The 72,089-nt window shown below is 36.3% G+C and overlaps 1 protein-coding gene and 1 non-coding gene across 2 annotated transcripts; one reads left to right on the forward strand and one right to left on the reverse strand.

The window, feature by feature from the left end:
* Positions 1-6,151: 6,151 nt before the first annotated feature.
* LOC112739857 (small nucleolar RNA R71) lies at positions 6,152-6,259 on the forward strand. The gene has a single exon (XR_003170792.1). It is a non-coding gene; the product is annotated as a small nucleolar RNA R71 (small nucleolar RNA).
* Positions 6,260-16,635: 10,376 nt separating this feature from the next.
* On the reverse strand, positions 16,636-20,155 carry LOC112738246 (beta-glucuronosyltransferase GlcAT14B). Its single transcript, XM_025788597.3, has 4 exons — positions 19,332-20,155; positions 18,654-18,729; positions 18,357-18,472; positions 16,636-17,540 (listed from the first exon to the last, which is right to left on the reverse strand). The coding sequence occupies exons 1-4, from the start codon at positions 19,897-19,899 to the stop codon at positions 17,026-17,028; spliced, it is 1,275 nt and encodes a 424-aa protein (XP_025644382.1). The 5' UTR covers positions 19,900-20,155; the 3' UTR covers positions 16,636-17,025.
* Positions 20,156-72,089: the final 51,934 nt, after the last annotated feature.

A 72,089-nucleotide genomic window follows, 5' to 3' on the forward strand; every position in this document is an offset into this window, starting at 1 on the left:
TGTGACGAACTTCAAACTCGCGAGTGCTGGGCGTAGTGACAGACGCAAAAGGAGGGTGAATCATATTCCAGTATGATCGAGAACCTCAGATGATTAGCCATGCAGTGACAGCGCATCGGACCATTTTCACAAGAGGATGGGATGTAGCCATTGACAACGGTGATGCCTCCAGATGATTAGCCATGCAGTGACAGCGCATCGGACCATTTTCACAGAGAGGATGAAAAGTAGCTGGTGCGCAGAAATTGTGATTACACTTTGATTATGTAGAATTCATTGCTCTTTCTTTCCCTGGCAATGACGCCAAAAACATGATGCCAATACCATGGTTCACAACTTCGCACAACTAACCAGCAAGTGCACTGGGTCGTCCAAGTAATACCTTACGTGAGTAAGGGTCGAATCCCACGGAGATTGTTGGTATGAAGCAAGCTATAGTCACCTTGTAAATCTCAGTCAGGCAGATATAAAATAGTAATGGGGTTTTCGAAAATAATACTAAAATAAGGATAGAAGCACTTATGTAATTCATTGGTTAGAATTTCAGATAAGCGTGTAGATATGCTTTCATTCCTCTGAACCTCTGCTTTCCTGCTATCTTCATCCAATCAATCTTACTCCTTTCTATGGCTAGCTTTATGTAAGGATGTCACCGGTGCCAATGGCTACTTTCGATCTCTCTCGGGAAAATGATCAAAATGCTCTGTCACAGCACGGCTAATCGTCTGGAGGCATCACCTTTGTCGTTGGTTGCATCCTATTCCTCCCTGTGAAAATGGTCCGATGCGCTATCACTGCATGGCTAATCATCTGAAGGTTCTCGATCATACTGGAATAGGATTTACTATCCTTTTGCGTCTGTCACTACGCCCAGCACTCGCGAGTTTGAAGCTCGTCACAGTCATTCAATCCCAGAATCCTACTCGGAATACCATGGACAAGGTTTAGACTTTTCGGATTCTCATGAATGCCGCCATCAATCTAGCTTATACCACGAAGATCCCAATATCTCGGACTCGATCCCCTGTATTAGTAATCTAAGAGATACTCGTTCAATCGAAGGTAGAACGGGAGTGGTTGTCAGGCACGCGTTCATAGGGAATGATGATGATTGTCACGTTCATCACATTCAGGTTGAAGTGTGAATGAATATCTTAGAAGTGGAATAAGTTGAATTGAATAGAAAACAGTAGTACTTTGCATTAATCTTTGAGGAACAGCAGAGCTCCACACCTTAATCTATGGAGTGTAGAAACTCTACCGTTAAAAATACATAAGTGAAAGGTCCAGGCATGGCCGAATGGCCAGCCCCTCTGATCTAAGAACCAGGCGTCCAAAGATGAACAATGGATTAAAACTGAGACCAAAGATGTCTAATACAATAGTAAAAGGTCCTATTTATAATAAACTAGCTACTAGGGTTTAAAGAAGTAAGTAATTGATGCATAAATCCACTTCCGGGGCCCACTTGGTGTGTGCTTGGGCTGAGCTTGAATGTTGCACGTGTAGAGGTCCTTCTTGGAGTTGAGCGCCAGCTTTTGTGCCAGTTTGGGCGTTGAACTCCACTTTGCAGCTTGTTTCTGGCGCTGGACGCCAGAATTGGCCAGAGAACTGGCGTTGAACACCAGTTTGCGTCATCTAAACTTGGACAAAGTATGGACTATTATATATTGCTGGAAAGCCCTGGATGTCTACTTTCTAATGCAATTGGAAGCACGCCATTTTGAGTTCTGTAGCTCCAGAAAATCCATTTTGAGTGCAGAAAAGTCAGAATCCAACAGCATCAGCAGTCCTTCTTCAACCTCTGAATCTGATTTTTGCTCAAGTCCCTCAATTTCAATCAGAAAATACCTGAAATCACAAAAAAACACACAAACTCATAGTAAAGTCCAGAAATGTGAATTTAACATAAAAACTAATGAAAACATCCCTAAAAGTAACTAGATTCTACTAAAAACATACTAAAAACAATGCCAAAAAGCGTATAAATTATCCGCTCATCACAATACCAAACTTAAATTGTTGCTTGTCCCCAAGAAACTAAAAATCAAATAGGATAAAAAGAAGAGAATATACTATAAATTCCAAACTATCAATGAAACATAGCTTCAATCAGATGAGCGGGACTTGTAGCTTTTTGCCTCTTGAATAGTTTTGGCATCTCACTTTATCCATTGAAGTTCAGAATGATTGGCATCTATAGGAACTCAGAGTTCAGATAGTGTTATTGATTCTCCTAGTTCAGTATGATGATTCTTGAACACAGCTATTTTATGAGTCTTGGCCGTGGCCCTAAGCACTTTGTTTTCCAGTATTACCACCGGATACATAAATGCCACAGATACATAATTGGGTGAACCTTTTTCAGATTGTGACTCAGCTTTGCTAAAAGTCCCTAATTAGAGGTGTCCAGGGTTCTTAAGCACACTCTTTTTTTGCTTTGGACCTTTGACTTTAACCGCTCAGTCTCAAGTTTTCACTTGACACCGATACGCCACAAGCACATGGTTACGGACAGCTTGGTTTAGCCGCTTAGACCAGGATTTTATTCCTTTAGGCCCTCCTATCCACTGATGCTCAAAGCCTTGGGATCCTTTTTATTTGCCCTTGCCTTTTGGTTTTAAGGGTTATTGGCTTTTTTGCTCTTGCCTCTTGGTTTTAAGAGCTTTTGGCTTTTTCTGCTTGCTTTTTCTTTTTTTTTTCTTCTATATATATATATATATTTTTTTTTTCGCCTATTTTTTTTTCTGCAAGCTTTGTTCTTTGCTGCTTTTTCTTGCTTCAAGAATCATTTTTATGATTTTTCAGATTATCAAATAACATGTCTCCTAGTCATTATTCTTTCAAGAGCCAACATATTTAACATTCTTAAACAACAACTTCAAAAGACATATGCACTGTTCAAGCATACATTCAGAAAACAAGAAGCATTGTCACCACATCAATATAATTAAGCTAAGTTCAAGGATAAATAAGAAACTCATGTACTTCTTGTTCTTTTGAATTAAAACATTTTTCATTTAAGAGAGGTGATGGATTCATAGGACATTCATAACTTTAAGACAAAGTTACTAACTACTAATGATCATGTAATGAAGACACAAACATAGATAAGCACATAACATAGAAAACGAAAAACAGAAGAAATAAGAACAAGGAATGAATCCACCTTAGTGATGGTGGCGTTTCCTTCTTGAGGAACCAATGATGTCCTTGAGCTCTTCTATGTCTCTTCCTTGTCTTTGTTGCTTCTCCCTCATTGCTTTTTGATCTTCTCTTATTTCATGAAGGATGATGGAGTGCTCTTGATGTTCCACCCTTAGTTGTCCCATGTTGGAACTTAATTCTCCTAGGTAGGTGTTGATTTGCTCCCAAAAGTTCTATGGAGGAAAGTGCATCCCCTGAGGTATCTCAGGGATATCTTGATGATGAGCTTCTTCATGTGCCTGTTGAGATCCATGAATGTGCTTTCTTATTTGCTCCATCCTTTTCTTAGTGATGGGCTTTGTGAGATGAATCTTTCCATCTCCCATGGCTCAGAGGTGGAAGCAATTGCCTTCCCTTTCCTCTTTCTTGAGGTTTCTCTGGCCTTAGGTGCCATTAATGGTTATGGAAAAACAAAAAAGCTATGCTTTTACCACACCAAACTTAGAATATTGCTCGCCCTCGAGCAAAAGAAGAAAGAATAGAAGAAGAAGAAGAAGAAGAAATGGAGGAGATGGATGGATGTGTGTATTCGGCCATATGGGTGGGATTGGGTGGGAAAGAGATGTTGAATTTTGAAGGTAGGTGGGTGTATGGGGAAGAGTGGATGGATGTGAGTGGTGAAGTAGTGATGGGGAAGAGTGTTTATTGGGAATAGAGGATGATTGAGAAGAGAGAAGAGAGTTAGTGGAGGTAGGTGGGGATCCTGTGGGGTCCACAGATCCTGAGATGATCCTGTGGGTCCACAGATCCTGAGGTGTTCAAGGATTTACAACATTGCACCAAATTAGGCATGTAAAATGCCCTTGCACATAACTCTGGGCGTTCAGCGCCAGGTTAGTGCCCATTTTGGGCGTTCAACGCCTATTTGTTGCCCATTTCTGGCGTTGAACGCCAGAACCATGCTTGTTCTGAGCGTTCAGCGCCAGCTCCTCTCCAGGGTGCAATCCTGCGTTCAGTGCCCAGATGATGCCCATTTTGGGCGTTCAACGCCCAGATACTGCCCATTTTGGGCGTTCAGCGCCAGAACCATGCTCTGTTCTGGCGTTGAACGCCAGGCAGATGCTTCCTCCAGGGTGTGATTTTTCTTCTGCTGTTTTTGATTCCGTTTTCAATTTTTATATTTATTTTGTGACTCCACATGATCATGAACCTATAAAGACATATAACTAAGAAAAATATAGTTAAATAAAAATTGGGTTGCCTCCCAATAAGCAGTTCTTTTAATGTCAATAGCTTGACAGTGGGCTCTCATGGAGCCTCACAGATGTGCAGAGCTTTGTTGAGACCTCCCAACACCAAACTTAGAGTTTGGATATGGGGGTTTGACACCAAACTTAGAGTTTGGTTGTGGCCTCCCAATACCAAACTTAGAGTTAGGCTGTGGGGGCTTTGTTTGACTCTGCTTTGAGAGAAGCTTTTTATGCTTCCTCTACATGGATGCAGAGAGAGATCCTTGAGTTGTAAACACAAGGTTGTCCTCATTTAATTGAAGGATCAATTCTCCTCTGTCCACATCAATCACAGCTCTTGCTGTGGCTAGGAAGGGTCTTCCTAGGATGATGGATTCATCTTCTTCCTTTCCAGTATCCAGGACTATGAAATCAGCAGGGATGTAAAGGCCTTCAACCTTTACTAACACGTCCTCTACTTGTCCATAAGCCTATTTTCTTGAATTGTCTGCCATCTCTAATGAGATTTTAGCAGCTTGAACCCCATAGATTCCCAGTTTCTCTATTACAGAGAGGGGCATGAGGTTTATTCCTGAACCAAGGTCACACAGAGCCTTAAAGATCATGGTGCCAATGGTACAAGGTATTATGAACTTTCCAGGATCCTGTCTCTTCTGAGGCAATGTCAGTTGATCCAGATCACTTAGTTCATTAGTGAACAAGGGAGGTTCATCTTCCCAAGTTTCAATACCAAATAATTTAGCATTCAGCTTCATGATTGCACCAAGAAACTTGGCAGTTTGCTCTTCAGTAACATCCTCATTCTCTTCAGAAGAGGAATACTCATCAGAGCTCATGAATGGCATAAGGAGGTTCAATAGAATCTCTATGGTCTCTAGATGAGTCTCAGATTCCTTTGGTTCCTCAGAGGGAAACTCCTTATTGATCACTGGACGTTCCAGGAGGTCTTCCCTCTTGGGATTCACGTCCTCTCCTTCCCTTACAGGTTCGGCCATGGTGCTTATGTCAATGGCCTTGCACTCTCCTTTTGGATTCTCTTCTGTATTGCTTGGGAGAGTACTAGGAGGGATTTCAGTGATCCTTTTACTCAGCTGGCCCACTTGTGCTTCCAAATTTCTAATGGAAGACCTTATTTCATTCATGAAACTTACAGTGGCCTTGGACAGATCAGAGACTAAGTTTGCTAAGCTAGATGGATTCTGCTCAAAATTCTCTATCTGTTGCTGAGTGGATGATGGAAAAGGCTTGCTATTGCTAAACCTGTTTCTTCCACCATTATTAAAGCCTTGTTGAGGCTTTTGATCCTTCCATGAGAAATTTGGATGATTTCTCCATGATGAGTTATAGGTGTTTCCATAAGGTTCACCTAAGTAATTCACCTCTGCTATTGCAGGGTTCTCAAGATCATAAGCTTCTTCTTCAGAAGATGCCTCTTGAATACTGTTGGATGCAGCTTGCATTTCATTCAGACTCTGAGAAATCATATTGACTTGCTGAGTCAATATTTTATTCTGAGCCAATATGGCATTCAGAGTATCAATCTCAAGAACTCCCTTCTTCATAGGCGTCCCATTATTCACAGGATTCCTTTCAGAAGTGTACATGAACTGGTTATTTGCAACCATGTCAATGAGTTCTTGAGCTTCTGCAGGCATTTTCTTTAGGTGAATGGATCCACCTGCAGAGGTATCCAATGACATCTTAGATAATTCAGACAGACCATCATAGAATATATCCAGGATGGTCCATTCTAAAAGCATGTCAGAAGGACACTTTTTGGTCAGTCCTTTGTATCTCTCCCAAGCTTCATAGAGGGATTCACCTTCTTTCTGTCTGAAGGTTTGAACATCCACTCTAAGCTTGCTCAGCTTTTGAGGAGGAAAGAACTTGGCTAGAAAGCCTTGACCAGCTTATCCCAAGAGTTCAGGCTATCCTTAGGTTGAGAGTCCAACCATACTCTAGCTCTGTCTCTTACAGCAAAAGGGAAAAGCATGAGCCTGTAGACTTCAGGATCTACTCCATTAGTCTTAACAGTATCACATATCTGCAAGAATTTAGTTAAGAACTGAAAAGGGTCTTCAGATGGAAGTCCATGAAACTTGCAGTTCTGCTGCATTAGAGAAACTAATTGAGGTTTCAGCTCAAAGTTGTTTGCTCCAATGGCAGGAATGGAGATGCTTCTTCCATGTAAATTGGAATTAGGTGCAGTAAAGTCACCAAGCATTCTCCTTGCATTATTGTTGTTGGGTTCGGCTGCCATCTCCTTTATTTGTTCGAAATTTTCAATAAGGTTTTCTCTGGATTGTTGTAATTTAGCTTCTCTTAGTTTCTTCTTCAGAGTCCTTTCAGGTTCTGGATCAGCTTCAACAAGAATGCCTTTTTCTTTGTCCCTGCTCATAAGAAAGAGAAGAGAAAAAGAAAAGAAGAAGAATCCTCTATGTCACAGTAAAGAGGTTCCTTATTGTTAGTAGAAGAAGAAAAGGAATAGGGGTGAAGAAGAATGAAGAATCCAAACACAAAGGTGATGATAGGAGCAGAGATGTGAGGTGAAGAGAAGTGTTAGTAGATGAATAAATAAATAGAATGAGATGAGAGAGGGAGAGGATTTTCGAAAATAATTTTTTAAAAAGGGTTAGTGATTTTCGAAAATAGTTTTTGAAAAAGGTTAGTAGTTTTTTTTTTCGAAAATTAAAATAAAAAATTAAAATAATTAGTTAATTAAAAAGAAATTTTTAAAAAAGAGGGAGATATTTTCGAAAATTAGAGAGAGAGAGTTAGTTAGGTAGTTTTGAAAAAGATAAGAAACAAACAAAAAGTTAGTTAGTTAGCTGAAACAAATTTTGAAAATCAATTTTGAAAAGATAAGAAGTTAGGAAGTTAGAAAAGATATTTTGAAATCAAATTTTTGAAAAAGATAAGATAAGAAGATATTTTTGAAAAGATATGATTGAAATTAATTTTTTTGAAAAAGATTTGATTTTTAAAATCTCAATTAATGACTTGATTCATAAGAAATCACAAGATATGATTCTAGAACTTAAAGTTTGAATCTTTTTTAACAAGTAAGTAACAAACTTGAAATTTTTGAATCAAAACATTAATTGATGATGTCATTTTCGAAAATTATGTGATAAAGATAAGAAAAAGATTTTTGAAAAACATTTTTATAATTTTCGAAAATAACTAAGAAAAATAAAAAATATTTGATTTTTGAAAAAGATTTTGAAAAAGATGAGATTTTTAAATTGAAAATTTGATTTGACTCATAAAAACAACTAGATTTTTAAAAATTTTTGAAAAAGTCAATCCAAATTTTCAAATTTATGAGAAGAAAAAGGAAAAGATATATATATATATATATATATATATATATATATATTTTTTTTTATTTTATTTTTGAATTTTTATGAGGAGAGAGAAAAACAAGAAAAATGATGCAATACATGAAAGTTATGGATCAAAACAATGAATGCATGCAAGAATGCTATGAATGTCAAGATGAACTCCAAGAACACTATGAAGATCATGATGAACATCAAGAACACATTTTTGAAAAATTTTTAATGCAAGGAAAACATGCAAGACACCAAACTTAGAAATCTTTAATGCTTAGGCATTAAGAATTCCAGAATGCATATGAAAAACAAGAAAAGACACAAAACATGCAAATGCAAAGATCAAACAAGAAGACTTACCAAGAACAACTTGAAGATCATGAAGAACACTATGAATGCATGAATTTTCGAAAAAAATCCAAGATGCACATGCAATTGACACCAAACTTATAACATGACTCAAAACTCAAACAAGAAACACAAAAATATTTTTGATTTTTATGATTTTATGATTTTTTTGTATTTTCTTTAATTTTTTTTTCGAAAATCATTTTGAAAAAGAAAAATAAGGATTCCAAAATTTTTAATATGAATTCTAGGAATCTTATGCTCTTTAGTCTAAAGCTCCAATCAAAGGGTCAGGCATGGCTTAATAGCCAGCCAAGCTTCAGTATGTAACAGGTAGATCATGAACAGCAGCAGGTGGATTAGCAACAACTAGCTTGCTCTTGATAACAAATTGGAAGCCTCAGTCCAAATGAATTTAGACATGGCTTTACAGCCAGCCAGGCTTCACATGCTTCATGAAACACTAGAATTCATTCTTAAAAATTTTGAATAAAATTATAAAATTTTTGAAAACATTTTTATTTTAAAATTTTTTTTCGAAAACAAAGGAGAAAATTTTGAAAGATTTTTGAAAAATTTTTGAAAATAAAACAAAAAGAAAATTACCTAATCTGAGCAACAAGATGAACCGTCAGTTGTCCAAACTCGAACAATCTCCGGCAACGGCGCCAAAAACTTGGTGCGCAGAAATTGTGATTACACTTTGATTATGTAGAATTCATTGCTCTTTCTTTCCCTGGCAATGACGCCAAAAACATGATGCCAATACCATGGTTCACAACTTCGCACAACTAACCAGCAAGTGCACTGGGTCGTCCAAGTAATACCTTACGTGAGTAAGGGTCGAATCCCACGGAGATTGTTGGTATGAAGCAAGCTATAGTCACCTTGTAAATCTCAGTCAGGCAGATATAAAATAGTAATGGGGTTTTCAAAAATAATACTAAAATAAGGATAGAAGCACTTATGTAATTCATTGGTTAGAATTTCAGATAAGCGTGTAGAGATGCTTTTGTTCCTCTGAACCTCTGCTTTCCTGCTATCTTCATCCAATCAATCTTACTCCTTTCTATGGCTAGCTTTATGTAAGGATGTCACCGGTGCCAATGGCTACTTTCGATCTCTCTCGGGAAAATGATCCAAATGCTCTGTCACAGCACGGCTAATTGTCTGGAGGCATCACCTTTGTCGTTGGTTGCATCCTATTCCTCCCTGTGAAAATGGTCCGATGCGCTGTCACTGCATGGCTAATCATCTGGAGGTTCTCGATCATACTGGAATAGAATTTACTATCCTTTTGCGTCTGTCACTACGCCCAGCACTCGCGAGTTTGAAGCTCGTCACAGTCATTCAATCCCAGAATCCTACTCGGAATACCACGGACAAGGTTTAGACTTTCCGGATTCTCATGAATGCCTCCATCAATCTAGCTTATACCACGAAGATCCCAATATCTCGGACTCGGTCCCCTGTATTAGTAATCTAAGAGATACTCGTTCAATCGAAGGTAGAACGGGAGTGGTTGTCAGGCACGCGTTCATAGGAAATGATGATGATTGTCACGTTCATCACATTCAGGTTGAAGTGCGAATGAATATCTTAGAAGTGGAATAAGTTGAATTGAATAGAAAACAGTAGTACTTTGCATTAATCTTTGAGGAACAGCAGAGCTCCACACCTTAATCTATGGAGTGTAGAAACTCTACCATTAAAAATACATAAGTGAAAGGTCCAGGCATGGCCGAATGGGCAGCCCCTCTGATCTAAGAACCAGGCATCCAAATATGAACAATGGATTAAAACTGAGACCAAAGATGTCTAATACAATAGTAAAAGGTCCTATTTATAATAAACTAGCTACTAGGGTTTACAGAAGTAAGTAATTGATGCATAAATCCACTTCCGGGGCCCACTTGGTGTGTGCTTGGGCTGAGCTTGAATGTTGCACGTGTAGAGGTCCTTCTTGGAGTTGAACGCCAGCTTTTGTGCCAGTTTGGGCGTTGAACTCCACTTTGCAGCTTGTTTCTGGCGCTGGACGCCAGAATTGGGCAAAGAACTGGCGTTGAACGCCAGTTTGCATCGTATAAACTTGAGAAACGTATAGACTATTATATATTGCTGGAAAGCCCTGGATGTCTACTTTCCAATGCAATTGGAAGCATGCCATTTCGAGTTCTGTAGCTCCAGAAAATCCATTTTGAGTGCAGGGAGGTCAGAATCCAACAACATCAGCAGTTCTTCTTCAACCTCTGGTTCTGATTTTTGCTCAAGTCCCTCAACTTCAGTCAGAAAATACCTAAAATCACAGAAAAACACACAACCTCATAGTAAAGTCCAGAAATGTGAATTTAACATAAAAACTAATGAAAACATCCCTAAAAGTAACTAGATTCTACTAAAAACATACTAAAAACAATGCCAAAAAGCGTATAAATTATCCGCTCATCAGTAGCCATTGACAACGGTGATGCCCTTACATAAAGCCAGCCATAGAAAGGAGTAGGACTGATTGGATGAAGACAGCAGGAAAGCAGAAGTTCAGAGGGACGAAAGCATCTCTATACGCTTATCTGAAATTCCCACCAGTAAATTACATAAGTATTTCTATCTTTATCTTCTATTTAATTATTATTTATTTTCAAAAACTTCATAACCATTTGATATCAGCCTGACTGAGATCTACAAGGTGACCATAGCTTGCTTCATGCCAACAATCTCCGTGGGATCGACCCTTACTCACGTAAGGTTTTATTACTTGGACGACCCAGTGCACTTGCTGGTTAGTTGTATCGAAGTTGTGAATGAAAAACGATTTATGAAGACGTGCGTACAGAGTTTTTGGTGCCGTTGCCTGAGATTACAATTTCGTGCACCAGCTACCCAACATATAGCACCCAAGGAGGGATGAAGATGCTGATGTGGAACTGTCGGGGTTTGAGGAACCCCCTGACAGTTCACAACATCCAAGGGATCACAATATCCCATTCTCCTGAAGCATTGTTTCTATGTGAAACTAAAAACAATACTTTGACAATGGAGAGGGTTGTTAGGAGGGCAGGTTTTACAAATTGTTTCACGGTGAATCCGGTAGGTCAGGCAGGAGGCATGCAGTCGCATGGAAGAAAGGCATTAATTTGCAAGTTATTGAGCAAGAAAATTTCTTTATTCACTTCAAGTGTCACCATGTAAAATCTAATCAACAATGGGATGCAATTCGGGTTTATTTAGCCACAGAAGAAATAAGAAGAAGAGAATAATTCGAAATAATACTATAAAGAGTTCAGATTGAGGACAAAAAGATGGTTGTGATAGAGGACTTTAATGCAATCAAATTCCATCATGAAAAGAAAGGTGGTTGAAACAAGGCAGAATCCTCAATTCAAGAATTTAATGACTTTATAAATGAGGGTGAGTTGGTGGATATGGGCTTCGAAGGAGGAAAATTCACTTGGAGCAACCGTCAATTTGGAGGTAACCTGATACAGGAGAGACTGGATAGGGTGCTAGTCACTAATGAGTGGAGAGTGGCTTGGCCGAATGCATTCGTGACACATTTAGATTGCATTGGGTCATACCACAAACCAATTTTGTTAAGTGACGATCGACAATAGAGGAGATTTAAGAGAAGATTCCACTTCCAAGAAAGATGGTGTGAAAAGGAGGAGGTGGTGGCATTAATTAAGGAGGCATGGAAAATAGAAATCTTTGGATCTCCAATGTTTAAGTTGGCTGGAAAGCTGAAAAACTGCAGGAATTGGCTAGTGGACTGTCAAAGGAACTCCCCCACTAATTCCCAAGTCCGAATTTCATACATTAAGGAAAGACTGGTTGCTGAATACGAAAAAGAAAGCCATGTTAATCCCATAGAGATTCAGATATTGGAAGCAGAACTTGAAGAGGCTGTGGAGTATAAGGAATGGTATTGGAGGGAAAATCTAGGATTCAATGGCTAAATTGGAAAGATAGGAACACTAAATTCTTCTACTCTAAATTCAAATCAAGATCAAAGAGGAATATGGTGTGTGTTATGGAGGATGAAGAAGGAAATTCAGCAACAGACCCGGACGAAATTGCTCAAATCGCAGAGAATTACTTTGTGAATCTTTTTGCCTTTAATAACCCGGCTGATCCGGAAGAGGAGATTCAACATGTTCCTCTAAAAATCGATGCAGCCACAAACAAAAGTTTGATCGGGACAGTTTCGGATACGGAAATCAAGTCAGTATTTTTCTCTATTAACCCCTTTTCAGCTCTTGGGGATGACGGATTTACAGCTAAATTCTTTCAATACTTTTGGGGGACAATTAAGGATGATGTGATCAGAGCGGTCTGATTTTTTTTCTTGGAGGTAAAATTTTGGAAGCTTTTAATCACACTCATATCTGCCTTATTCCCAAAGTTGATAATGCTAGCTCTATGAAGCATATTCGGCCTATAAGTCTTAGTAGTGTTTTTTACAAAATTATCTCTAAGATCTTAGTACACCGAATGCAAACAGTCATGAATAGAGTGATTAGTGACAATCAAAGTGCTTTTGTTAAAGGGAGGCTAATTAGTGATAATGTTCTTATTGCTCATGAGTTTATGCATTTCCTAAAAAATAAGAGATATGGTGACTGTGACCTAGCTCTAAAGCTCGATATGAGTAAGGCTTATGATAGAGTCAAATGGTCTTTTGTTTGGGCAATGATGAAAAAGTTGGGTTTTTGCGATAAATAGCTGGATTGGATGAAGGAATGTGTGACGACAGTTTCTTACTCTGTTACTGTGGATGGTCAACCATGTGGTTATTTTAAACCATGTAAAGGGTTGCGTCAACACGATCCTCTTTCTCCCTACCTATTTCTATTTTGTGCAGAGGGTCTCTCCCATCTACTCCATAGAGGAGAACAGAGACTAGATCTTTCTGGTTTGAGACTGAATCACAGATGCCCCAGAATTACCCATCTAATTTTTACAGATGATTCAATTTTATTTAGTAAAGCTACAGAAGGAGACTGCCAAGGCTTATTAAGTATCTTACAGACCTACGAGGGTATAAGTGGCCAAGTGGTTAATCTAGAAAAGTCATCTGTTTTCTTCAGCAGAAATACACTGCTTCAAACCCGAGACCAATTGTCTAATCTTCTTATGGTTCCGCATATTGGAAATCAAAATAAGTATTTGGGGTTACCGTCAGTTATTCAGAGGTCCAAGAGAGCTACTTTCAACTATATTAAAGACAAAGTCTGTCAGAAACTCCAACCATGGAAACGAGCCCTACTTTCTCCTAGTGATAGAGAGATTTTGATAAAGGCAATAGCTACAACAACTCCCATTTATACTCTGAGTTGTTTTTGATTGCCTGATGCGTTACTAGAGGAGTTACAGTGCACTATCTTACAGTTTTGGTAGGGACAAAAAATAGAGAGCGAAAGATGCAATGGATAAGTTGGCAGATTATATGTAGACCCAAAAATCAAGGAGGACTAAATTTCAAAGACCTAAAGGCTTTCAACCTTGCAATGCTTGCAAAACAAGGCTGGAGGCTAATTACTAAACCAAATTCACTGCTTAATAAAGTCTACAGGAGCAAATACTACAGGTTTACAAGTTTCCTGAGAGCAGAGACAGGGAATAACCCATCATGGGACTAGAGGAGTGTCTTGGAAGGCAGGAAAGTCCTGGAAAAAGGACTAATCTGAAAAATTGGTAGAAAAAATATGGTGAACATTCATACAGATTCATGGGTCAATAACTACACTGTAATTATGCCTATTTCTAACCAAAACACTGATAGAATTTCTCAGTGGATCTCAGAACTAATTTTGCCTAACAAAATTTGGGACCAGGTTAAAATAGCAAAATTTTTTCAATCAGAAATCACTGAAGCAATCATCAATACTCCTATCTGTGAAGGCGATGATAAACTAACCTGGATGCGGACCAACAACGGCAAATATTCTGTAGTGTCAGGTTAACAAGTAGCATTCCTCTTCTACCACCCTCGTGCAGAGTTCCTCCCTGGTCGATGCAAGTAGCAAGAGCTTTGGATGAACATATGGAAGATGAAAAGCCGACCTAGAGTAAAAAGTTTTATCTGGAAGATGACTCATAAAGGCTTACCAGTCAACCAAAATATGCATTCCAGAATTGCTTCTTCTAATCCGAAGTGTATTTGCTGCCAAACGAAAGAAGAATCAGTGGATCATTGCATTTTTTACTGTCCGGACTCAGTGGAAGCATGGAGGCTTGCAGAGCTTGAAGTTCCTGCACAACAAACAAAACCATGAGAGCGATGACTAGAGTTCATGCAAGCAACCAGACATAGAAGCCATAACTATTCAAATGATGTAGAGCTGGCAGCGAACCTGTGTTGGCAGATCTGGAAAGCAAGGAATGAATTGGTCTTCAATAAAGAACCAAGGACGCCTTGGATATGTGTTGAAGCGGCTCGCCAATCCATGCAGAGGAGATGAAGAAGATGAACTTGGCATGGTGTTCTTCGCGAGAGAGAGGAGAACGGAATTTCTACTGAAAAATTAGGAAAGTTACTTAACCAATCAATGTAATTCAATTACATCATAGTCTTTGTTGGATCTTTTCTAAATTTGTCCTCTGTGTGTAGTCTCTAGTGGACCATTCATTTCATTTAATTACCTTAATAAAATATTTTCTTTGAAAAAAAAAGCTATTTTTTTTTGCATATATCCGTCTTATTAGTATATGGAAAATTGGAAACGCTAGAAAACATATTTTTAGTAGAAAGAATGAGAGGCCAAGAAGCAATAACTCGAATGGCATAGTCTCCCCATATTTAATTAAGAGGTTGCGGGTTCGAGTCTCCATATCTTCGGTAAAAAAAAGAGTAGAAAGAACGAGAGATCATTAGCATTATTATTTTTTTTAAGAAACATTAGCATTAATTTAATTATAAGAAAAATATAAAGAAAAAAAATTGACTATTAATTTGATATCTGAAAAATTTAGTCGTTGAAATTTTTTTTAAAAGATGTTATTGACAAAATAGTCCCTAAATGATTTGAAAATATGATAAAAAAAAATCAATAATTATTATATTTTTTTATAAGTGACAAAAAACTTTTGTATTTAGTAAATGGCTTATCTATTTGATCTGAATTTTTGTGATAACATTTGAATAAATATTTAGAAGGTGCACAAAAAAAATTTGGAGCAAACTTTGATCTCTAGATTTTTTTATTTTTCAAAAAAATATGTCATTCATAATAAAAAAAAAAACTTTTTAAAAAAATTTACTTCACATAAAATTATTAAATTTTAAGGATGAAAAGATTTTATATTTTTAATATTAATTATAAAAATTTGTATCAAAATATTATCTCTAAAATCTTTTTTTAGAATATATATTTAATATTTAATATCTATTTTTTGTCATATTTTTTAATCTTTTGAGAACTTATTTATTATTAATATTTTTTTGAGATTTTTTTGTCAGTGATGTAAATTTTTTAGTATCATTTTAATAATTTACTCTAAAAAAAATTATTGGTCATATAATATTTTTTTAGCATATAATTGTATATATTTCTCATGGAATATATAACATGTTTCTTTAACAATATAACTAGGTATCTTTTAAACTATTTCTTTAGTCAGCTTTTTAATTATTGAAGTGGATATGATCATTTTTTAATTATTTTTTGAATGAGGGTGTAATTTACAAATTACAATATAAAATTAGGTACATATAACTACTGGTCAATATATGTGCTTTAAACAACTTAATGTTATATCTAGTAAAAACATAGAATAATACCTCAAATAATATTTAAGAAATTTTTAATTAAACACTTTAATTCTAATAATTTTTACGTCAAATTTTATTTGAAAAAATAGATAAATTAATATTTATTGTTGTTCAATAAAAACATAACAACCTCCAAAAAAATAAGAATATAGACAAACAATCTAATGAGAAGATTTATTTATCTAATAAAACAAAAATTTTAAAATTAATTTAGTAATTAAAATTTGTTGAAGTTCATAGTATTTGACCTAAAATTTTTATTTGGGATAATATTTTAAAAGGTAACTATTCTGTTAAAAAAATATTTTTCACAAAAAAAAATCTGTTACATATAAATACCTAAAATTTAGTGAAACATGTGTGCTAACCCCCCCCCCCCCCCCCCAAATAGTTTTAAAGACTTTTTCCTCTTAAATTGTAGAATTTATTCTATTAGACATTAGTTATTGATCATTTGATTGTGAGTTTATCATATTAGAATATTTTTCTTGGAAAATAACGAAGAATTAGAAAAGCTTGATTTACAGGTGTCGTCAGACTGCCAGCAAGGAACGAGGGTTCAAGGATTACAGCTCCATTCACATTGTAAGCAATCCAATTCTGACTCATTGAACATGCATGCAAGTCATGCAACAATGCTTTAGCTTGAAGCATGGAATAACAATTGTCATAACAAAATGAAGAAAGAAAAACCAATTACAAATTATTGCTGCTTTACTCGTGAGAGTTCATGAGTGCTAATATTAACTTGAAACTAGAAAAAGGGATATATAACTTAACAGCGGTATATTCCAATATCATGCATTACAACCCGTGTATTATTATATTTCTGAGCCTCTTCTCTCGGTTTGCTATGTATATATATATATTATAATAAAGACATTCTACAGTGTACACCAATCTCATTGGATGACTTTGTCATTTGACATCCAGTAAAAATTCAAAAAATCATGTGAACCCAATTGATACATATTCACTACAAATCTTAGCTTGTGGTCCATCGTGTTAAAATTAGTGTGAAATATGAGTTCCAAGGGAAACAAGAACCAATCCTTTTATGTTCTGCTTTTCTTGCCTTTGCTGCTTTGATTTTTCTCGAGTATTAAGCAATTTCGTGAGACCAACTCAACACAGCAACCATAGCAGGAATGTTGAACCTGGTTGTCAAGATTATTATTCAAGAACACTGCCTGGTTAGAAATTCTTCTGATGATAACAAACCATTGATAAGGCGTTTAAGCCTTTCCGCGCCGGGGCCAGGCCTCAGTTCAGTGATATTTCTTATGTCAGAATATGATTTGCTGGTGTTAGGATTTACTTGTTTGAACCACTTGCCAGGAACATAACCTTCCTCATTTCGTCCCAAGAGTTCAGTATCGATCTTATCCAGGACTGGTTCCTTCCGGCCAAATTTCCGAGCAAAAGGAGCATTGCTTTCCACCATCTTCTGGTAGTTATTATCTGTAAGGTAGTGCGGATGCTGTTTTGGAGGGTTGTCCCATGATATGAAGTGAAGGTCATGGTTGACCGTGGTGTTGCGAAATTCGTCAGCATTGCAGATGACAGTGTGGAAATAGCCTTCAGGGGAGGATAGAAAGTTGGCATAATACATCAAGACTATTCTAGGCAAGTTATCCCATCCCCATAAACAGTACTCAACAAATTGGCGCGATAGCATCATCCAAGCAGAGCCTGAAAAAGGTAAGATAGCATCAATATTAAGCTCGGCTAGCAGAGAACTAGAATTGATAGTTTTCAGTTCACATTTCTTTTTGTTTCCCACCAGCATCCAAACCCTACTATGGAGGACCGACTAATTTGGCTCGGGGTTAGTCATTGCCCCTCAATTTACCTTACTTTTCAAAATGCTGCTAGACCAACTCAATGTAGGTAACTCCACATTTTTTTCAAGTCTTCCTAGTTATGGAAAGCTATTACTTGGTAAGGTGCTGTATTTCACATATTTAAGTAAACCTGGTTTAAATGATATCATGTTTAACCAAATATATTCTAATTTGGTCTAAATACCTAATGTATGAATTAAATGGTTTATGAGTAAGGAATATAGTACAGTTCATAAAGGAAGGCTTGAAAAGGACTAGTACTATATTAGGAACACCGGCTGAGCATGGAAAATTTTAGCTGAAGAGAAATGTGGGAAATTGTAGGCCAAAGGAAAAGGAATGGACAAAAGGGAGAAAGGTTATATAATTCTTAGCAATCATTCTTAACCACTGGCTAGTGGCTACTCTGAACTGTCAACAATTAATGTATATTGGATTCAAGATACTATCATCATTGTTCTGTTTTCCATTTTTTTCTCTCCTTTATTACTAGTGTTTGACTTAGATTTTTTTCCCTTATCCCCTTGCTTGTTTAAATTAGTAATTACTAATTACAACCAACATGTCTTTTATAGCACATTACCATTTAAATGTTGTAAAATTTAAAATAACAAAAGAGATTTTGACAGAAATTAATATGTATCAGATAGCAGGTTTTTCTCACCTGTAAACAGCTTATATTGTGTGGGCACACTTCTTCTCTCTGTCACCCAAAACACATCAGATTTATTGACGCTATAAAGAGCTGGATCAATTATAACCGGCTTCGCTCTCTGATCCCTATTGGAAAGAAAAAGAAAAATAAAAAAAATTAAAGTCTCACTTATAAGGAAGAGTTACATTTGACGTTTAACATCTAACATAATCATAAGTTACTTTAGAAGGAAATGTTATAAAATAATATGCAATTAAAAGTGAAGTTAATGTTACTGAAAACTTAAAAGGATTTACAACAACATACTCTTTCCAACCAATATCACTGGTGTGCTCAATGAAGTTTAGATGTCTCGGAATAGATGATAGTGTATGTAGCAGATCTGTTCAGCAAAATAGATGAAGTAAATTGAAATTATCACTGAACTAGTAGTAGCAAATTCAAACAACAAAAGAACCATGAAAATTCTCCAGAATTCAAACTTTGTTCTATAAATATCAGTTGGTAATACATTCTATTTCCATGGCATAATGTGGTCATTGGTCACACTTAACATCTAGCTGAAGAGCAGACTAACAAGACAGAACTCAATTTGAAAACACAAACTGGGACCAGATCATACCAATTCAATTTCAAAAAACCTCCAAATTTATCTTAAGATTAAAATTAGCTACAACCAAGAAAAAAAAGAACACCCTAAGAAACAACAATCAGATGAGGTTCCCCGCTGCATCCAAATTCCAAAACACAAAAGCATATCATTTAAATCATTAACACCAAACTCCACAAAATTGTCCAGTCCAGCCTCATTTCAAAATCAAATCAACTCCAAGAAAAGCAAACACACTAACCAACAAAAAGAATAAGTTTAAACCCAACATCGTTTTAGTCGTCAAGACACAAACTTGACAAAGAAAAACGAACAACCGACGAAAAGGGTCATAAAAAAAACATTGAACAAAGTTGTTAGTTGTTAGTTGTTACCATCTTGTGTGACCAACGGATAATCCGAAGCGCTAAGGTTGATGAACCAGTCCCAGTCACCACCATCTCTGAGCAAAATGGCAGCAGCGTGAAGCGTGTTTGTAACCATGGTAGGTCCCCTGTAAGTTACCAAATTAGCCTTGACCACCATCCTGACGTTCCCAACAGCAGCAAACAAAGGCTCTTCCCTGACGAACTTAGCAAGGTCCAGTCTTTCGTGCGCAGGAGCTTCAAGATCGAGGTGAACAGCGTACTGGTTCCTTGGATGGTAAAGCGCCTTGAGAGTCCTCTTCAAAGTTTCACCGTCTCCCATTGAACCGGAGATCAAGTAGGCGATCCTTGGAACAGTGTTAATGGAAGATGTGGGAGAGAGGTTGAGCTTGGACTCAACGAAATTGGGAAGTTGATGGTGAGTGTTGAGGCGTGAACGGTAGAGGTAGAGTAAGGAGGTTGAATCTGAAGAGATGAAGATGGTGAGGAGTATGAGTATGGTGGATATGAGTAGAGAGAAGACTAGTGGTAGGAACCATTTCTTCTTCTTCTGTTGCTTGTTGTTGTTGGAGTCCATGGAAGAGTGTGAAGAAGGTGATGGAGGTTGCAAAGTTGAAGTGTAGAGAATGGTTTTTGAGGTTTGTGGAAAGGGGAAAGGGCGGCGCAGAATAAGGAAGTGTGCGCCGGAGGATCTATGTAAGGGGGTGAAGTGCGCACTTTACTATCAAGTGAGCAGAGATAGATTGGAGAAACGAAAAACATCTATGATCTATCTACTCTCTCTCTCTCTCACCTGTGCTCACCTTTGTTAATAACTAAATTTTAATTTAATTAACATTACCGTACAACTACAAACATACCATAGAGGGATTTTTTCCCGTAATAAATTAAAAAAAAATAGTTTAAAAAAAATTATTTCATCTTTAAATATTAGTATACTTTTTTTTTAATTTAAAAAAGTTTGTCAGAAATATAACAAATTCATCCTAAACAAAAAAATGCATTTTAAAAATTAAAATCTGTTTATTTTAATTTATAATAAAAAAATCCTACCATAGAGACTATCTTGATATAGAAATTCAAAAAACAAAAAAACACATAAAAAAATAAGTTATTAAGTTAATCATAATATATTTGTGTTTATATACATAATTTTTAAATTATTTTTAATAAATATTTTAATCTTAATATGTTTTATATAAATAATTAATTTAATAACTAATTTTTATCTATACATAATACAATTTATATTATTTTGTAAAAGAAATAAAAATAAAAATTATTTATTGTTTACATTTTGTTTCAACAAAATAAAATTACAAATCAACATTTTTAAGTACCAATTAATAACATTCTTTTTTTTCCAACAAATTTTGGAATTAGCAACTTTTTAATATTTTTTGTCATTATTGGTAGTTAGTACAAATACTAAATTATTTTTAATAAATAAAATTTATTAATTCATATGTGTATATTCTAAAAAGAATAAGTACAAATTATATTAATTTATATGTGTAAAATTTTGATAAATATAAACAAAATATTTACAAATATAAGTATAAATTATTTTTTGTTAAATATTGACAAAAAATAATAATATTTATTAACTATGTAACATTGCCTTTTTGTAGAATTTTTAAAACAGCATTATTACACTAAATATTCCAAAAACAATATTGTTATTGTTATGAAAATTATTTTTAATATAATGTATAAATATGTGTATTATAACAATATGATATAATGTTCTGAAGAGTAAAGTATCGTTCTTGTTCCAACGTTTGGGATAAATTCTATTTGTGTCCCTAATGTTTAAATTGTCCTATTTGTATCTCTAACATTTGTAAAAGTGATTCAATGTTATTCTGCCATGGGTATGATAGTGTAAAAATTACACCAAGTGATTTTCATTCTTTAAGTGGATTTTTTTAAAAGAAATATTCAATCTTTATTATTTAATTTTTTTAAAATTCAGAAATTGCACTAGCAATTTTCCATTTTAATTTTTTCTAAAAATAAAAATTGCACTCAAATGATTTTCTTATTTTTTTAAAATAGAATTCGTCTTTAACAATTTCTCTTTTCGTATTCGCTCTCATATTCTAATAAAATTTTAAAATTATCCAATATTTTCAAATTTAAAAAAGCATATATAAAAAATTTCTGTTATTATTAATCAATTATATATTAGTTTTTGTGATCGTCACTAATGCACCAGAATGTAGTAATGTAATAAATAAATAAAGATCCGTAGTTGACTTTTAGAATTGACTGAGGAGACTATGAAATCAATGGTGAATCCTTATACACGCTGCGTTCACATTCTTACACCCGGCTTTAGATTAGATCAATTATCAATTATTGTTTCATGTCTTGTGCTTATGGTGATAGAAAGAATCCATTATCTCCCATGATTTACCTTTAATTTATTTTTTAATCAAACAATTAGTTCGACCCTGTCGGGTTTATTGTCCTTTTTTCTTACAAAAAATGGCCATGCTTGCTTTGAGAATTATTCGACTCTTCAAGACTTCAACTCTCAACTTATTCCTTTTCTTTTTTTTTTTTTTTGTGACAGGAAACTTATTCCTTTTCTTTTCTTGCAAGGTGTTGCGATAGTTTTTAATTATATTTAATTAAACTTTAAAACGGTTGTTATATACATTTATATTCAATTAATGACACATGTATAGTAGTGGTACTTTACCAAGAGCTACTGTTCACTTTTTACTGCTACCATAATCAATAGAATATACCCGTAAATGTCAACCAAGTTTTTGGTTATAAAATTAGTTAAGTTGTTATTCATTTTAACTATATTATGTGCGATATATAAAACTTAAATACTATATCAGTTATTAATATAAATTATATATTAAAATATAAAATATATATATAAATTTATTATAATTAATTAATTGATTTAGTAATTAATTTTATATATACAGAATATTTTTATATTTATTTGTGTTAGTGCTTAGTAGTACTAATGATAGTTCAGTTTTAAACAAAATTTAATGGATAATTGATGGGTTAATTAAAAAGCTAAAGATTATTACAGAGAGTTAGTGGCTAGTGCTAACATATAAGTTTTAACTACAAATTAAGGTTTTTTTATTTAAATAATAAAAAAGTTTAATATTATCATATTTTTCTAAACCAATTTTTAAAATAAGAATTTCCTATTCCTATTATTATATAAATCATTTTAGGGTTGTATATATTAGGTGATATATTAAACATTATATTCTAAGACAATTTATTTATGAAAGTTTTTAAAAAAATGCACATAAATCGTCTCAAGGTACTGAATTTCCCAAAATGAACGTAAATCATCCCAAGATAAGCAGGTTTACACGATTTTGCCCTAAAACACATTAGGATAGGACGATTTATGTACATCTCACAATACGTAGTAGCCTAACATGATTTATGTGCAACAAGCTAATGCACAATAAGTTGTGACGATTTATGCATATAATCAAACCCTCAATAGCTTCCCACAAGTAATGTTTTCAAAAGAGAACCCCATTGATAGCGAGGAAGGTATTGGAGAAAAGGAAAGCTAGGGAAGAAGACGGTCCACGACGGAGGAGGAAGAAGAATTCTTGGGGTCAACGGCGAAATAAGGCACGACCAAGTGAGTACCGGTGCACAGCGTAGCCAAACGCGGAGGGCGGCGACGGCAGCTGTGAATCATGGTGATGGAAGCGTCGGTGGGCGGCAGAGGGGGGAAGTTCGCAGCAGGGTCAGGCAAGGTAGGGGATAAGCAGTTTCAGTGAAAGATGGCAGAAAACGAGGGAGACATGTACCGATTGAATGGTATTATACACGTTGCAGGATTTATCTACGAAAAGGTCAGTTGCCAAACTTGTTTGTAATCTATATAGTTGATGATAGTAATATATTAAATTATCGTAATGTAATTTTTTAATGTAATTATCTTAATGTAATTTATATAGTTTGTAAATTAGTTATTTTTTAATATTTTAGGCTTAAAATGCTTAGGAATGTTGTGATTGTTGTAAGGTTAGGGGTGAATTTCCCTTTTAATATATATTTTTGTTGTTATTATGCGGTTGAATTGCAACTGTATATTCTTGTTTTATTAGCCAACTCGATGTGTTAGGAGCATTCGCAGGCAAAAGAAGATGATAATGCATGACCGTATAATGTCGTACCTAGATAGTGTCGGATTACTACCTATTGCATGGCTGAATGATTATTGGTTTAAGCTTGATGAGCCATTGATTAGTGCATTTGTGGAGCGATGGCTTCCCGAGACCCACATATTTTACATACCTTTTGGGGAGTGCACAGTAACTTTACAAGATGTGGCATATCAGTTCGGCCTCCCTGTTGATGGATTTGCAGTTAGTGGATGTCTCAACGAATTTGAGCAGTTGATGGAGGGGAAAAAGCCTGTATAGGTGTGGTTCGAAGAGTTATTTGGTGAACTTCCACCTGATGATTGTATTGATGAGTTCACCGTGTCGTTTTTCTGGTTTCAAAACAAGTTCAGAGTCATGCTAACTAATGCATCAGAGACCACGGTACAGGTTTATGCACGTCGTTACATTATGATGTTGTTGTCCACGATGCTTTTCAGGGACAAGTCTGGTACTAGAGTTCATTTACGGTGGTTTTCCTATGTTGCGGACCTCAACATACTCTGCAAATATAGCTGGGGTTCGGCCACTTTTTCCTGGTTGTATAGGTGTCCCTGTAGAGTTGTTAACTAGAATGTTAAGAACCTAGCTGGGTCACTAACATTACTGCAAGACTTGGATATTTTGGCGTTTTCCCACATTCAAGCCCAGAGGGTTTGACACTATTTTCTGGCCGCTTGCATCGAAGCGAGTACATTTCATGAATGAGATTTATAGTGCACTAGTTCATATACCTTTTTTCTAAATTTAATGCTTATCATTATGAATCTTCAAGGTGGGGTAGGTACCTGCCATCGTCAGACAAGAAGGGTCCTCGAGTCATTGCTACTCGACATATACTAGACAGGTTGAGTGTAGAAGATGTAAGTATAAGCTTCCATTACTTGCTTACGATTATACTGGTTTCTTGTTTATATTTATGTCATAATACTTGAGTTTCTATCTTGTGCAATCGCCATTAGTAAAGTACCTTCATACTTGCCATATAAAAGAGTACCATCGATAGATATCAATGGCTTGCAATACTTGAAGACCTCAACACATAGAGAAAACGTCCAAAACAATCAATGAAAAAACACCCTCGTTCTATCGACCGTATTATCAGCCCTAACAGGTGAAGTACACAATACTGCAGTAGTGCCAGACATATATATATCTGAACCCCAATGATCCACCTTAGAATCATGTTGTAAGAATTCTCCCAATTCTCATATATCTATGCAATTGCCTTCTACTTATCCATTCACACTTTTCTGTAATTGGGCTTGAAACCAAATTTTGATGAGACTGCATTCTGCAATGCTTTCACGAAAATTGATGCATCCGCCATGACCAACGATAGAATTGACGCATAGATGACATGATAATTGAGCTTCCTGTGATCGGTGGATATCTCTGTTGCAAGACATGTGTGCGGCCCATTGTATTTTCTAACTTTCTAGTAGCCTTTTCTCAGCCGCATAGTCATACGTATTAGCCAATTACATCCATTCCCAAAACCGCACATACCTTCTATGATACTTCAATTGATCGGACTCAAACACTTTATACTCAACATCCCAACGAATATTATAACTCTTCACTTTCAATACATCTTCTTCTTTGCTTTGGAACCACTGACCGATTTGAAACTCGTCTATGCCAAGCATACCAGCCCCGTCTCCATGAATAGCAGGGAGCTATTGATTTGGAAATGCATATTGATTCATTGCCTCAAGATCCAAATTAGAGAAGTATGGAGGGTACTGTTTTGTTTGAGAGCTTGACTGAGCTCGCGATCTCCTGACACATGTTGTGTCTTCCTCGCCATTGGTATCATCACCAATAATAGGTGGTTCTGAATCCAACCCATCATCGCCTATAGCCTCGACAAGTGGATCTCTATTTCTGACCTCCATGAATACCGGTGCATCATCCAATACAAGTGCTACTCTCATTGCAGCTGCAAGCTCTCCAAAGGTATGCACGTCACCCAATTCATCTACATTATTTGTTTGAACGGACAAATCTGCTACAAATGATGGAGACGAAACATGGACAATAACCTCATGACCAGTTAGAATGGCGCTAAAACTCCCTTATATCACACCGATTGGCGGATTCGAAGTAGATCCACTAGAGATACCCTCTACATCAATCATTATTGCAAACAACTCCATAGCGTCCAAATTTAAAAATCTAGCTTGACTGTGAAATATAACTTGTATGTCGTTATTGTCTAGAATCTCATATCTTCCAAACTTAACATAACCTTGCCTGAGTGAGATAGAAATTCGAAAAAAAAATACTTGCTTTACACGTTTTTTGTCGCACTTTCCTAATTTCTGTAATGTACTATTTTTTAAATCCATCAAACTCATTGACAGATTTACAAACACATCAATCTGCTTTTTACTAGAGAATGTAACACCCCTCATTTGTGTTTTTATCAATTTTTTCGGCGATGAACTAGCAAAAACACACTCTTAGCCATCTCTCCCAAAAACTCTCAATTCATGTATGGCTCATTATACACCAAACTCATTTATTTATAGGCTCATTATTTTCATAAATCGTCCCAGAGTCTTGAGCTTTATGTATCTACACGTAAATCGTCACAAGATCTTGAAGGTTCGCCTCCAACACATAAATTGTTACAAGGTGTTGTGGTTTAGGTTTGAATGTAAATCGTCTCAGGGTGTTCTGAGTTAAGAGATAAAAGTGTAAATTATCATATGTGGAGACGATTTATGTTTATTTAGAAAGCTCAGTATCTTAGGACGATTTATGTGTATTTTTTTTAAAGATTTTTAGCATAAATGATTCTATGGTGTAATATTTATTATATTATCTAATATACACAATTTTAGAATGATTTATACATTAATAAAAATAAAAAATTCACATTTTAAAAATTAGTTTAGGAGAATCTGATAATATTAGATTCTCTTTATTTTATTTAAATAAAAAAACCACAAATAACTAATTAAGTACCATGCATGTACCCTTTTTATCATATGAAAAATGCAAGTGATTTAGTTGGTGGAGCGAATCCGATGAATTTGGTTTATATAAATGGTCAATTATTAAAATATCTAATTTGCTTAAATATTTTGTGTTTGATGATATTCAAATCCTACCTGATATGGCGAAGCTCAGCCCGTATAACTTATATCAATGTCATAATTCACAATATGAAACTACATTTATATTAAAAGAATTTAATTTTAATAGACCGATCAAAATATAAAAAAAATACAATTATTTACTTAAATTTATATATTTAATAAATAAATAAATAATAATAAGTTAAAACATAATTATTTTTACTAATTTAATAATATATAATTAGTTATATGTGCAACGTTTTTTTATACCAACAATTCATGAAAATCAAATTGTATCTTATTAAAATTATTACATTCTCTGGTATTTAATAGAATATTAACTAACTTGACCTACCCCGGAAATTAAAATATTTGGATATTTCAGATTGCATATCAGATCTATAAAAGGACATACTCGTATGTTGAGATGTTAATAGTGTACAACACTAATTTATGTAACGCAGGATGGAAGACATAATAATAATAATCGTACGGTGGAAGATGAGGAGTTGACATTAGAGTCCAAAGATAAGAAACTGAAAGCTGAGCTGCTTATGGTGGTGGGGATAACCTGATAAGTGCCAATGATAAAGTAGAATAAATCATTACAGATCAATTCACCTTTAATTTAAAAAAGAGAACTATTTAAATAAAGAGGCCAAAAATATATTTTTATAAAAATATTTTGTATAAAATTATAATTTATTTATTTGGTCATATTAATATTTTTACAATATATCAAAATCTAATTTTATAATTTATCATTATATATATATATATAAAATCTTCATTAGAGTACTCACACCTTTAAAAAATATCAACGAATAGATGATAAATATATAAATAGCTATATCAATAAATAATGTAAATGCAAACCTATTTAGGTTTAAATTTATTTTATTTTATGTGTATGTATGAAAAAAATTATTTTTATTTTTTAGTTTTGATTTATATAAAAGTTTATTTAATTTAAATATTTAATTAGTTTTTGTAATTTTAGTTCATTAGAAAATTGATTCATATAAAGCAAAATTTAAGTCTGAATAAAATAAAAATATTTTCTCCAACAAAAAACAATTTTGATTCTAGAAAAATGTTATTTTGGTAGTGTTTTAGTCCCTATAAATTTTGATAATTTCGTTTTAGAAAGAAGAAAGCACTATTTTAAAAGAGTTAAAATCAGGTTATCATAGCTTTTAAGAATTTGTTATCATAATATACCGAGTAACTTATTGTGATGTAGTTGTAGTAATATTGATATTTGAATGTAAACAAATATATACCGAGTAACTTATGATATCATAATATGTAGAGGAATATATGATATATTTACGAAGTTTACTAGGTAAATATTAAAAATAAAAAAAACTCGTAATAGTATCATATATCTTTTAAAATTTATTTCTGTTAGTTGGAGTTAAATCCCAAAATGATCTCTGAGATTGATGTCATGCACTAAAATCGTTCATGAGATTCTAATTGCACTAATTACGTCCTTGAGATTGACAAAAGTGCACCATATTAGTCCCTGACCCATTTTTCATTAACGACGTGATGACATGTCTTGATGACGTGGATTTTAAGTGACACGTGTCACTCCATGATTTGGCTACATATAATGATATGATAATGTGGTGACTAGTGACACGTGGCATACTGATGTAAATGGTTGTGCCACGTGTCACAATGTTATTTGGCCACATATCCGTTTGTGCCACGTGTTGCAACGGTATTCGTCCACGTGTCGTTCATTATATCATCATTGTAGATGCACCAAATTAGTCCATCACTTTGCATTAAGTGACTCATTTTAGTCCCTGAAATTAAATGTCGTGCATCAAATTAGTCCCTTCACTAATTTTTCTTATTTTTTTTTAAATTTAAAATTTTCAATATCTTGGATGCACTAATTTCATTTCTATTTTTTCATATATCGTTTAAATACAAGTGTTTTCATAAAAAAGTTTAAGATTTTAGTTTTAATTATATAATTTTTTTAATAATTTAATATTGGTAAATTTTGTAATATATAAGTATGTTATTATAAAAAAAATTATATAATTGATTAGACACATTTTTTTTCATAAAAAATATGTGTTTTTAACAAAAAATCAATAATTAAAATAAACATCTTTTTTTGTTTTTATGAAATACACGTTTTTGTTATGTGTAAATGAGCTAGATTGAAGGCGCTTCAAGCATCCTCACTACCATCTTCGACCTCTGCAGTCTAGACAAAAGAGGTCGAAGATGATAATGAGGGAAGCTTGAGATGCCTTCATGTCAACTCCAAAATGGCGGTAAGAGGTATCCACAAGAGAAAAAATATTTTATAAAAGCACTAAAAGAAGTCGGAGATGGTAGTGAAGGTGCTTGAAATGTCTTCACGGTTTCACGTCAACTCCAAGTCGGCAGATAGAGTATTCGCAAGAGAAAATTTTTTTATAAAAGCACTTTTATTTGATTAACATGTGAAAAAATAGAATTGAAATTAATGTATTAAAAAATATTAAAAATTTTGAATTTATAGAAAAAATGAGAAAAAACGGGTGAAATGACTAATTTGGTGCATGACATTCAATTTCAGGGACTAAAATGAATCACTTAATGCAAAGTGAGGGACTAATTTGGAGCATCTACAATGATGACATAATGGACGACACGTGGACGAATATTATTGCAACACGTGGCACAAACGAACACGTGGCCAAATAACATTGTGACACGTGGCACAACCATCTACATCAGCATGCCACGTGTCACTAGTCACCACATCATCATATCATTACACATGGCCAAATTATGGAGTGATACGTGTCACTTACAGTCCACGTCATTAAGCCATGTCATCACATCGTTAATGGAAAATGGATCAGGGACTAATATGGTGCACTTTTCTCAATCTCAAAGACGTAATTGGTGCAATTGAAATCTCAGGAATGATTTTAGTGCACGACACCAATTTCAGAGACCATTTTAAAGTTTAACTCCTGTTAGTTGTTGTCCCCAAATGGCATGTGTGTTTGGAGCTATTGCTCTAGTTCTCTAACCATATATAATCATTAATCATCACCGTCCAGTCCCACAACACCAACACCAGAAGATTAAAAAATAAAAAGTTGAAAAAAAAAACAAAAAAATCCCAGAAATATAACAATAGGCTAATCTTGTTCAAGAATGTAATGCCGCATTGCTGCCACACTTCAAATTTTAAAATGAGACTAGGGGTGGCAATGGGTAGGGTAGGGTAGGGTTTAGAGTCAACCTTAACTCTACCCGCGGGTTAAAAATATTTCAACCCTAATTCTATCTGCTCTTAATTCGCGGGTACCCGACCCTACCCGTAGGTTACAAAAAAATGCAACGTTATTATATAACTTGATGACAATTTAAAATAGAACTGACTTTTATGTAAAAAAAGTTTATTAAATTATCAATTAATGATCTTCTTTTAATGACTAAGAATATTTTGTATTTAGTGAGAAGTCTTTAGTTCAACATCTACTTAAAATATATTTTTATATAAGTATATAACATATACATATATAGGGTGCGGGTTGGTCGGGTAGAGTTGAGACTCAACCCGCACCCTATCCGACCCGCACGAAAATCCTACCCGCACCCTACCCTACCCGCTGCGGATCAGGTTGGCAACCCTACCTGACTGGGTGGGGTCGGATTGGATACCCGCGGATAGGGTACATATTGCCACCCCTAAGTGAGACTTCTGAACAGATTTAGACAAAGTATAAATTACCCTATCTAATTATAATGGTATAATAGATGAAAATTCACATATAATTATATTTATGTAAAATTAATTTTTAAAATATTAAATAATTTAAAATATTATTATCAATTAAAATATTATTGTGTTTGTATAAATTTAATATTTTAAATTTATGATACTCTTATGAGTTTTATTTATTTTTAACAACAACAACATACGAGCAATATGCAAATTTTTTTTTTTTTATGTTCAAGAATGTGACTATCATAAAATCTATCAATGCTTTCTAAACCCAATTAGCAAGAGTTTTCTTTTTCCTCCTCCCAAGATTATGTTATTTAGTTATTTTACAGAAAGCTCTGTGGTCAACCTTGTTTTGTGTAGATTGAATTTGTAATAAAAGAAAAAAGTTAATAAAGTTTTATCTATTATATATCTCTCATTTTATAATTAAAATGTATCATATATTATTTTTTTATTGTAATGAGAATTAAATCTTTTTCTTCAAAATTAAGGAATTTTTTTCTTCTCTTTATTAATTTTACAACCAAAATGTATCACATGCCACTCTCTCATTATAATTGAAATTAAATTTTTTCCTCCAAAATTAAAGAATTCTTCCATCCTCCTTACTAATTTTACAACCAAAATGTGCCATATGTCACTCCCTTGTTGCAATTGAAATCAAATCTTTTCCTCCAAAATTAAAGAGTTCTCCCCTCCTCCCTCTTCCTTTCTCTATTTCTCTCATTCCTTTAACCACTCTATCTATTTTATATATCATTATCAATATCAATGACTAATTACTAATTTGACAATCAAAATGTACAACATGACATTCTTTAATTGCATTAAAATTAAAATTGAAATTGAAATATACCTATATTATGTATCATATATTACTATCTAATTTAATAATCAAATGTGTCATATGACACTCTTTTATTAAAATTGAGAAAAAATATTTTTTTTCAAAATTAATAAACTCCCTTCCTAAATTCTCTCATCTACCTCTCTCCATTTTTCTATTTCTCTCTAATATTTTTACTCTATATATAATTTATATTTTATATTAGTAATTTGACAAATCAAAATATGTCATTCAATATTTTTTACAATTAAAATAAAATTTTTTCTTCCAAAATTAACAAACTCTCACTCTCACTCTCACTCTCATTCTTCATCTTTACCTTTCTCTCTCTTTTCTCTCATTCTCTATTTTTTCTATCTTTCTTTTCTATAGAAAACAAAATTAACAAAATAATATAATTTAAATAAAAAATTATTATTATTGTTATTATATACATAGTTTTTTTAGTTTTTTATTTAGTTTTAAATTTTCACCGCTTATCTTTTTAATTTATATTTTCATTTCTCTTCTTTCAAATATTTATTACATATAATTTGGAGAGAATACTAATGTTATAATTAAAAGTTAGAATCAAGATTCAATTGTTTTAAAAAAATTAATTTTGAGTTAATTTTATAACTATCAGTATAATTTTTTATGCTAACATCTAATTATATTTTTATATACATAGAAAAAAAAATATTATTTTTAAATAGCAAACACAAAAATTAATTATTTTTATTTGTATAACAGACTTAACAGTTAATACCTAATTAAATGTAAAAGTATACACGTTAAATTGTTTTAAATTTTAGATAATGAATATTAAAATTAATTATTAATAAAAAATTAGACTTTTTCATATAAAAATAATAACTAAAAATCTTATTATTTAATTTTTTATCTACAAATACCTTGGTTATTTTAGCTAAAATTTTTTATCAACCTATAATTTTTTTTGTAAGAATAATTTGATTTTATAAATTCTTTGTATCATACATAATCTATACTATTAAAATAAAGTAGACCGTAATTTTAAAAAATTTATATTCTCGTAATATTATTACGAATAAAAATACTAGTATGCTTAATACACCAGACATGGGGGTAAGGTTTAGTGTGAAGTGAGTAGCTGGCACACACACCGAACACGGTTGCGCTGTGGCTCCCTCACTCACCGTTAGGTGGACGGCACCGCTCACTACCCACCCATTCACGCGCCTTCAACATTTTTCAATTACTCAATATCCGCTCCCTCAACATTTCCTACCAACAATTTTTTGTTTTTCAAACCGTAGTCTATATAGTAATTAGAAGTGTTTAATGTCGCATTAACACTAATTATGTGGTTATTCTTATTCATGCAGCATTAAATTACTTTCTATTTGATCTTATTACCGTGAATTTTACTATAACTATTGATTATAGTAGCTACTATGAGATTTTGTCACATTAAAATTAAAACTAAAATTAAAATTAGATTTTTTATTATTTGATAATATATTTTTATTTTAAAGAATTTATTATCAAATAAAAATTATAAAAATAATTTTAGTATAGGTTTTAAATATTATCAATATATTATCTTTTTTTTTGGTATTCAATATATTATCTATTAAGTGCTTTAATAATTTGTTATAGCTTCACTCAAGGATTTTTTTTTTTTGAAATAAATAAACAAACATTATTTTCAAAAACAATTATTTCAACTTTAAATATTAGGATACTTTTTTTTTGTAGTTTAGGGCAAGTTCGCCAAACTCTCGACAAACTCCGTTATTTTCATAGAGTTCGCCGCACCTTCGGCGAACTTCACATAGGCATCGCCAAATAAAAGCATGGCTGTTGGAGAACCGAGTTCAACACCAATATTTCATTCTTCTCATTAGTTCTCATCTTATTATTATTTTTCTACAATGTTTACAAATCCGTTGTTATCCATTCATTATGATGGTGAAATAGTGTATGATGAAGAAAATTCTATCGTTTTTAAGTCTGGACAATTAATAATTACGTACATGACACCAGAAATTAACAGTCTAATAGCTTTGAAAAATTTGGTATTGCATTCTGTTGGACAACAACACGCGAAAAGAATGAAAAAAATTTATTACAGATATCCGACAACCGTTGTAGACGGCACTTTGTTTTAAAAAAGGTATGTTACAGTTGTCTTTGTTATTTAGTTATTATTTTTATTAGACCATGATTTTGCCATGATTTTGAGAATTTTTTCTATTGCTTTGAATTAGGTATCGATTACGTGACGACGATGATGTATGTCTGATAAGGTCGTGGCACAACCGATGGACAAATATTCATCTGTTGAAATTATTCGTGTTTCTAGTGGAGTTAGGTGGACGAGGATCATCTGCGGATATTGTGGATGATAGTCCGTTAAGTGGAGCTGTTAGAAGAAATATTAGAAGGACGATGGTTAATCTAAATATGCCACCTAAAGGTAGTCAAGAAGGGTCAAACGTTGACCTTCCTAATGCTGTCATGATGTAAGATAATGAGGAAAGTCATGAGGGTTCTGCTATCAGGGATCCGATAATAGATTGATTTACGAGTTTTGTCGTGATGGTATAGAATTCCTCAATTGAATGAATTCTCGTTGCAAGTATAGTTCTACAACAACAAATAATACTCCCAATAAAAAATTTGGTTTTGTCACAGATACAAACCCCAAATAAGAATTAACCGAAGTATTTAGACTCCGGATCATCTCACGAAGATTGCAATGAAGTGGTCAATTATTGGCTATGAAAATGCAAGGGGGGTTTGATTTTGTATTTTTGCAAGAAAATAAAGGGCAAGAAAAATTAAATGACAAGAAAGTAAAATGATGGGAACTAATAAAATAAAGGGAAAGAACTCTTGGCTAGACATAGGTAATTTGAATCACTATCCTTGTCAACAAATCAAATATTGATAATTATGAGGAACCAAACACATTAGGTCTACTCACTATAGCCTTAAGTACGTAATGTCTACTCCTAGACTTGGAGTACGTCAAATGGCTTGATCAACATCAATCCATAAGTCCCAACCTAGCTACTAATCAACTTAGTAGTAGGGTAGAGTCAATGGTTATCAAATTGATCCCCAAGGGTTCTAGAATTACCAATTCAATGAAGGCCAAGGACTCAAGATCACTCAATTCCCTTAGCCTATGCCAAGAGTAAAGGAAACTACTCAAAAATTATAGGAAACATTTTATCAAATACCTATTGTGTAAGAAAAGTAAACATCATAAAATGCAAGAATTAAAGGAAACCCATAACCAACATGAGTGAGAAATTAACAATAGTAAGCAAGATCAACATAAAAGAAGCATAGAAACATGAAAATTGCATTAAAAGGAGATTAGATCCAACAATGTTCATCAACAAGCAAGAAAGCAAAATGAGAAATTAACATTACAATTAAGAAAATCAAGATGTAAAAATGAGAAATTGTAAAAGAAACAAGATGAAATCAAGTAATTAATTCAAGATCCTAGACAATTTAACCTAATCCTAACCTAGTTCTAGAGAGAAGAGGGAGCTTCTCTCTCTAGAAAACTAACTAAAGGCTCATGTTGACTAACTAATTGCTCCCCCTTTGCTTGGACTTCAATTCTGCATGAAATACACTCAGAAACAAGTTGGATTTGGGCCTGGGCAGCTCAGAAATCGCCCCCAGCATTTTGCCTTTAAGTGGATCACGTGAGAGTATCGGCGCATACGCGCCATGTGCGCGTGCGCGTCGATTGGCTGTTTCTTCATCTGCGCGTACGCGTCATGTACGCGTGCGCGTCTCTATGCGAAACCACTTCTGCGCGCGCGTCTAGTGCGCGTGCGCGCCCATCGATGCATTCCCAATTCTTGTTTCTTCATGTATTCTCCACTTTATATGCTTTTCTCCTCATTTCTTCCATCCAATACTTGCCTTATGAACCTGAAATCGCTCATCAAACACATCAAGGCATCGAATGGAATTAAAGTGAGTTAAAATCACCAATTTAAGGGCCTAAAAAGCATATTTTCACACTTAAGCACAATTCAATGGAGAATTACAAAACCATGATATTTCATTGAATAAATGTGGGAAAAGGTGATAAAATCCCCTAAAATAAGCACAAGATAAACCACGAAATCGGGGTTTATCAAATCTCCCCACACTTAAACTAAGCATGTCCTCATGCTAAAATCAAGAAAGAAGCAAAGGGGTATCAACATTTATTCAATGCAAGCTAACCAAATGCAATCTATCTATATGCAACCTATTTACATGAATGCAATGGCTCAGTCAAAATAAATCAATCTCCAAGAATACATATGCAAGCACAAGGGCTAAGGCAATGGCAATCAAAGCAAACCACAATTGGATTGAATCATTGAAAGATTTTACAAACTTGCAAAAAAAGATGATCATGGGTGGAAACATGTAATTGAGCGATCGAACCCTCGCCGGATGTGTATCCACTCTAAGCACTCAAGTGTATGGGGTTGATTCACTCAATTCTCCCCTAATCATGCTTTCTAAGATTTGTCTTTCATCTAACAATCAACAATTACTTTATGCATTCATACAAATATCATGAGAACTTTCCCATAGGTTGTAATGGGGCTAGGGTCAAGGTAGGATGCATATGGTCAAGTGAGCTTAAGATTTGGATCTTTGATTAACTTAAACTTCACACCTAACCTATGACAACCTATACAATTCTAAACAACCTAGTTATCCATTCTTCACTTTTCTACACACTCATGCATTTCCTTTAGATCACTACACATATGCTTTGATTATTATTGAACTTCTCCTTGGGGCATTTTTGTCCCCTTTTTATTGCAATTTTTTTAACTAAAATATGTGCAAGAGCATCAATGCATATGGTTTACATATGATTAATATATGAGTGTGTATCCAATTCCCAAGATTTTCACACAACTACAAAACATGCTTTCGTCTCTAACCCAATGTGCCCAATTTCCCAAAAATCAAGTAATGGACACTCTCACTAGCTAATCAAAGATCCAAACGAAGGACATTTATTATTTTTCACTTAGGCTTGTAATGTGCTACACTTATGAACAAATGGGTTAAGCATAGGCTAAAATTGGTTAACAATGGAAGATAAAAGGTAAGCTATTTGGGTAAGTGAGCTATTTGAACAATGGTCTCGATCATATAAATGCATGTATACACAAAATAATGGACATAAAGAATCAAACAAATCAAAGATTACACTCATAGGAAGAGAATAATGCATACAAGAATGAAAATAAGTGGTCATATGATGTAACCACACAATTAGGTTCAAAACTCACATGCTTGTGTTCTTTGCTCAAAGCATGATCCACAAAGTGTATAATCCAAGCAAGTCCTAAAAAAAAATTTTCAACTGATTGGGGTGGTGCCCTAGAAATGGATTTCTTGAAAATTTTTCATCATATTGACTAAGCCTATTCTAATACAATGTTGTGATTTAGAAAATTTTAAAAATTTTAAAAATTTTCCCCTAGTTTACCCCCTTTTCAATCAAAACACATCTCTTATACAAAAAGGGTCAACTAGGTTTTAATAATCCAAAATACTTTTCTAATCACAGTCAAAAGCCAAAATGCAATATATAATAATAATAATAATAATAATATTAATAATAATAAAAATAAAAAAAGGTGCACAACAACCAAAATAAGGGTATCCACAATAGCGAATATGTACAGTAATCCCAAAATGATCTCAAAGATAAAGTGCAAAGATAAAGTACGAAATGAAATAAAGTAGCAGAAACTAGAGGATAAATGTCTGAAAGTTCACCACACAAATGCAATACACCGGTCACGAACGGTGACCTCCCCACACTTTAGGATGAAGCATCGTCCTCGATGCTACTGTTGAAGCACGGGCTGGGGTCAACAGTCACGCTGGGCTGTGGCTCAGGCTCAGGCTGTGGCTGTGGTACTGGTTGCGAGTCCTCAGGTGGCTGCTGAACCTCTGTGGTGGCCTGTGTCTCTGGGGGTGCCTCCTGCTGAGTCGGCTCCTCAACATGCTCCTCCTCCTGATCCTGCTCATCGGAGGCGGGAGAGTCTGGGAGCGGAGGTAGCTCGATGCCCTACGATACAAACACCTGGTCTATGCGATCGAGACGTCGCATGATGCGACGCTCGCTGCGCTCCATGAAGCGAAACAGGCGCTGTACAAGCAGGTATGTCGGCTCAGGTGCTGGCGGTGGTGGCATAGGTGCTGCGGCTGCTGAGGCAGAAGAGGGTCCTGCTGCTGCTGCGGAAGGTGAAGGCTGAGCTGCCTCCACCACTATCCTAGCTCGATAACGGCGTCTGGGTGGAGGCTTCTCGTGCACCCACCCACCCCCCGGAATAGTAACCTCCTTGTCGTCGTCATCTGGGGGTGGTGGTGTCACGTCATCGTCCTCCCATGGGACATCGGCTAGCTCAATCATGCTGGTGACCAATGTAGAAAATGGCAGTAGGCCACGAATGTGTGCATGCCACATGCTCTGCCTGATCAACCGGGGGAAGTCTACCTCCTTTCCCTCCATGACACAGCCAATAAGAACTAGCATATCTATCGGAATCTCTAAAAGGTGAGTGGTGGGCAAGACATAATGGGCGAATATGTGCTGCCAAGTCTTAGCCTCTCTCGACAGATAAGTGAATAGCATCCCCTTGGGCCTCTTGTTCCCAAAATCCATCACCCAAGGGGCGTCCGGTGTGGCAATCACGCGCTTCAGCGCCTCATAATCAAAGGTCATGCAGTAGATAGCTACCTCTGCCTGCTGATAGGCACATGTGTCATCAGTGCGAGGTCGGTAAAGTAATGCCTCCCCAATAGCTGCCTCAGTGATCAAGATCTCCCTACCCCTCAGGTGGACTGAATCAAGAGTGGCACGAAAGAAGTTGCAGTAGAACTCCCTCACCCACGAAGTGTTTATCCTCTCCAAATCTCTATCAACAAAGTCCAAGCCCAATTCCAGAATACGGGTGTTCATGGCGTGTCTCACATCATTGGGAAGGACCAGTTTCTTCTCAATGTTCAGATTCATCTTCCAATATTTAGGGAAGCGAAGCTCACAATAGATGTTGGAAAACTTGATTGGGTCAGTGGATGGGAGTAGATGATTCTCTTTGTCCACGTAATTCAGGAGATTCTTAGCATAGTTTGCATAAGGTGAAGGGGTAGAGGCTTTAGAGCGCTTCCTCTTCTTTGAGGTGGTAGCTATGGCTTTTCCTTTATCTGACATCCTGAAAACAGGTGTGATATGATATAAGCAACTAGCTAATTAGATGTATAGCACTCAAGGTAAGACAAACTCATGAATTGAGTGAAGAAAAGAGAATTCTTGGAATGCAAGTAACAAAATTCAGAATTCAAATCAAGTCACAAATCAATAATTCAAACCACAATTGCACAATGCTTGTTCATTAAGCCTAAGAAACGCCATATCCAAAAAGAATGATCAAAAGAGTTAAGTTGAAAACCAAAAGAGAAGTTAGTTGGTTAAACAAGTTAGGAGTTAGAGAAATGGTTCAAAAGTTAGTGATATGACGATTACTGGCTCAATTAAAAGAAGTGCACAAAGTACGGAAGGTAAGCATACTCATAATCATGAGGAACACATAGTCATTGATGATGAAATATGAAAATTTTTGCACAAAAGCATATATATGGGAAGCAAATCATCAATCAGTGTCATGGTCACAAGGGTTTTGCAATAGTTGGTATTGAAAAAGTGAAGTACGCACTAATGCAACCAAAAGCACTCGGAAACAGTTTTGAGTCAAAAATGGTTATACTAGTGAGATCCACCAACTATTGCAATTAAATGAACCTTATTGAGGAAAATCACACGTTAAAGTCAGATTATAAGTTTATCATGAATCAAAAGGCAGTTGACTTAACTTGAAGGGTGAGAACACAAAAAGGTTCAAGTTGATGAGTTAGGTAAGGGATTATTTGTCACAGAAATCCGACAAGAATGCAATAAAACACAGTAAGAGCATGGATTACATATGATTAAGCAGCATTAATCTAAATTATGCAAGGAAACTCAGCAGGGTAGCATGTAAGAACCAAAAACTTAGCACAGCCTTAACCAAAATCCAGAAATAGCAGCAACAACCATTATTCAACCAATCATGCACAATTAAGCAAATAAACACAACAGAGCACTTATCAGGCCTAGAATCCTCTAACCACATCCTAACTACCTAACCACAATTATTTTTATCTATCCTAACATGCAGCATTATCCAACTAACTAATTAAAACTAATTAACAAAACTAACAAAAGACAGTAAAGAAAGCAGAACAGTGGTTCAGGCTATGAAACCTGGAAGCAGAGCAGAGTACAACGGCACTAGAGGAAGGAAAAAGGTGGAGGAGTACTGTCCAGGAGTGGTGGCGGCAACGAATTCACGGCGGTGGGTGGTGGTGATCAGAGGGAACAGAGAGGAGACAGAGCAGGGGCGAAGTGAGAAGGAGAAGGTGAGGAAGGGAGGAAGAGCGAGGGAAGAAGAAAGAGGGAGGTGTGTGGTCGCGGCGGTTGTTGATGGTTGCAGCAAAGAGTGAGAAAGGGTGAGAGAGAGAGAGCAGAGAAGTGAGAACGGTGAGAGAGAAAAGATGGGATGAAGACGGCCGGCGGTGACGAGGTGTTCGCCGGACGGTGGCGGTTATGGGTGGTTGGTGGTTGAGGAGCTCGAAGGTTAGAAATGGAGGGAGAAGAAGAGGGAGAGACGTTGGGTGGAGGGAGAAGGAGTGCGTAACTGCGCTAGGGCTCTCGCGTCCCTGGGGTAAGTGAAAATTGAATCCAAGCGTGCGCGCACCGTGCACGTCCGCGTGGGTGGGAGAATAAGGACGTGGCGCGGGAGCGTCATACGCACCTGTGCGTGGATGGGAGATTTAGGAATGGGTGCGAACGCGTAGGGTGCGCGTCCGCACGGGTGAGCTGGGCCAGAGGCATAAAAATGGCCCAGAGTTGGCATAACTCTCGGGTCTTTGTCCTGGGTGATGAAAAACCGCATCGACGCGGGCGCGCACTGTGCGCTTGCGCGTGGATGAGTTGAACGATGATGGGACGCGGAGGCGCCAGGTGCGCCTACGCGTATATAGGGAAACGCAAAGGGACGCGGACGCGTCACGTACGCATCCGCGTGGGTTAAGGCCCAGAGTTGGCCCAAAAGTGGCACAACTCTCTGGTCCTTGGCCCTGAAAGTGCGAAATGCATAGTAGGCGCGCGCGCGCACTCTGCGCTTGCGCGTAGCTTGCTCTTTTTTTTTCAAAAGCACCAAGAAGAGATCATAATCCTCCCAATCTCCTCTAGGACTCTAAAACCAAATAAAATGCAAAATCAAATATATTTTTGAATTTTTGGAGATTTTTCAAACAAATTGAGAAAACTTGTAATCCAAGCAAAAACTCAAATTCAAAGAATCATCCCTAATTAGGGCATAGAGTGTATAAACAACTTAGCAAGAAAGGTAAAATATACTAAAAGGGTAAGGAAGCTATACACAATGGAACCCAATTCATTCATTCATTATATCTACAAGAGAATGGAAAGAGTTTACCATGGTGGGGTGTCTCCCACCAAGCACTTTTAGTTTAAGTCCTTAAGTTGGACATTTGGGAGGCTCCTTGTCAAGGTGGCTTATGCTTGTATCCATCCTTGAACCTCCAAGAGTGCTTGTCCTTCAATCGATTGTCAGAAGTTCCAACCATCTTTACCGAGCTTGGGTGAGGTTCTCTCCAAGATATGAGTTTCCAAAATTGGTTTTCATGTTGTGATCCAGGGTCTCATATCTTATCTTCGCACCCATCTTTAAAGTGATCGCCTTGATTCCGTCTGAGTGACAAGAAAGCCGAATTCTCATGAAAGCACCAAACTACCCTCCTAGACCCATTTAATTGAGCATTACACCAATCCATACTCTTCAATTTTGAGCTTCCAACCATAATGAGCCTAGATTTACAACGCCAACAACTAAACGTCCTTCTCCTTCGTTTAATTCCACAAAGCGCCCTAAGTTGGCCATCCGTCTCGAGTAAACCAAATTCAAGTAGAATAACAAAGCTGAGAGTTAGAAGTTTTACCCACTCAGATGAAGGATTGGATGGCAAACCAGGATTGTATGGAACGTCGCAACAAGCAATACTATGAGCACCTCAAGTTGATGATCCGATTCGGCAGCAACATCCCCTTCGAGCCTGACACCCCTTTTTACACATCTGAGACGGAGGCGAGCGCTCATGAGGAGGAGACACATGCCCAGGCTGAGCAGGCAGGCCCGGAGCAGGCTGCGCCACAGTAGGAGGAGCCACACCAGATATAGACCGCAGAACTCGAGATTCCTATCCAGTCAGAGCCTCCACTGTAGCAGACAAATCCACCTACCCTCATCCAGTCTGCAGATCCTTAGGCCACCACCGAGACTCCAGCAGCCCATCGATCCTTCCAGTGATGACACTCCTTCACACCCAGCTTGAGTGAGCATCGAGAACGATGCTTTATTTTAAGTGTGGGGAGGTCGCCATTCCTGGCGTATTTCTTTTTGGTGAACCACTACAGACTCTTTTTATTTTATTTTGTTTATTTTTCTGTATTTTTATCTTTATTTTAACTTTTTAGTACTTATACATTGTTCTTTTGCTGTATTTTTACTTTATTTCCGCATTTTGCACTTTAGTTTATATTTTAGCCATTTAGTTCAGTTGCAATTCTAACTTATTAGTTATAGAATATGTGGATTAATTAGTATAGTTTACCCCTTTTAGCGTATGATAGTTTGGTTTAAATTGAAAATAAAAAGGAAGTAAACTAGAGACTTTAACATAATCAAAAACAATCCACACACCTTGTATATAGAACATAACATGTTAGTTAGTTAACAACATTTCATCAAGGAGGAACACTAAAACTTTAAAGCCACCCAAAGAAAATTTTTACATTGAGAATAATGGGAACTCTTAATTTTTACTTGCATGACATGTATAACTGATATATGATGTTTGAGCTAGAGAACACACAGCCTGTGAGTTTTGAGCTTAATTGTATGGTTACATTCAAACCATAATTTTCATTCCTGTGTGTTTCGTCCTTCTTTTTTATTCTGATGTTCTTTACTTTGTTTTAATCTATATGTCCATTTATAGAGTATAGATACATATTAAGAGATGATTGAGGCCATCATTTAAATTTTCCTCACTTATCCCAAATAAGCCTACCTCTTACATCACCCTTGTTAGCCCCCTTGAGCTTTTTAATCCCCTCTTGTTCTATAAACCACATTACTAGCCTTAAGCAGAAAAATAAAATAAAAATTCCAAGTTGAATCCTTGGTTAGCTTAAGATAGAAATTGTGTATTGTTTAAGTGTGGGAAACTTTATGGGAACATGGATGATAGAAACAAAGGTAGAAAGTTAAAAAGAATAAAAATATTCAAAATAAAAATTTTGGGAAGCATGCTCATGTGAAATCAATTGAATTACCATGTGGATTAAAAACAAAAATTTTACTTTCGGTATTTAATTAAGGGGATACAAAAATTCTCCAATTGCAAAATAAAAAGAATCAATGCACATGGGATAAAATTTAAGTTAATGCATGAGCTTGCAGTACAAAGTAAGAAAAGTTGGGCAAATAGGTTAAGAAACTTTGAATTACGAAATATGTACGTTAGGTGAGATCTTAGACTAATCAAGGATTCACTTATTAGCTCACTTAGCCTTATACATATACCCTTACCTTTACCTTGGCCCCATTACAACCTTAAAAAAGACCTCATGATTTTTGTATGTCTGTATTCTATAATTGTTGATTGGTTAGATGAAGAACAAAGTTATAGAAAGTAAGGATAAAAAGAATAGAGCGATTAACCCAATAAACACTGAGTGACTAGAGAGTAAACACAAAATCCAGTGAGGGTTCAATAGCTCATCAACATATATCTCTGCTTAAATTGTTAATTGTATTGCAAGTTTGAAAAATATTTTTATCCATCTCAATTGTAAAAGTGCTTTAACATTATCTAGGGTTTGGCTATGCATATATGATTCCTTGAGAATGTGAATTGATTTTAACTACATGTAAGTTTTATATACAAGTAAATAACAATTAGAATTGCATGATTCGTTTAGGTAGTTGCATTTATGATAGATTGTATTGCATGTGATTCCACCACTTTAACCTTACCTTACTCTTTATCTTGGACTTAGCATGAGGACATGCTATTGTTTAAGTGTGGGGAGGTTGATAAACCCATATTTTATGATATATATTGTGCTCAATTTAGGTGATTTATTAAATCCTTCACCCACTTATTCATGTAAATTGCATGGTTTTACTAGCCCTTCCTTATTATGTGATATATGTAAAATACATGTTTCTTATGCTTTGAAATTATTTATTTTAATTATTCTTTATTACTATTTGATGCCGTGATTTGTGTGTTGAGAAGTTTTAGATCTTCTAAGGCAGGAATGACTTAAAGGATGGAAAGAAAACATACAAAATGGAAGGAAAGCACAAAATGGAGTTTTTGAAGAAACTGGCAGCGACGCGAACGCATGGACGACGCGGCCGCATGCCCAGTGCGAAAAGGCAGTGACGCAAACGCGTGACTGACGCGGATGCGCGCCATGAGCAGAACACAGATGACGCGTACGCATGACCGAAGCGAACGCGTGATAAGGAAAACTCCAGATGACGCGACCGCGTGACCCACGCGGACACGTGACAGACGCCACGCACTAGAAATTACAGAAAATGCTCCCAGCAATTTCTGAAACCCTTTTTGGCCCAGATCCAAGTCCAGAAAGCACAGATTAGAGGTTATGAAGTGGGGGAATGCATCCATTCATGAGAGGATCTCCAATTATTCACTTTTCATAGTTTAGATATAGTTTTTAGAGAGAGAGAGGTTCTCTCCTCTCTCTTAGGTTTTAAGATTAGGATTTCTTGTTATTTCAATTTAGTATTCCGACTCTTTATCAGGTTTAATCTTCCTTTTGCTTTATATTTCTCTTTTGGTTTCAGATCTTTTAAAGCTTTCTTTTAATTACTTTTGTTGCCAATTTGGATTATGAACCATTCATGTTTAGATTCGAATTTCAATTTAATATAATTTGAGGTATTTCAGTTTATGATTGCTTTCTTTCATTTATGTTACTGTTATTTCCAATCTGAAGACAATTTTTATTCGAGTAAGTTTACTTTTCCCCTTTTGGCTTTGGTTGATTAATTGGTAACTCATGAGTTATCAAACTCAACGTGATTGATAATTGTTGTCTTTGCTAATTGAATTGAACTTCAATAATTCCAGTCCTTTCTTAGGAATTGACTAGGACCTGAGGATCAAACTGATTAGTCACTTGACCTTCTTTTGCTTTAGTAAAGGCTAACTAAGTGGGATTAAAACTCAATTCTCATCACCATTGATAAGGATAACTAGGATAGAACTTCCAATTTCTCATACCTTGCCAATAGTTTATTTTATAGTTATTTATTTATTTTAATTGTCATTTAAATTACTTGTTCCTTACTTCCAAAACCCCGATTTACAAAACTCATAACCAATAATAAGAACGTACCTCCCTGCAGTTCCTTGAGAAGACGACCCGATGTTTAAATACTTCGGTTATCAATTTTAAAAGGGGTTTGTTACTTGTGACAACCAAAACGTTTGTAAGAAAGGATTTTTGTTGGTTTAGAAGCTATACCTGCAACGAGGATTTATCTGCGAATTTCTAGACCACGCAAAAGTTCATCTCTTCAAAATGGCGCCGTTGCCGGGAAATTGCAAACGTGTGCCTTATTATTGGTTATTGTAAATATTTTTTTCTTTTATTTGTTTATTTGTTTTTGTTTTTCCCTTTTTTTTATTTTTTTTAGTAGCTACTATGAATTCTCACCACTCTCGCTTTGAGTTTGGTTCTAATATTGTTGAAGGGAACGAAAGTTATAGCAGGAACATGCATCAAGGTCAGAGAAATCAAAGATGGATGGAGCCAATAGGATTTAATCAACCCTTTAGGCAACAACACCCTCCAAGATATCATGGACAAAGACCATTCTACAATGCATACCAAGCTGATAGATATGGTGGACAACCTTGTAACAACCAACAAGCCCCACCCTGTGCCTATAGACCATCCTCTCAACATAACTTTGAACCACCACAGTCACAAGCTCATTTTCACCATTCACCACTATATGATCCTTATTTACCCCAATTCCAATCCAATTACTCCCAAACACCACCACTTCTCTATGTGCCATGTCCAAATCCATCACCTCGAGAATCACAGGTTCACCTCAAGGAAATAGTAGATCAACTTCATAGAACCCTTCATCAACTGGAGCAAGCAATACATCAATTATCTTCCAGACGTTTAGACACTCAAGGAACTCCAATAGCCTTATGTGGAGAATCTAATGACAAACGTAGCATGAAGGAGACACTAGAAACCCCAGAGGGCAGTAATGAGTATAACTTTGTTCTGGAACAATTGGAGGAAGCTCAAATTATCCAAGAAGAAGAAGTACTGATTGAAGATTTAGGAGATGCTGAACCTCCATGGGAATCCGGAGTTGTGAAAAATTCCGTTAAGGACGTTACAATTAATGCTAAGGAGGATAGTGCACAACCCCCAAAGCAGGTATTTTATGAAGAACTAAACGGAATGACCCAAGACGCAAGTTTCCTTGATGATGATAATCTCAAGTCAAGTTCTCCTAGTAATGAACTTGCATCTGCAAGTGAATTCTCTGAGATCGAAGAATCTTCCCCAAGTGAATACGAAGATGATGCGGAGGTAGATTTCTCTCAACCTCCTGCTTATGACTTAAGTGATGAGGAAGACATAGAAGACTTTGATCAGGACATAGATGCATTTGAAGAAGTTTGCAAGGAAGTGGAGGAATTCGCAGAAGATTACAAGGGAGTAGAACTTATAGAACCACTGGAGACACCTATCCCAAGGCCATTACCACCTAATACAAGCTTCAAGTGGGTACAATCCTTAACCTTTATTTTTACTTTTTCACTTGAATATGGTTTGCTTGAAATAGATGGCCAGCTTAGAGCTCTCTGCGGCTTTAAAAGTAAGAGGGAAATGGCTCGTACTCAGAGCTGGTGCACAAGGTTCAATAAGGTTCCATGCTTCAACTCGAAGTGCACGGATTGGTATCATGTTCAATCGAATGGATCTCGGAAAATGTTTGGTCATCTTGGTGAGAATCTAATTTCTAAACCGCCCGGATGGAAAAATATAGATCAAGACGAAGGCGGATTTAAAAGCAAAGTTTGGGATCCTGGAATCTATTATGACATTCGTCACCCCGGGAGCCTGAGAACCTGTTTGAAGCTGCTCAAAAGCTTCACTTGCCTAGTTTGGGACCCTGGAGGCTGTTGGCATTCCAAGCATTGGTGGAGATTTCTGGATGAATTTAAGCATAAGCCACCATAACAGAAAGCTCATCCAATGTCCAACTTAAGGACTTTAACTAAAAGTGCTAGGTGGGAGACAACCCACCATGGTATGGTCGTTTCTTTTTCAAATTTTATTTCGTACTATTTGATTTTATACTATATTATTTTTTTTACTGAACCTGGATGTTATTCATAAACATTTGCATTAGCATTACATACTGCATAACTGCATAATTGCATATCAAAAAAAAAAAGAGAGAGAGAGAGAGAAGGCGTGCGACGCGATCGCATCGCTAAAGCGTTCGCGTCAGTTGCGAAAACCACCTCCCACGCATCCGCGTCAATCACGCGAACGCGTGATCTGGAAATAGGTGTAAAAATCCAACAACCAGAAATCTGGGCTAGAATCGTGCGGCTGTTGTGCGTTTAGCATAAAACGCCCACGCGTTCGCGTCCCTGACGCGACCGCGTCACTTACGAAACATCCATCCCACGCGAAAGCGTGGGCGACGCGTTCGCGTCGCGAGGATATTATGGCACCCCAATGGAGACAGAGAGCTGCGCTGAAACGACACTGAAATTGTGCGTTTAGCACAATTTCCAACGACACGGTCGCGTGCCCCACGCGACCGCGTTGTTCATCCTTTTACCCATTCCATGCGATCGCGTCAATCACACGACCGCGTCAAACCCCATTTCCCCTAGCCACGTGATCGCGTGCCCCACGCGTTCGCGTGGATTCAAATTCACTAACCCCCAGTGACGCGAAACCCTACCCGTCGCGCCCCCTCCCATTCCCCTTCTTCTTCCTTTCTTCTCTGCAAACCACCCCCCAACCACCACCACTCCCAGCCGATCACCTCCGACCGCCACAGCAACCTCAACCACCCAGCCACGACCGCAACACCACCACACCCCCCTCCTTCTCCCCTCCCTCTTCTCCTCCCTTTTCTTTCTCCCACTCCGCCACTGCCCCTCCACCCCCGCGACCATCCACCGCCACCGCGCCGTGACCGTCGCGCCCACCATCACAACCACCCTCCACCCCACAACCCTTGAACACCCCCTTCCCCTCCCTGTACCCCAACCCTAACCCAGCACCACCAAACCATCCCTGCCACCACCACGGTACGCCGCCACGCCACCTCACGTCACCGCCGCGTTGCCGCTACTACCACCACACCCCCACCATCTCTCCGTCCCCTACTTTCGTTTATACGCCTACCAGGTTCTGCCGAACACTATTTTTTTTCTTTCATTCATAATTAGTTGAATATTTTTCCAATTATGTTCAAATTAGGCTAGTTAGAGATGCATGTTTGTAGTGGATTCTAGGTGGTTAGGTAGCTAGGATGTGGTTAGTGGATTTAGGCCTGATAATTGCGCCGTACTTGTTGTTTGTTTTACATATTCTGCAATTCTGTCTGCCTGTGACGTTAGTATTGTCCATATGATGTTCTTACTGTTCATGCTGCTTTTACACTGCTCTTTCATGCTTCTATTCTGTATATGTATTTGCAGATTTCTTTTTAATTTATATGCACTATTCTGCTTGCTGTTTATTACCCGGGAACATCCAATTTTAGCCGGAATGCTGCCCAATTTTCTGTAAATTGTTTTGATTTTCATTCATATTTTGGTTTTGGCAATTTGAATTTGGCATTACTTAGCCTTTTCCAAACCACTTCATGAATGCACGGGCCAGCATTCTCATTCCTTTCGATTTCTTGGTTACTAAATTGCACTTTTGATGATTCGATTTTAATTTTTGCTATTTTATGTCTTTATGAATCATCATCAATAACCTGATCTTTGTGAATATGAGCTGCCTAGACTTTAAAATTTTTGAATTTCTTGTTACTTAGAAACCGATCATCATGCCACTTACTCTGACTTTCTTTTTACTAACTCCCTGATTTTCGCTTTCTAACCTCTTTTTCAATTTTAACGACTTTTAAACTTTCTAACTTCCCCCTCTTTTTTTGACTAACTCCTTCAACTTTTTAACTCATGGCATGATTATTGTTTTTCCTAATTAACAGGTATTCTACTTATAACATATTTTGGATTGTAATTTCTCATCTCAGCTTTTTAACTCCGAAACAATCCAAAATGCACAATTATCCAGCTCATTTCATAATTCTACTGCTCCTTTGCCATTATGTGCTTATCTTCTTATTTGCCTACTTATTTTTCTGTTTTTATTATATCCTGGAATCTCTATTTTTCAGGATGTCTGAGCCTCAACGTAAAGGAAAAGACAAGGTCACCACTGGTAAAAGGAAAAAAGGTGAACTCTCTATGTCCATTCTGGACATTATGCATGATGACTCTTGGCAGGAGAAGCACTTTACCCCGCAGGAGAAGGCTGACCAGCTCCTCCCTGCCACTGATCCCATTAAGTTTGCAAACCGATACTGCGAGCTGAAGTATCCAGTGTTTGCCACCTCCAGAAATCTGTACCTGGAGCGGACTCTGAAAATCCCAGAAGAACTACAACAGTACACCTCCGATCAGATCAAACAGAGAGGCTGATTCTTCTTGGAGAGAAATCTGACTGAGGTCAATGCTTCCTGGGTAAGAGTTTTATTGCAATTATTTCAAGACTTCCCTGGATGCAGTGAACCTCAGAGGAAAACAAATACTGGTCACTGAAGAGGCCATTGAGGATATTCTGCACCTTCAGCCTAAGTCCAATCAGCCTGACGGTTACCAAAAGGCTGAAGAGGACATGAGGTTTCTGAGATTCGACTGGGTTGCTGTCAAGGAGAGGATAGCCCTTGACCCTACTGTCCCCTGGGTCATGGGTAAGAACACCACAATGCCTAAATGAATCAAGCTTATGTATCTGAATGATGAGGCTCGGCTCTGGCACCAGATCCAGAGCAACTTTGTTATGCCGAGTACTCACGAGACGGAGCTGCCTGCTACTATGATCACCCTTCTATGGTGTGTGCTGGAGGGTAAGGACCTGTACCTCCCACGATTCATCCGGCACTTTATGGCCATGGTCCATATCAGAGGCACCCTTCCTTTCTCTTACCTGGTTACCCAGCTAGGCCGTCAAGCTAACGTGCCTTGGGAGGATGCTGATGAGAAGCCACCTGCTGCGGACTGTAAGAAGATTATCCCTCACAGCAGGAAGTTTCGGCCTTTAGGCTATACACCCCCATTCCTTACTGCTTCTGTTGAGACCGCCACACCTTCAACTGCTCCCTCTTCTTCCACTGCTGCACCAGCCCCACCCACTGCACCTCCACCTGCTCTTGAGCCTATTTACCATTTGGTGCATCGCCTCTTCGCCCGATTGGACCGTATGGAACGTCGCAACAAGCGACGCTATGAGCACCTCAAGTTGATGATTCGATCCGGTAGCAACATCCCCTCCGAGCCTGACACCCCTTCTGACACATCTGAGGCGGAAGCGAGCGCTCATGAGGAGGAGACACATGCCCAGGCTGAGCAGGTAGGCCCGGAGCAGGCTGTGCCACAGCAGGAGGAGCCACACCAGATACAGACTGCAGACCCCGAGATTCCTATCCAGTCAGAGCCTCCACTGCAGCAGACAGATCCACCTACCCTCATCCAGTCTGCAGATCCTCAGGCCACCACCGAGACTCCAGCAGCCCATCCTTCCAGTGATGACACTCCTTCACACCCAGCTTGAGTGAGCATCGAGGACGAGGCTTTATTTTAAGTGTGGGGAGGTCGCCATCCCTGGCGTATTTCTTTTTGGTGAACCACTACAGACTCTTTCTATTTTATTTTGTTTATTTTTCAGTATTTTTATCTTTATTTTTACTTTTCAGTACTTATACATTGTTCTTTTACTGTATTTTTACTTTATTTCCGCATTTTGCACTTTAGTTTATATTTTAGCCATTTAGTTCAGTTGCAATTCTAACTTATTAGTTATATAATATGTGGATTAATTAGTATAGTTTACCCCTTTTAGCATATGATAGTTTGGTTTAAATTGAAAATAAAAAGGAAGTAAACTAGAGACTTTAACATAATCAAAAACAATCCACACACCTTGTATATAGAACATAACATGTTAGTTAGTTAACAACATTTCATCAAGGAGGAACACTAAAACTTTAAAGCCACCCAAAGAAAATTTTTTCATTGAGAATAATGGAAACTCTTAATTTTTACTTGCATGACATGTATAACTGATATATGATGTTTGAGTTAGAGAACACACAGCCTGTGGGTTTTGAGCTTAATTGTATGGTTACATTCAAACCATAATTTTCATTCTTATGTGTTTCGCCCTTCTTTTTTATTCTGATGTTCTTTACTTTGTTTAATCTATATGTCCATTTATAGAGTATGGATACATATTAAGAGTTGATTGAGGCCATCATTTAAATTTTCCTCACTTATCCCAAATAAGCCTACCTCTTACATCACCCTTGTTAGTCCCCTTGAGCTTTTTAATCCCCTCTTGTTCTATAAACCACATTACTAGCCTTAAGCAGAAAAACAAAATAAAAATCCCAAGTTGAATCCTTGGTTAGCTTAAGATAGAAATTGTGTATTGTTTAAGTGTGGGGAACTTTATGGGAACATGGATGATAGAAACAAAGGTAGAAAGTTAAAAAGAATAAAAAAATTCAAAATAAAAATTTTGGGAAGCATGCTCATGTGAAATCAATTGAATTACCATGTGCATTAAAAAAAAATATTTTTACTTTCGGTATTTAATTAAGGGAATACAAAAATTCCCCAATTACAAAATAAAAAGAATCAATACACATGGGATAAAATTTAAGTTAATGCATGAGCTTGCAGTACAAAGTAAGAAAAGTTGGGCAAATAGGTTAAGAAACTTTGAATTACAAAATATGTACATTAGGTGAGATCTTAGACTAATCAAGGATTCACTTATTAGCTCACTTAGCCTTATACATATACCCTTACCTTTACCTTGGCCCCATTACAACCTTGAAAAAGACCTCATGATTTTTGTATGTCTGTATTCTATAATTGTTGATTGGTTAGATGAAGAACAAAATTATAGAAAGTAAGGATAAAAAGAAGAATAGAGTGATTAACCCAATAAATACTGAGTGACTAGAGAGTAAACACAAAATCCAGTGAGGGTTCAATAGCTCATCAACATATATCTCTGCTTAAATTGTTAATTGTCTTGCAAGTTTGAAAAATATTTTTACCCATCTCAATTGTAAAAGTGCTTTAACATTATCTAGGGTTTGGCTATGCATATATGATTCCTTGAGAATGTGAATTGATTTTAACTACATGTAAGTTTTATATACAAGTAAATAACAATTAGAATTGCATGATTCATTTAGGTAGTTGCATTTAGGATAGATTGCATTGCATGTGATTCCACCACTTTAACCTTACCTTACTCTTTATCTTGGACTTAGCATGAGGACATGCTATTATTTAAGTGTGGGGAGGTTGATAAACCCATATTTTATGATATATATTGTGCTCAATTTAGGTGATTTATTCAATCCTTCACGCACTTATTCATGTAAATTGCATGGTTTTACTTTCCCTTCCTTATTATGTGATATATGTAAAATACATGTTTCCTATGCTTTGAAATTATTTATTTTAATTATTCTTTATTACCATTCGATGCCGTGATTTGTGTGTTGAGAAGTTTCAGATCTTCTAAGGCAGGAATGACTTAAAGGATTGAAAGGAAACATACAAAATGGAAGAAAAACACAAAATGGAGTTTTTGAAGAAACTGGCAGCGACGCGAATGCATGGACGACGCGGCCGCATGCCCAGTGCGAAAAGGCAGCAACGCGAACGCGTGACTGACGTGGACGCGCGCCATGAGCAGAACACAGATGACGCGTACGCATGACAGAAGCGAACGCGTGATAAGGAAAACTCCAGATGACGCGACCGCGTGACCCACGCGGACACGTGACAGACGCCACGCACTAGAAATTACAGAAAATGCTCCCAGCGATTTCTGAAACCCTTTTTGGCCCAGATCCAAGTCCAGAAAGCACAGATTAGAGGTTATGAAGTGGGGAATGTATCCATTCATGAGAGGATCTCCAATTATTCACTTTTCATAGTTTAGATGTAGTTTTTAGAGAGAGAGGTTCTCTCCTCTCTCTTAGGTTTTAGGATTAGGATTTCTTGTTATTTCAATTTAGTATTCCGACTCTTTATCAGGTTTAATATTCCTTTTGCTTTATATTTCTCTTTTGCTTTCAGATCTTTTAAAGCTTTCTTTTAATTACTTTTGTTGCCAATTTGGATTATGAACCATTCATGTTTAGATTCGAATTTCTATTTAATATAATTTGAGGTATTTCAGTTTATGATTGCTTTCTTTCATTTATGTTACTGTTACTTTCAATCTGAAGACAATTTTTATTCGAGTAAGTTTACTTTTCCCCTTTTGGCTTTGATTGATTAATTGGTAACTCATGAGTTATCAAACTCAATGTGATTGATAATTGTTGTCTTTGCTAATTGAATTGAACTTCAATAATTCCAGTCCTTTCTTAGGAATTGACTAGGACCTGAGGATCAAACTGATTAGTCACTTGACCTTCCTTTGCTTTAGTAAAGGCTAACTAAGTGGGATTAAAACTCAATTCTCATCACCATTGATAAGGATAACTAGGATAGGACTTCCAATTTCTCATACCTTGCCAAGAGTTTATTTTATAGTTATTTATTTATTTTAATTGTCATTTAAATTATTTGTTCCTTACTTCCAAAACCCCAATTTACAAAACTCATAACCAATAATAAGAACATACCTCCCTGCAGTTCCTTGAGAAGACAACCCGAGGTTTAAATACTTCGGTTATCAATTTTAAAAGGGGTTTGTTACTTGCGACAACCAAAACATTTGTAAGAAAGGATTTTTGTTGGTTTCGAAGCTATACCTGCAACGAGGATTTATCTGCGAATTTCTAGACCACGCAAAAGTTCATCTCTTCATTGATGCGGAATCGTCATGTATAATGGGCTTGTTGCTTGGGACACTTCTTCCAATTCTTCACTCGCAATATGCCTTGGAGGTTGTACATCACTCTCCTCTTTAACATCCCTTCCAGACTCCGTGGAAGAGGGTTCTTCAACTTGAGATTTCTTTATGTGCTCAACGTATCCCAAACATCCACCCACTACTTCCTTTCGTTCACTAATCTCTACCTCCTCCTCTTATTGCACTTCTTGCTTTAACTCCTCTTCCTCACCATGGAGCTTCAAGTTCACTCCCTCACTAGGCTCCTTGATTGTTTCTCCACATTCAACAATGGGAGTACTTAGGATGCATGAGCTTAGGTGGGATGTTAGGTGACTCACAGCTTCTACCATGCTAGCCATCCTTGCTTTTAACTCCTTAAACTTATTTTCATCCTCCTCATGTCGCCTTAAGATATGAGATTCAAGGTCTCTCAGTTCTAATATGAGGGTTTCATCAGAAGGTGGTGGTGGAAGAGAGGGTTCATTTTTTGAGGGAAGGTTGTTATAATTAGAAGGTGGTTCATCTTGGTGAAATTCTTGAGGTGGTGTGTGTGAACTTTGTGGTTCTTGGGTGTATTGGTGTTGGAATGATGGTGTCTCTAGATATGGTTCATATGGTGGTTGGTATGGTGGGTATGGATTAGGGTCATATGGAGGTGAATGGTGGTATGAGGCATGTGAGTATGGTGGAGGGCTATATTGAGGAGGGGATTCATATGACGGTTGTGGTTGACAACCACAATGAGGGTCATTATACACATTGGATTGGTATGCATTAGGATTATGATTATACCCATAAGAGTTCGGAGGAGATTGTTGCCAAGAAGGTTGTCCATAAGCTTGGGGTTCCTCCCATTTTTGATTTTCAAATCCTTGATGCACATCCTCATTGAAGCTTCCATTTCCTACAACATAGTTAAAACTAAACTCATAGCCAAACTGATGAGAATTCATGGTGATAAGAGAAAACAAAAATAAAACTAACAAGAAACAAAGAAAGCAAAGTCCTACAACTAGCAAAAGCCAACAAACAAACCAAAAATCAAACTATTCACAATATATACAATAGCCAATAACATAGCACCATTGCAAATACCCGGCAAAGGCGCCATTTTTGATTCACGAGTTTTGTCGTGATGGTATAGAATTCTTCAATTGAATGAATTCTCGTTGCAAGTATAGTTCTACACCAACAAACAATACTCCCAATAAAAAAATTGGTTTTGTCACAAATACAAACTCCAAATAAGAATTAACCGAAGTATTTAGACTCTGGGTCGTCTCACGAGGATTGCAATGAAGTGGTCAATTATTGGCTATGAGAATGCAAGGGGGGTTTGATTTTGTATTTTTGCAAGAAAATAAAGGGCAAGAAAAATTAAATGACAAGAAAGTAAAATAATGGGAACTAATAAAATAAAGGGAAAGAACTCTTGGATAGACATAGGTAATTGAGATCATTATCCTTGTCAACAATTCAAATATTGATAATTATGAGGAACCGAACGCATTAGGTCTACTCACTAAAGCCTTAAGTATGTAATATCTACTCCTAGACTTAGAGTACGTCAAATGACTTGATCAACATCAATCCATAAGTCCCAACCTAACTACTAATCAACTTAGTAGTAGGGTAGAGTCAATGGTTATTAAATTGATCCCCAAGGGTTCTAGAATTACCAATTCAATGAAGGCCAAGGACTCAAGATCACTCAATTTCCTTAGCCTAGGCCAAGAGTAAAGAAAACTACTAAAAAATTATAGGAAATATTTTATCAAATACCTAGTGTGCAAGGAAAGTAAACATCATAAAATACAAGAATTAAAGGAAACCCATAACCAACATGAGTGATAAATCAACAATAGTAAGCAAGATCAACATAAAAGAAGCATAGAGACATGAAAATTGCATTAAAAGGAGATTAGATCCAACAATGTTCATCAACAAGCAAGAGAGCAAAATGAGAAATTAACATTACAATTAAGAAAATCAAGATGTAAAAATGAGAAATTGTAAAAGAAACAAGATGAAATCAAGTAATTAATTCAAGATCCTAGACAATTTAACCTAATCCTAACCTAATTCTAGAGAGAAGAGGGAGCTTCTCTCTTTAGAAAACTAACTAAAGGCTCATGTTGACTAACTAATTGCTCCCCCTTTGCTTGGACTTCAATTCTGCATGAAATACACTCAGAAAAAAGTTAGATTTGGGCCTGGGCAGCTCAGAAATCGCCCCAACGTTTCCTTTAAGTGGGTCACGTGAGAGTATCGACGCGTACGCGCCATGTGCGCGTGCGCGTCGATTGGCTGTTTCTTCATCCGCGCGTACGCGTCATGTACGCGTGCGCGTCTCTATGCGAAACTACTTCTGCGCGCGTGCGCGCCCATCGATGCATTCCCAATTCTTGTTTGTTCATGCATTCTCCACTTTGTATGCTTTTCTCCTCATTTCTTCCATCCAATACTTGCCTTATGAACCTGAAATCACTCATCAAACACGTCAAGGCATCGAATGAAATTAAAGTGAGTTAAAATCACCAATTTAAGGGCCTAAAAAGTATGTTTTCACACTTAAGCACAATTCAATGGAGAATTACAAAACCATGCTATTTCATTGAATAAATGTGGGAAAAGGTGATAAAATCCCCTAAAATAAGCACAAGATAAACCACGAAATCGGAGTTTATCATGGATCCATATGAAGTTAATCTTGATGAAAGAGACGATGCTGATGATGAATCAACAGAAATTCCTGATGAGGGTGACGATGAAGAAGAGATGAACTTCTATAGTGATACACAAATCGCTCTGACACAATCTCTCATTTCTTGACCATACGACCGACCGAATCACTTTTCCACATTGAACCTCGATGCAATGATTTTGGATTGGTCATTTACCCATGGAGGCCCTGAAGAGGATCCAACCAATGAATTTGAGATTAAAAAACAATTTAAAAACAAGGAGGAAGTCATGTTGGCATTTAAGAGATACAACATCTGAAAGGAAAAAATACAAATGTAAAAGATGAAAAGTATAATACCGACAAAATTTATGCCCAGTGCATCTCTTATCTTGGTAGGGGTTATGTAGATTTTGCCATAGAGTGTTCAAGCATCCATGATAGACATCAAAGCAACGAATCAATTCTCTCCAGAGCTTGTGAGAGACGTTCGATTCCGGGATATGTCCCAGTGCACCGGATCCCATTTGTTCAACAATAGTTTTCTTTTCTATACTCAATTCTTTGAACACTCTAGCTATTGATTTTATTGAGCATCTCAGATCGTGAGTCTTCTGCAAGGATTTGAAATATTATGTTATGATATATTTATAATACAAAAATAGAGTTGATTTAATGTGTATATGCTTACATTATAATGCAACTTTTTTTTGAGACGGTCATCTTTTTTATTTTTGCTGTAAGGAACAAAAAATTTGGTCGATACTTAACAGGTGAATCTCATTCAATTCAGAAATGAACAGAATTTGGTTCAGATTTGGTGAATACTTAACAGTAGTATCAAGTGAACCTGACTCAATTCACAAATGAACCGAATTTGGTTCAGATTTGAACAAAAAGTGATAAACATTCAATCAGCAAAAAAAGCACATTTCAATTCATTTCTACATGCAAATGAACTCAATTAAACTAAGAGATGAACCGAATTATTTATCAGACCAAATAAACTAACAACACAGTTTCATTTGATGCCCTAGTTACGGAGAAAACAAGAAAAAATAGAATCAGAAAAACTCAATCTACTAAATGAATGAACTCAATCCACTAAATCTTAAATCGAACTAGAAGAAACGCAAGATTTGCAGAAATTAATTGAACATAATAACAATAGTTTTCTCACTACCTTGCGAAATCTTTGTTCTTGTTTTTGTGTGTTTTTTGTTGATGAATTCAGATGCTCCACCTAATTCTGTAGTAGTTTCCACATAAAATATGAATGATTTTTTGAGAGATTTTGAGAGAAATTTAAAATTTTTATTGCAGTTTCGAGTTAGAAGAAGGATGAATTTTTTCATATTCTATTACGAATTGAATTGGTAACGTTTTGGGGGGGGGTTGCCGTAAGTAACACGTGTTTCCTTAATGAGAGTAGCGAATTTTTTAACATTAGATTTGTTTGATTAGACTTAGATACAAAAATTTTTGAATGTATAGCCCAACCGATAAATGCCAGAATATTATATTACCCTTTGCACACATTCAATAGCGGGTACGCCAAAATCAATAGAGTGTATACGCAAATCGAATTCAACCATTCCTACCTATCATTTTCCAATGCCAAATGACCCCACTCGAGTCCTGATCAAGGAGGAAATAGTTGAATACATTACACGTCAATAGTTCAAAACCAAGAGTAGGTTGCTTTGGTGTCTTGATAGCACGCAGGAGGCTGGAGGCATGGATCATTGGTGTGTAGAGGTAGAAGCGAGAGGATTGGTTCGGCAAGGTATTTGATACTTTAATAATATTAATCCTTTTAATTATACGAGTAAGGTAATTTAATGTTTTGCCGTTGGTATACTTTTTGTCTAATTTTATGTATTGGTAGAATTTTTACACTATCAACCAATGAAAATTTAAAAAACTTGTCAATTTATGGTAACTAATTACCTACAAAATGCATATTTTTTTTTCCTTTTTTACTTTCCGTGGACTAAATATTGGTGTATATATTAGCTTTAGTAGTAACGATACGTAAATAGAGTACTACTAATAGTGTTTGTTTTCACTTACTAGATATAATTAAATGTAGTGGTTTTCTACACGTAAATTATCAAAATAGGTACTTAAAAATTCATATGGTTGATAAAAATTATTACGAAAGATACAAATATAAATAAATATTCAAAATATTTAATAATTTGTAATATATATAAAATAAAAATTTGAAATATTTAAACATGTGACATATATATTCACAAAAAAGATTTAAAAATTATATTTGATTTATTTTTTGTAAATACGATTAAAAAAAAGAGAAATATTATAGAGTCAGCATAATTTATTATTTTTAGTTAGTATTTAGCTATTGGTGTATTTTTATAAACTAATACTAAGAAAAATACTCAAATACATTCGTAGAATATGTGTGCTAGCTAAAATTGCTGGTCAATATAAATAAAAATTATTGGCCATATTGAACTTTTTTCTTAGAAAAATGAACTTTTGTTTTGATTTTTATCATATACCTTCTAAATTTTTATCCAAATGTTTTTACCAAAATTCATATTAAATGTATTAGTTGTTTGTCATATACAAAAATTTTTTACTATTTATTAAAAAAAAGTACCTTCTGATTATTTTCATCACATTTTAAATCTCTTGGGTTGTTTGTTTGTTATTCATAAGAGATTATCGTGATTTATTTTTGTTATTATAAAACAGTTTTACATATGCATTATAAAACTTTACATATGCATCCAATCAGGTAATATTATATACATTATATTTTCATTGACTGCATGAATAATTATCTAAAAAAATAAGTGTGACAGATGTGATTGTACAACTGTGTAAAATATTTTACCGCATCAAAATTAAACTCTTATTTTATTTAGTGTTCTAGTTTATATTTTTGTTAATATGCACACACAATTAGTTTATTAATTCATTAGCGAAGAGCTTAATTTATGTTTTTGGGTTTACTATTAACTTTTTAAAAAGTAGAGTTTATTTTTAGTGTTCTTCAAAACGTTCAGCTAAGCATGAAAATGATTTCTCCTTTATCAGAATAAGGAAATATTTCAAGTGCACCAGGGAGTACCAGTGCACCAGTTGTTTTAACCGTTAATTTCAATTAATATATATTATATATATTTTTTATAATTCAGATCAACGGTTAAAATAACTGGAGCACCGGTATCCCCGATGCACTTGAAATGTTTCCTAAAGTATTTGCTTTAACCTCATTTTATTCACAACTTACATATGAATGAGATCTTTAAGCAGCTAATGTAGGCAAGTCAGTCTATGAATCTCATTTATGGTGGAAAATCTATGTACAGCAAAAATAGAAAAGGGAGGTTAGTAGTTAAAGGAATCTAAAAACGAAACGACGTCTATGAATTCTAATGGAGCTTATTTATGCGACGACACATAGATTGCGTTTGTTTTGGGATACAAGACACAGAGATATGAATATTGAATGTTTAAAAAGTGTTTAGAAGTAGAGACATAGACATTGGACACATTGTCTCCAGAACAGTTTTCTTTACTTTTGAGTCCACTCTTTTATGAAGGACAATGATGAACACAAAATTTAACAAAATGGACACGATTTTTTAATAATTTTTTTTCTCATTTTACCTATAGATATTTTTATTATTCCATTGTTATCCATTTTATAAATCATATCAAAAATCCTAATTTGATGTGTTCTCTGTAACAGCATTCTCCTCCGAGATATCTTCTCTATGCTTTCTGTCTCATCTTTTCTTCTTACTTCGCTTCTTTTGATTCTTTTTTCGTTTCACTTCCCAGACCCAAGCAGCTTCTTAGTCTTTTATTTGGTGGTAAGACATGTGAATGTAACAGAAAAGAAGAAAGACCCATGCCACTGAACAACGAAATTAAACCTAACATCAAATAAGATACTAAATATACTAGTTAAGGATAAATGACCCCTTTCATTAACAAAAATCTCAAATGCAATAAAAAAGAAAAGAAGAAAAAGTCAACCTAGGAGTCAATAGATCTCCTTATCATAATTCATTGCATTCAGATAATAGGCATAAATCTATAATGAATTTGCTACATGCTTGATTACTACATATTATGTTTACCTTCAATCTTGATTATTTTATATCTCAAGCTCATTTTAGACTTAAGTGGCCTTTAATAGTTAACAAGACATCAGATAATCATATATAAAATTAACGATATTATAAAAATTATTTGATGTAAAAATATTTCAATAAATTGACTCAACAAAAATGCAGAAAAGATAAACTTTATCCTTGGTAATTAATTGACTAAATTAGATAATTGCTTGACTAACCTGTTTTACATTATTACAGTGGCTCCTCCTATCCTTTTTGTCTACAAGCCGTCGAAACAAAAGCATGTAAATGGATTAACTTCACATATCGTTCTTTATCAAACAGCAAATATGTATTAGCTTAGTTTTTTGTTTCCATTTTTTTTGTTAGAGGCAGTTTCATATTAAATGTAAAAACTAGCAAAATCAAATTAAATTGAATACCTATCATGAGGAAATCAGCCCATCATCAACCTCACTGTGTTATTCACTTCTTATTTGATTTTAGTTTCAATCAGTTTCACAAATTGAAGAACCAAACCAAAGTTCAAAACAAATAAATAAAAATTACCCAACAACGCAGCAAAACTAGAAGCATACCAAATCGAAACAGAAAATGCAAAAGAAAAGAAGAAAATTGGAAAGAAAATAGGAGTGTAAGTGAGAAAGAAGTAACAAACCAAAAGCTACAGCGAAGAGAATCAAAATTTTAACAGAGATAAAAAAATGTATCCCTGTAGTCCCTTCGTGATTTTTAGAAGAGAAATTTAGCTAGGGGTGGATTTCAGAGAAGAGGAGAAAGAAGAGAGACTGAGTTCGTGTCTAGCGAAGGGTTAGGGCAAGGAGTAAGAGACACAGGGAGGGAGGGAGAGGATGATATGTCTATTTTAGTCATTTCATATAATATTTAGTCTTGTCCATGTCTATCCAAATATAATACTAAACATTACATTAGTGTCTTGTACATCGTATCCAAACACAATATACAAAGAATAATTTTTAGTGTCTCTGTTCTATTGTCTCTGTCTCAGTATCATATTTTATCATGTCTCCAAAAACAAACGCAGCCATATAGCTCCCGGGTGGTAGCTTCTCAATTCTCAGGATCTAATGGAGCCAAAACTACCTGAAATGCTTTCTATCTGAGACCATAGCATGTTCCCAATAGAAACTGTTGCCTTGGCCACCAAATTGTTGGTGGTTTCGTCCATAGCCGACAAGGAGGAGGAGGATGATTTAGGAACCCTATAAGGCAACTTGTGATCAGTAACTATGGTTCTGTCACACTCTTGTCTTACCAGCTCCACTATATTAGGGTTCACTTGTTCACTAGAACAGTCTATCACAAAGAATGATCCCACTGCATTGTCCTTTTCTATTTCAATCTCAACCCTTGATACCGATAGTCCATTCTCATGGAACACCCTTGTCACGTTCGATAGTAGACCCGTCCTATTCTTGGTGTGAATATCTACCCTTAATCACTGCATACATACCGTACTGCATTAGCTAGTGATGACGAACAAATGATATTATATGCAGATTCATGCATGCATGCATGCACTTTAAATAAAAATACACCTTAATAGTGGGTGGAATGAGATATACATGGGAGACTCTGTGTTCTATGGCAGCGATTAAGCATAAGATGAGCTTTTGTCTCTCGGACTCTTCGTCTAGACAAGCACCAGCGACGGCGTGCTTTATAAAGTACCCCTACTCGGCCATGGAACTCTTGGACCTGATGGCAGCTTGGAGCACCACATAGTGCAAGTCAGTTAAGACGCAGATGGTATCAAAGAGTAGTTTAGGATGGTCCCTGCTCCTCACATTGACCACCCAGTACCCTTTTGATGGTTATCAGTGGCTAAGAGAAGGGGGGATGGTTGAATCTTAGCCCCTTTTTGCTGAGTAACTCTTGCTGTCCTTTTAAAATGCTTTAGGAGATATTTCTGCTTTTTGTCTCATCACTAGTCAAGAGAATTTTTCTTTTTGTCTCGTAACTGATGAGCGGATAATTTATACGCTTTTTGGCATTATTTTTAGTATGTTTTTAGTATATTCTAATTAGTTTTTATTATATTTTTGTTAGTTTTTATTTAAAATTCACTTTTCTAGATTTTACTATGAGTCTGTGTATTTTTTTGTGATTTCAGGTATTTTCTGGCTGAAATTGAGGGACCTGAGCAAAAATCTGATTCAGAGGCTGAAAAAGGACTGCATATGCTGTTGGATTCTGACCTCCCTGCACTCAAAATGGATTTTCTGGAGTTACAAAAGCCCAATTGGTGCGCTCTTAATTGCGTTGAAAAGTAGACATCCTGGGCTTTCCAGCAATATATAATAGTCTATACTTTACTCGAGATTTGATGGCCCAAACAGGCGTTCCAAGTCAGCTCAAGAATTTTGGCATTTAACGCCGGAATTGGCATAAAAACTGGAGTTAAACGCCCAAACTTGCACAAAAGCTGGCGTTTAACTCCAAGAAAAGTCTCTACATATGAAAGCTTCAATGCTCAGCCCAAGCACACACCAAGTGGGCCCCGGAAGTGGATTTTTACACTAAACACCCTAGCTTACTCATTTTCTGTAACCCTAGGTCACCAGTTCACTATAAAAACTACTTTTAGTGATTCATCTTGTATATCATGACACTTTTACACGTTTCTTATTGTATTCCCTATGACATGAGTCTCTAAACCCCATTGTTGGGGGTGAGGAGCTCTGCTGATCTTCATGAATTAATGCAATTACTACTGTTTTCCATTCTATCACGCTTGCTTCTATTCTAAGATATTCATTCGCACTTCAACCTGATGAATGTGATGATCCGTGACAATCATCATCATTCTCACCTATGAACGCGTGCCTGACAACCACCTCCGTTTTACATGCAATCAAGCTTGAATGTGTATCTCTTGGGTTTCTAATCTAAGATTGGAACCTTCGTGGTATAGGCTAGAATTATTGGCGGCCATTCCTGAGATCCGGAACGTCTAAACCTTGTCTGTGGTATTCTGAGTAGGATCTGGGAAGGGATGGCTGTGACGAGCTTCAAACTCACGATTGTTGGGCGTGTGACAGACGCAAAAGGATCAATGGATCCTATTCCAGCATGATCGAGAACCGACAGATGATTAGCCGTGCGGTGACAGCGCATTTGGAACATTTTCACTGAGAGGACGGAAAGTAGCCAGTGACAACGGTGATGCCCAACATAAAGCTTGCTATGGAAGGAGCCTTGCGTGCATGAAGAAGAAGATAGTAGGAAAGCAGAGATTCAGAAGACAAAGCATCTCCAAAGCCTCAACCTGTTCTTCATTACTGCATAACAAGTATTTATTTCATGTTCTTTTACTTTTTACAATTAAATCTGAGAATTATTGATATCCTGACTAAGAGTTACAAGATAACCATAGCTTGCTTCAAGCCGACAATCTCCGTGGGATCGACCCTTACTCACGTAAGGTATTACTTGGACGACCCAGTGCACTTGCTGGTTAGTTGTGCGGAGTTGCAAAAGTGTGATTGTAATTTCGTGCACCAAGTTTTTGGCGTCGTTGCTGGGGATTGTTCGAGTTTGGACAACTGACGGTTTATCTTCTTGCTTAGATTAGGAATATTTTATTTTTGTTGGTTTAGAGTCTTTTATTTAAAGTTTAGTTTTATATTTTAAGTTTGGTGTCAATTGTATGCTTTTATCTTCTTTTGATTTTTCGAATTTGCATGTTCATAGTTTTTCTTGATCTTTAAAACAATTCTAAGTTTGGTGTCTTCTTAGTGTTTTCCTTTAAATTTTCGAAAATTTATGTTTGATTTTCTAAAAATTTTATGTTTGGTGTCTTCTTTGTGTTTTCCCTTAATTTTTCGAAAATTTGTGTTTGATTTTCTAAAAATTTTAAGTTTGGTGTTTTTGTGCTTTTATTTACTTAAAAATTTTTCAAAAATTTGTTCTTGGTGTTTATCTTGATCTTCAAAGTGTTCTTGGTGTTCATCTTGACATTCAAAGTTTTCTTGTTTGTTCCCTTTGTTTTGATCTAAAATTTCTAAGTTTAGTGTCATTTTGTTGTTTTTCTCTTTCCTCATTAAAATTCAAAAATAAAAAAAATATCCTTTCCTTATTTTACTCATAAATTTCGAAATTTTGCATTAATTTAGTCAAAGATTTTCAAAATCATATCTTTTTTTTAGTCAAGTCAATATTCTAATTTCAAAAATTGATCTTTTCAAATCTTTTTCAAAAATCAAATCTTTTTAATTTCTTCAATCATATCTTCTCAATCATATCTTTTTCAAAATAATTCTCAGTCATATCTTTTTTTTTATTTGCAATCATATCTTCTAAATCATATCTTTTTAATTGCTAATTTCAAAATCTTTTTAATTAATTAATTAATTTAGTTTCCAATTTGCTTTTATATTATTTTCTTTTTGTTTTCGAAACTTTATTTTATTTTTCATTTATTTTACTTTATTTTATTCGATTAATTTTAATTAAAATAAAATAAAAATAAAAATATATTTTATTTGCAATCCACATCATCTCCCTTTCTCCATCATGGACCTGAGTGGAAGTGAACAGTCCAGAAGGACTCTGGGGTCATATGCTAACTCCATTACAGCTGCATATGGGAGTAGCATCTGTATACCTCCCATTGAAGCAAGCAGCTTTGAGCTAAATCCTCAGCTCATTATCATGGTGCAGCAAAATTGCCAGTATTCCAGTCTTCCACAGGAAGAACCTACTGAGTTTCTGGCACAGTTCTTACAAATTGCTGACACAGTACGTGATAAAGAAGTAGATCATGATGTCTACAGATTATTATTGTTTCCATTTGCTATAAAAGATCAAGCTAAGAGGTGGTTAAATAACCAACCCATAGCAAGCATAAAAACATGGAGACAATTAACAGACAAATTCCTGAATCAATTTTACCCTCCAAAAAGGATGACATAGCTAAGGCTGGACATCCAAGACTTTAAACAAGAGGATCATGAATCCCTTTATAATGCCTGGGAGAGGTACAGAGGGATGCTGAGAAAATGCCCCTCTGAAATGTTTTTAGAGTTGGTACAGTTAGACATCTTCTACTATGGGCTTACAGAAAAAGCTCAGATGTCCCTAGACCACTCAGCTGGTGGATCTATACACATGAGAAAAACAATTGAAGAAGCTCAAGAGCTCATAGATACAGTTGCTAGAAACCAACATCTGTACTCAAACAGTGAGTCCTCCATAAAAGAAGAGGCTATGGCAGTAATTACTGATCCCAATCCTCAAGAACATATTGTTGAACTTAATCAGCAATTACTCCTTATGACAAAACAATTAGCAGAATTCAAAGAGATGCTCCAAGATACTAAAAATGCTAACAAGAATATAGAAGCACAATTGAATCAGACAAGACAGCAGCTATCTCAACAGATAACAGAAGAATGCCAAGCTGTCCAACTAAGGAGCGGGAAGACATTGAATAACTCAGCTCAAAATAGCAAAAAGTCAAGAAAGGAACAAATGATAGAGGATGACCAAACCACTACCCAAGATCCCTCTGAGGACATCAAGAGCCCAGAGAGGAATAACTCTGGCGTTCAAACGCCAGAAAAGAGGGAAAAGTTGGCGTTAAACGTCCATTCCTTGCCCAGTTCCGGCGTTCAAACGCCAGAAAAGGGTGGGAAGCTGGCGTTAAACGCCCATCCAGCACCCAACCCTGGCATTCAAACGCCTATGAGGAATTAGACACCTGCAAGTGCTGATAGTAACCCCTCTAAGAAGGCTTCTCCAACCACTTCTGTAGAGAATAAACCTGTAGCAACTAAGGTTGAAGAATATAAAGCCAAGATGCCTTATCCTCAGAAGCTCCGTCAAGCGGAACAGGATAAACAATTTTTCCGCTTTGCAGACTATCTCAGGACTCTTGAAATAAAGATCCCGTTTGCAGAGGCACTTGAGCAAATACCCTCTTATGCTAAGTTCATGAAAGAGATCTTAAGTCATAAGAAGGATTGGAGAGAAACTGAAAGAGTGTTTCTCACTGAAGAATGTAGTGCAGTCATTCTAAAAAGCTTACCAGAAAAGCTTCAAGATCCAGAAAGCTTTATGATACCATGCACATTAGAGGGTGCTTGCACCAAGACAGCTCTATGTGACCTTGGAGCAAGTATCAACCTAATACCTGCATCCACTATCAGAAAGCTTGGGTTGACTGAAGAAGTCAAACCAACCCGGATATGTCTTCAACTTGCTGATGGCTCCATTAAATATCCATCAGGCATCATTGAGGACATGATTGTCAAGGTTGGGCCATTTGTCTTTCCCACTGACTTTGTAGTGCTGGAAATGGAGGAGCACAAGAGTGCAACTCTCATTCTAGGAAGACCTTTCCTAGCAACTGGACGAACTCTTATTGATGTACAAAAAGTGGAAGTGACCCTGAGAGTCAATGAGGATGAGTTCAAGTTAAATGCTGTCAAAGCTATGCAGCATCCAGACACATCAAATGACTGCATGAGCACTGATATTATTGACTCTTTGGTGGAAGAGATCAATATGACTGAGAGTCTTGAGTCAGAGCTAGAGGACATCTTTAAAGATGTTCAGCTTGATTTGGAGGAACCAGAGGAAATAAAAAAACCTCTAAAAATCCCTCAGGAAGAGGAGAAACCTCCTAAACCAGAGCTCAAACCACTACCACCATCCCTGAAATATGCATTTCTGGGAGAGGGTGACACTTTCCAGTGATCATAAACTCTGCTTTAAATCCACGGGAAGAGAAAGCACTAATTCAAGTGCTAAGGACACACAAGACAGCTCTTGGGTGGTCCATAAGTGACCTTAAGGGCATTAGCCCAGCAAGATGCATGCACAAAATCCTATTGGAGGATGATGCCAAGCCAGTGGTTCAACCACAAAGGCGGCTAAATCCAGCCATGAAGGAAGTGGTGCAGAAAAAGGTCACTAAGTTACTAGAGGCTGGGATTATTTATCCTATTTCTGATAGCCCCTGGGTAAGCCCTGTCCAAGTTGTCCCCAAGAAAGGAGGCATGACAGTGGTTCATAATGAAAAGAATGAACTGGTTCCCACAAGAACAGTTACAGGGTGGCGTATGTGTATTGACTACAGAAGGCTCAATACAGCCACCAGAAAGGATCATTTTCCTTTACCATTCATAGACCAGATGCTAGAGAGACTAGCAGGCCATGAATACTACTACTTTTTGGATGGTTATTCAGGCTACAACCAAATTACAGTGGATCCTCAAGACCAAGAGAAAACAGCATTCACATGTCCATCTGGAGTATTTGCTTACAGAAGAATGCCTTTTGGTCTATGCAATGCACCTGCAACCTTTCAGAGGTGCATGCTCTCTATCTTCTCTGATATGGTAGAGAAGTTCCTGGAAGTCTTCATGGATGACTTCTCAGTATTTGGAGACTCATTCAGCTCCTGTCTTGATCATCTAGCACTTGTCTTGAAAAGGTGCCAAGAGACTAACCTAGTCTTAAACTGGGAAAAATGTCACTTCATGGTGACTGAAGGAATTATCCTTGGGCACAAAATTTCAAGCAAGGAAATAGAGGTGGATCAAGCCAAGGTAGAGGTAATTGAGAAATTACCACCACCTGCCAATATTAAGGCAATGAGAAGCTTTCTGGGACATGCAGGATTCTATAGGAGGTTCATAAAGGATTTTTCAAAAATTGCAAAATCTCTAAGCAACCTGCTAGCTGCTGATACGCCATTTGTGTTTGACACAGAATGTCTGCAGGCGTTTGAGACCCTGAAAGCCAAGCTGGTCACGGCACCAGTCATCTCTGCACCTGACTGGACATTACCATTTGAATTAATGTGTGATGCCAGTGACCATGCCATTGGTGCAGTGTTGGGACAAAGGCATAACAAGCTTCTGCACGTCATTTACTATGCCAGTCGTGTTCTAAATGACGCACAGAAGAACTACACAACCACATAAAAGGAGTTACTTGCAGTGGTTTATGCCATTGACAAGTTTAGATCCTATTTAGTAGGTTCAAAAGTGATTGTGTATACTGACCATGCTGCTCTTAAATATCTACTCACAAAGCAGGATTCAAAACCCAAGCTCATAAGATGGGTGTTGCTTCTGCAAGAGTTTGATATAGAAATAAGAGACAGAAAAGGGACAGAGAACCAGGTAGCTGATCACCTGTCCCGAATAGAACCAGTAGCAGGGGCGTCCCTCCCTTCTACTAAGATCTCTGAGACCTTTCCGGATGAGCAACTTTTTGCCATTTAGGAAGCACCATGGTTTACAGACATTGCAAATTATAAAGCTGTGAGGTTCATACCCAGGAGTACAGCAAGTTGCAAAAGAAAAAGCTAATTTCTGATGCAAAGTACTACTTATGGGATGAACCATATCTCTTTAAGAGATGCGCAGAGGGAATGATCCGCATATGCATCCATAGAGAGGAGGCACAGAAGATTCTGTGGCATTGCCATGGATCACAGTATGGAGGACATTTCGGAAGTGAGCGAACAGCCACTAAAGTCCTCCAATGTGGCTTCTATTGGCCTACTCTCTATAGAGATGCCCGAGAGTTTGTGCGTAACTGTGACAGTTGCCAAAGAGCTGGTAACTTGCCTCATGGTTATGCCATGCCTCAACAAGGGATCTTAGAGATTGAGTTGTTTGATGTATGGGGTATTGACTTCATGGGTCCTTTCCCACCATCATACTCAAACACCTACATTTTGGTGGCAGTAGACTACGTATCTAAATGGGTGGAAGTAATTGCCACACCCACTAATGATACCAAAATTGTGCTGAAGTTCCTCCAGAAACATATTTTCAGTAGATTTGGTGTTCCCAGAGTACTCATTAGTGATGGGGGCACCCATTTCTGCAATAAACAACTTTACTCTGCTATGGTTCGATATGGAATTAGCCACAAAGTAGCAACTCCGTATCATCCACAGACAAATGGACAGGCTGAAGTTTCTAACAGAGAATTAAAGAGAATTCTGGAACGAACTGTAATTGCCCGTAGAAAGAATTGGACAAAGAGCTTGGATGATGCTCTGTGGGCATACAGAACAACATTCAAGACTCCTATAAGAACCTCTCCATACCAGCTTGTGTATGGCAAGGCCTGTCATCTGCCCGTGGAACTGGAACATAAAGCCTACTGGGCAACCAGATTCCTAAACATGGATGCTAAGTTAGCTGGTGAGAAAAGATTGCTCCAGCTAAATGAGCTAGAGGAGTTCAGACTCAATGCTTTTGAAAATGCAAAAATTTATAAGGAAAAAGCAAAAAAGTGGCATGACAAGAAATTGTCATCCAGAGTCTTTGAGCCAGGACAAAAAATTCTATTGTTCAACTCTAGGCTCAGATTATTCTCTGGGAAACTAAAATCCCGGTGGAGGGGACCATATGGGATTACAGGAGTGTCACCATATGGATATGTTGAGCTTCAAGATATTGATTCTGACAAAAAGTTCATTGTTAATGGACAGAGAATCAAACATTATCTTGAAAGAAATTTTGAGCAAGAATGCTCAAAACTGAGGCTTGAATAAAGCTCAGTAAAAGTCCAGCTAAAGACAATAAAGAAGCGCTTGCTGGGAGGCAACCCAGCCATTAGCAAGTTATTTGTTTTAATTAAAACTTGTAGAAGTTTGATATACATTTTTCTTCAAAGGTTAATCATCAAAATTGAAGGAATTCACAGAGTTACAGAAGGATTCAGTGCAAAAAGCAGAGAAAAGGAGCTTGCTGGCAAGAAAACGCCAGTAAGGGGCATTTTGGGCATTAAACGTCAGAATGGGTACCATTCTGGGTGTTTAACGCCAATAAAGGTACCATTTTGGGCATTAAACGCCAGAATGGGTACCATTCTGGGCGTTTAACGCCAGAATTGCAACATCCTGGGCGTTCAGAAAAACGCCCAGTGATAAAGGGGTTTCTGGCGTTTAACGCCCATAATGGCCAACAATTGGGTGTTAAACGCCAGAAAGGCAGGGGGAGGAGATTTTGTTTCCAACTTCAAATTTTTTCAAATTTTCATGTTTTGATTCATACTTTTTTGCATAAACATGTTTCAAACTTTCATCATTCACCCTCAATTTTCAAAAATTCAAACATTTTCTAAATCTCTTTTCAATTTTCTTTCAAATCCTTCCCAAATCTTCTTCAAAAACTCAATTATCTTCTTAATTTCTTTCCAAATCTTTTTCAACTCATCATATCATCTTTTAATTCTTAGATGCATAACCAAATTTTCAGATTTAACATCTTTATATCTTTTTCAATTACAAATCTCATCTTTTTCATATCATGATTTTATTTTCTTCCATCAATCATATCTCTATGTCATATCTCTTTCAAATTTTTCGAAATCCCTCCCCTCCTCCTATAAATATACATTCGGCCATCCCCTCCTCTACACCATTCGAATTTGCCTCTTCTCCTCTCTCTCCCCTTTCCTTTCTTTTGCTTGAGGGCAAGCAAACCTCTAAATTTGGTGTGTTTTTCCGTGATCACTGAGCTAAGACTCATCAAGATCATGGCACCTAAGGAAAAACAAACCAAATCAAGAGGCAAGAAAGAGAATACTCCAAAGAGTCTTTAGAATCAAGAGAGGTTCTTAACCAAAGAATATGCAGACCATTACCACAAAATAATGGGTCTGAGGTCAGTGATCCCGGAAGTTAAATTCAATCTGAAAGAGGATGAATATCTAGAGATCCAAGAGAAAATTCGAAACAGAGGATGGGAAATTCTAGCCAATCCTGAGACAAAGGTTGGAAGAAATATGGTTCAGAAATTCTACTCAAATCTGTAGCTGACAGATAAGCAGAGAATAACTGGAACCGCCTTTCATACCTACCGAACCATGGTCAGAGGGAGGCTTATTTACTTCCATCTGGACAAAATAAGAGAGATCTTCAAATTGCCTCAACTACAAGATGATCCAGAATCCTTTAATAGGAGAATGGTGAGAGTAGATAAGGGGTTGGATCAAGTTCTAGAGGATATATGCCTCCCTGGAACTAAGTGGATAACCAATTCAAAAGGTGTCCCAAACCAACTCAAGAGGGGAGATCTCAAACCAGTTGCAAGAGGCTGGTTGGACTTCATTGGGCGTTCTATATTGCTCACTAGCAACCGCTCTGAGGTCACTGTCAAAAGAGCAGTGATGATTCATTGTATTATGCTTGGAAAAGAAGTGGAGATTCATCATCTGATTTCTTGTGAGATTTACACAATTGCAAACAAAAACTCCACTGAAGCCAAACTGGCCTACCCAAGCTTAATTTCTCTGCTATGTAAAGATGCTGGGGTGAGGATGAGAGTAGATGAATTCATCCCAATCGAACACCCAATCACCAAGAAGTTAATGGAAGGACAAGTGCAAGACAACTCCATCAAAAGGAGGGCGCAGGAGTTCCTCCCAGAAATTCCTGAAATTGACTACTGGACCCGCCTAGAAGTATCTGTTACCAAGCTGCAAGAAGCTATGGAACAACTTAAGGAAGAACAGCAGAATCAAAACTGCATGCTCTGCAAACTGCTGCAGGAACAGGAGAAGCAGGGGCATGAGCTACAGGAGCTGAAGCGCCAAAAGCTCTCTCTTGAAGGACCAAGCACCCCATAAATTGAGGGAGCATCCACTCCTCAAAATCAAGGTTGTTGAGTCCTAACTCTGTGATAACCTTTATTATTAAGAGTCTATTTTAAGAGTCATTTATT

The sequence above is a fragment of the Arachis hypogaea genome, chromosome 13, assembly GCF_003086295.3.
Source record: "Arachis hypogaea cultivar Tifrunner chromosome 13, arahy.Tifrunner.gnm2.J5K5, whole genome shotgun sequence".
Taxonomy (NCBI): Eukaryota; Viridiplantae; Streptophyta; class Magnoliopsida; order Fabales; family Fabaceae; genus Arachis; species Arachis hypogaea.

Excerpts from the sequence above, each read along its gene's own strand:
- LOC112738246 (XM_025788597.3), bottom strand. The coding sequence starts at position 19,899 with ATGGACTCCAACAACAACAAGCAACAGAAGAAGAAGAAATGGTTCCTA. Across the intron at positions 18,473-18,653 it reads AGTGATATTGGTTGGAAAGA|GGATCAGAGAGCGAAGCCGG; the intron begins GTATGTTGTTGT and ends TCTTTCCAATAG. Across the intron at positions 17,541-18,356 it reads ACAATATAAGCTGTTTACAG|GCTCTGCTTGGATGATGCTA; the intron begins GTGAGAAAAACC and ends TACCTTTTTCAG.